Here is a 60,151-nt window from a genome sequence, read left to right as displayed (position 1 = left end):
TCTGTCTGTCTGTTTGATAAAATTATCTTTTCTAGACACAAGAATTTGCTGGGTAGGCCAGGCTGGACTTGAACTCACAATGCTTCTACCTCCCCAGTGCTAGGACTATATATATATAGGTCTGTGTCACCACTCCTGGTAATTGGAATTCTGACTTGACCCTAAGTTCCCTTCTGTTCTCTTTCCCTTCATAATCTCATGCACATCAGTCTTGGATTACATTCCCTTTGGACATGACTTTTTAATTTTCCTACCACCTCTAGATCTCTGGGTTCCACTAAGTCCCAAGAAGTATTATGGGTAATCATAGTACCTTAACTCCCTGACATATTTTTCTCTTCTACAAATCTTTCCCTTCGTCTGTTTCTTGGCTTAAGATACTTGGGCAGAAAGCATGGCGATGGGCGTGTGTGGTAGAGGAGGTTCTTCACTTCATGGTGCACAAGAAACAGTGGCACAGCAGCAGGAAGGGACCAGGACAACTATAATCCAAAAGGACAAGCTCCCAGTCACCTACTTTCTACAGAATCCACTTCCCACCGCCCACCACCTGCCAACAATCTATTAAAATGTTAAACCTGCCAGTGAGTTAAACCTTTCATTAGGTCAGAGCTTTGTGATCTAATTGTTTCAGAAAGCACTCTCTTGCCCTTCCCCCCACACGATGTATTTTACTGATTTTGTAGACATCTGTTAATCCAGTCAAGTTGACAGCCAATGTCAAGCTTCACAATGCCCATGTGCAGACATCTGTGTGGACTTAAGTTTTCTGCTTCCTTGGCTGGACAAGAAGAATGTGTTTGTTTGGTTATATACTGAAAGCATATTTAGTTTTGGAAGAAATTATCAGTGTGCTCCAATGTGGCTGTTCCATTTTACCCTCCCACCCATCATGGGATGGGAGTGCCTGCTCTCTGTATCTGAGCCGGCATGCCCACATTTGTTCTCAGTCTTCTGGAGTTTATCCATTCTAACAGGTCTGAGGTTAAACTTTGAAGTCAAATTCTAATTACAGACAAGTGCATGAATCATAAAGCTAAATGACTTTCACAAACCAAACACAGCCATATAACAAAGATCCAGAATAAAAGATTCTGTGCACGCTACACACACATTGTGGGCATGATCTCCTGAGATCACTGTTAGCACTCTGCCCTGGAATCTGCCTGAACTTGAACTGCATGAATGGAAAACATACTGCATGTTCTTTCAACTGACTTTCCTTCAACATCATCTTTGTGACATTCAGCCACATTGTCGAAACTGTTATCTACCCATTTATGTAGGCACACCACTACTTGTCTGTCTGCTCTTAGTAAACATGGAGGTTCTGACCTGTCTGGGAGCTGTTACCCACAGTGCTACTGTGAGCATTCTATGACCATCTGGTGGACACGGGTTTTCATTTCTATTGGAAAATGTCCAAAGATTGGGTTGTTGGGTCAAAAGCCATCTTTGAACTATACTTGTCAATAGTCATAGTCTTAGTTGGCTTGTGTTTTGTTGAAATGGAGTCCTTCTGTGTAATCTAAGTCAAAATTTACCATATAGGCCAGGGTGGCCTGAAATCTGGAACAATCCTTCTGCCACAGTCTTCCAAGTGGATTACAGACATCTCAGCTCGTGAACTATGATCAACTGCACATCAAAGTTACAAGTTCAGCCCTGATTGTGTGATCATGGTGCTAAGCATTGTGTCACAAGCCATCACTGTAGGAACATGGTCCAAGAATGGAGTCCTGTGAGAATTCTGAATGCTTATGAGCAAAGTCTTGTGACCAGTTTCTTCAAAACACATGATTGTTCTTGGAATGTGGTTTTGTACTCCTCCCAGGTGTAGTGAGTTTACTTCAGAGTCCTCATTGCTTGCTGCTGTTAGTCAATATGCCTCTATGGAAAAACATTTTTGCCAAGTGCATCTTGTCCTTGTGATTGTACACTTTACTCATGTGATTAACCCTCAGAATAAATTGTCTGATATTAATAAAGTTTGCTATTGCATGATACTGTAGTCCATCTCATTTATCAGCTCCATTCTCCCAGGCCCTACTGACTGTACATACCATCTAGCACCAAAGCTGTCCCTGTAGTTTCTATTTTAATATTTTTTGAGAATTTCTGGTATGTGTACAAGGTATTCACTCCCCACTGCAACTGCTCCGGGTAACACTCATTGACTTTTTGAGACAGTTTGTTCTATTGCCCTACCTTGTGAATTTGCCTTCCAGACTCATGTTAGAATCCTACACTTTTCTGCATTTATTTCATTTAGTGTTTTATGATTCATGGGCACATATATCTGAGCTTTTTTCTCCAAATGTCCCATTGCATGGACTGGTCATATTTGCTTACATCTGTGTTTATCTGTTGAATACTCAAGATGCTCCCACCTTTGGGGTACTGTCAGTTCTGTGGACATAGCTGTTCAAACTGTGCTATAACTCTTATATGCCTAGGATTGCCACACAGGGTTGCATGGTAATCATTTAGTCTCGAGAAACCACTGAATTTTTTCCACAAGAGCTATGCTATTTTACCTTTGTAGCAACAAGTGATTACTGTTTTAGTGCTGGGGCTGACCAGATGCGGAATGGCTAGGTCTTGCAAGTGCAGAATAGCGCATTCAAGTGCACACCTACAATGTGGATCAACTTTGCTGCATGCTTGAGAACAGAGACTTCAATTGCTGGCCTATTGAGCTGGCGAAGAACTTGAGTTCCTTCCAGCCTACTGAGTCTATGGATGGCCAAGGTGATTCTGGTTCAGTATCTGAAGGAGCAAGAGGACAGAGGCAGAAAGGAATTTGGCTCTGAGCAAGGGAAGGTACAGTGTAACTCTAAACAAGGTCCTCTTATTTCATCTCTGGCTATTCCAGTATTCCCTTTTGTCAAACAGAGCAAATCAGGTGTTGAGGTTCACCAGTAAAGAGATGAGCTTCAGGCAGAAGTGGATACTGTTTCTCATATAGAACTTAGATTTCATCCCCCAGTATATTATCCCCAGTACAAACAGGCCTTGATAGATTGAGTTTATTACTTCTCTAGACAAAAGAACCAAAGGTGCCAGCTCTTCATGGACCTTGAGCTAAATTCCAAAAAAAAAAAAAAAAAAAAAACCTCCAAAGTTACCAGATTGGCATGGGGTGATGGAACATTCTGTTGCAGAACTGGTGGCTTTAGGGTAGGTTCAGGGGGAGTTCCAACTTCATCAAAGCCTTCGGGAGCTCTGAGGGCGAGTGCACCTGATCTTGTCTAGGAGGATGAGGAGGTGCTCCCCCAAGGACTGATGCTCTTCAAGCCTCATCTGTGTGACCCCTATGGATACAGGCAAGGCACGGGCAGACTTCTCTACATGCTTAGCCGTTTTTTCCCAGCTAAGGGATCTCTGAAGTATCAACTTCAGAGCTCGGCCCAAGCTTGTTCTTTGAGTGACATCCTAACAACCCAGCTTTAGATACCTTATCCCACCCAGGGAAATTCAAGTGGCTCGGCTGCCTTGGAAAGGGGTCAACAGATACCAGAGGCAGTTCTAACAAGCATGGACCTCTGACTCCCTGGGTATGTCTTAGGGTATTATAGTTCAGTGTTTAAAAAGAAAGTGACGTGCTAGGGTAACAAGATACTGAACATAGTAGTGTGCCCAGGTGAGGACACTAACTGGGTTTGGATGGTGTCATGGCTGTGGAAATGACCCATGAGGTGGTCTTCAGAATCCCCCTTCCTGGTGTATGTGTACTCTAGTATGAACCTGCTTCCTTTTAGTATGGCCTTCAACTCAAAACAAAACATTCCAGAATTTCTCTTAAGTCAGATGGACGACAGAACCCACGTCCTCATTTGCTCTCTTGCTTAACCAGGTAGGAGGCACCAGTCATATTGGGAGGTGCACCGTGGATAGGCCTGTGCAAAGAAGTCAGTGAGGCCTCCAGCCAACAAGCAGAAAATAAGACCCTTTGTGGTTTGCTGGAAAGGAACTGAAATCTCGTCAACTGTACTTTGAGAGTGTCAGCATCTCCTCTTTGCTGGGCCTTCACTTAAGAGGGATCACGGCTAGAGCACACTCATACTGTAGCTGTGAGAGAGACACCACCAGGCAGAGATACCACTAACCACTTGGATTCCTAAACCACCGAACCTGTAATATGTTTAAGTGGCTAAATTGTGTAAAATATGTACACAGCAACAGACATCGCTGGCTGATTTTCTTACCTGGGATGAACCCCTTGGGGGTTTCTGCACATGGGTGCCACATCCCAGTTTTGCTCTGGTGCTGCCCCACTGGTGCCTCCATCACAGGAGCATAACACACTGGGATGGAGTCAACCTAGATCTCCAGTTCTGAGGAAGCTGCTGCCAGGAAGCCTCCCGGGATCAAGGTCCAGAAGGCACAAGCTCGGTGCCTAGTGGGAAATGAGGTCAGTGGAGCCACAGAAAAAACAGAAGTGCCTGAGCCCTTCTGGCTTCCCTCCAAGGGGAAGCTGCTTCCCGCCTGCCCATTTCCCTTCCATGTTTGGAGGACAGGAGCTTTATCTCGGGGATCAAGTTACTATAGGAATTTGCTGTGGAAATCAGAAATCTGAAAGATAAACCCAGTCCTCTGTCGCTCTTGACCACCTCCACAGCCTGCAGGGCTGATGGGTTACTCCCTTCAGGAAGCCTTCCTTGGGGCCTGCCTGTCGGAGGGCATCTCAGCTTTTCCTCAACTCTCACCATGATCAATTACTCTGTCTTGGCCTTGTATCTGACACACTGATGCTTGGGAAGTGTCGGGAAGTATCATCCCCTTTTGAAACTACATTCTTAAGTCAGAGGTGGTGGCCCCCAGGACTAGGCTGAATTTCCTGCTGAGACTCCTGGTCACAAAGAGAAACAGGCTATCTCCAGTGATTTTTTTTTTTTTTTTTTTTTAACAAATGTCCTAAAATGGATGGAGGGACTCCAGTCCCCTCCTTCATGTAGAGGTTCAGGCCTGTTTGGGGACCCAAGAAGACCCACATCTTGTCTGCTCTTGCAGAGCACAGGGACAGCCAGGCCTCCAAAAGAACTCCCAGGGACCAGAGAACTGGTGAGGATGGGTCTTGAGCCAAGGCAAAGCTACAGGAGAAAGAGCAAGGGTCCAGTGCTGGCAGGACCTGTGGGGTTTCTGCACGAGGCACCAGTTGGTGGCCAGCATCTTCTGGAAGTCTCAGGTTTCAAGTTTGTACCACATCCTTGGGTAGAAAACAAGCAGAAGTTTGAGCTCAAGGCCAATCCTGAAGCTTTTACATTCCACCCCACAGGCAATGGCCCTCATCGTCCCCTCTATTGCCTTTGTCTAGCACCCCCACATCCCTCTGTAGTAGCAGATGCCCAGGGATGCCTCTGTGGACTCTCAGCTCTGTGGATTGGGTGGTTCCTCCTCAACTACCACTCAAGACCAGCGGAAACTGTCTGGGAGCACTGGAGGGAGAAACAGGGGCACTCGACCTACCCATTCCCATGCTCTTCAGTCTGGCCCTCCTCCCACAGAGCACTCACCTAGGTGAAGGTAGGCATGGTCTTGGGCATCCTGCTTCTCTGGACAGGATGCCCACAGCCTCCTTCAGCATGGTGAATACAGCAGCTAAGGTGCTGCCCAGTGAGTGGCTGCTCAGATCCTGCAACAGATGGACAAGGGGATGTCACCCGACCTAAGAGGGCTGCACTATGGCTTCTGGTTCACCCATTGTGGGGGGTCCGGGTCGGAGCCGGGATGTGTGTGTGGCGGAGAAGTGGGGACTGGTTTGCTGGTAGCAGAAGGATTTGGGGGTGAGAACAAGCTTCCTAGGTTGGGGGGAGAGGAAAGAAAGCAGTTGTTGCAGTCCACGGGGAAGGTTCACGGTGTGGCAACAGACCTAGGTAGCTACAGACATAGCTAGAGGATGGTTGAAGATAAAAGGGACTGGAGATGAGGGGCACGCACCAACGGTAAAACACCTCCATGGTGTTCAGGGGCTTCGGAGATGCAGCGCCGTGCGCGCTCCTCCTCTGCCAAGCCTGATCCCTCAGGCTCAGCAGAACGCGGCCGCTCCTTCTTCGGCTGCCAGCCCGTCTGACGCCCTTGGCACCGTTGGCATCGTTGGCACCGTTGGCACCTGCTCGCGCACTGGTTTCTGGGAGTGCACTGGGCCTGCCTCTTGCAGGAGGGCCCGCAGCAGCTCTCAGGAGGGCGTGGCCGAGACTTGGGCCCAGCCTAGAGGCGCTGAACATCCCCTTCATCTCTCCCTGGCTATGGCGCTACGGCCCCTCAATTTCTCAGTTCCTCGAAGGTGGGCTCCCACAGTGTCAAGGAACACAGTGGAGATGGTTTTACAAAGGAGAGGGACTGGGATGACAGGAAAAGCAGGAAGTCGCGGGTGACCGCAAGATTTTTTTTTTTAATTTAAAAACAGTATTTTATATATATATATATATATATATATATATATATATATATATATATATATATATATAATGTCTTGCCTGCCTCACCACGCGCATGTCTTATGCATGTTTGGTGCCAATGGAGGCCAGAAGGCCTGTACTAGATCCCCAGAAATTTGAGCTACAGATGTTTGTGAACAACCTTGTGAGTGCTGGAAACCGAACTGAGCTTCCCTGCAAAAGCAACCAGTGTTCTTAACCACTGAGATCTCTCTCCAGCCTCTTAAGATTATTTGTTTATTTAATTATTTGTTATCAGTTAATTAGTTATTGTATTTTGAGACAGATAGCCCAGGGTGTCCTAGAACTCTGTGTAGAACTGCTGGCCTTGAGCTCACAGTTTGCTTCTTCCTCCTGAGTTCTGGGATTAAGGTCTGTGCCACTATCCTGGCAGCTCAACATTTAAAAAAAATATATATTTTTTAAATTATCGTGTGTGTGTGTGTGTGTGTGTGTGTGTGTGTGAGAGAGAGAGAGAGAGAGAGAGAGAGAGAGAGAGAGAGTCAGTCAAAGGACAGCTTTGTGGTGATGGGCCTCTCCTTCCATCTGGGGCTGGAACTCCCATCAGGTTTGTATTGGCAAGCGCCTTAACCACTGAGCCATCTTACCAGTCAAGGGATTCTCCCCACCATTGAGGTGCCCAGAAGTGTCATCTGGGAAGTTCGCCCAGACAACAATCAGTGGTGCTTCTGGTAGTGTGTGATACTCATTTGACAGGCTGTAAGGAACTACCAGTTCAGACAGAGGGTGGATAGATGGGGCTGGTGGGGGTGGTGAATGGGTGTGGGGGAGCAACAAGGTAGAGTTGAGGGTTGTAGGATAAATAGCCAAAGGAAAAACACCCTGACCCTGACCCAAGCCTAAGGCCTAGAAACACAATCCCCCCGGTCCTGGGTTTGCCACAGAAACAACATAAAACCTGCCTTCGGTCCAGTTCATTGCTGCTTCTTGCCTGAGCAGTTCTCCCCTGCCCCCAACATAGGTCTTGTGTGAGGTGTTTTTGTACAATGTCTCTTTGTGCTATTCCTTGGCTCAGGACTGCCAGGATACCTCTCTGAGCAGAACTGTTAACACTTTCTCTGGGAAACCTCCCCCTGCTGGAACTGAGCTGTTACATTGAAAAAAAAAAAATCTTCCTGCCATGCCACGGCTGGAGCAGAGCTGTAATACATCTGTAGAGGAAGCCTTTCCCTTCTCAGCTGCAACACTTACAAGGGCCAAACTTTAGGATGAAGAGAGATGTTAAAAAAAAAAAGTTTTTGGATAAGAGAGTTAACCCAGGAGAGGTTACATTTCACATGGAGATGGGAATGTGTCTTGAACATGACTTATGTGACACTGAGATGCAGACCGGTGGGCTTTTTGTGTTTTATTTTGTTTGTTTTTTGTTTTTGAATTCACACATAGCAAAGAGGCAATGACTCAAAGCAAATGAATCTTAACAACCAGCAACTTAGCTGGAAGTGATATCACTAATATCTGCAGGCAGGATCCACTCACAGACAACAGAAGGGGCACAAGTCAAGTTGCAACTCTGACTGACCAGTGCACAACAAGGCATCACACCCTTATGCACTGGTGGCAAGGGCAGGTGCTGGCTCTGTAGCAGATGTTCCTTGAGAGAGATGTTTCTTGGGAGGAATGGTAGCTAGTTGGTCACAGCCTTGGTTCTATTTAGCCAGATCAACCGGGGTGCTAGGAACTCAATGGTCAACAGGGGTAGATCCAGGCCAGAAGATCCTGGTGGGGAGGCATGGTCTCTGGAAGGGACCCTGGTTGTTGGCATAGGTGGCTTGTGTGTTTTGAGGTACATTGGAGACCATCCTCTGATGAGCTGCCTAGAGCTTGGTTTTTGTTTGTTTTGTTTTATTGTTTTTGTTTTTGAGGTACAGTTTCTCTGTGTATCCCTGGCTGTCCTGGAACTTGCTTTGTAGACGAGGGTGGTCTTAAACTGGGAGATCTGCCTGACTTTCACATGTTTGGTAAGAGTCACCTCAAGGAGACAGCAGGTGTTGGCGAGGATGTGAAGAAAGAGGAACACTCCTTCACTGCTGGTGGGGTTGCAAATTGGTACAACCACTCTGGAAATCAGTCTGGCAGTTCCTCAGAAAACTGGGCACCTCACTTCCGGAGGATCCTGCTATACCACTCCTGGGCATATACCCAGAGTATTTCCCAGCATGTAATAAGGATACATGCTCCACTATGTTCATAGCAGCCCTATTTATAATAGCCAGAAGCTGGAAAGAACCCAGGTATCCTTCAACGGAAGAATGGATGCAAAAAATGTGGTATATATACACAATGGAGTACTATTCACCCATTAGAAACAATGAATTCATGAAATTCTTAGACAAATGGAGCTGGAGAACATCATACTAAGTGAGGTAACCCAGTCTCAAAAGATGAATCATGGTATGCACTCACTAATAAGTGGATATTAGCCTAGAAAATTGGAATACCCAAAACATAATCCACACATCAAATGAGGTACAAGAAGAACGGAGGAGTGGCCCCTGGTTCTGGAAAGACTCAGTGTAGCAGTATTGGGCAAAACCAGAACAGGGAAGTGGGAAGGGGTGGATGGGAGAACAGGGGGAGGGAAAGGGGGCTTATGTGACTTTCGGGGAGTGGGGGGGGGCAGAAAAGGGGAAATAATTTGAAATGTAAATAAAAAATATATCGAATAAAAAAACAAAATAAAATAAAATTTAAAAAAAAATGGCTTTCAGGCTGTGGTTCAGCTAGTCCAACAATGGACTACAAGCTGACTGCCAGTGGAAGGCCCAAGAATCCCGCAGTTGTTCAGTCCACGAGACTGGATGTCTCAGCTAGTCTTCAGTATACACTGGAATCCTGAAGAAGTAGGTTTTAGAGCGAGTGAAGGATGCCTTCCTTCCATGTCCATCGTACAGGCTGTCACTAAGAAGGTGCGGCTCAGATTAAAGGTGGATCTTCCTATCTCAAAAGAGAAAAAGTGGGTTTTCCCACTTCAAAGGGTTTTTTTTTGTTTGTTTGTTTTTTAAGAAAAAAGTCCCTTGAAAGTGTATCCAGATGCGTGGGTGTTAGTTAATTCCAGCTGTAGTCAAGTTGGCAGTCAAGAATAGCCATCACACAGCATAACCCTGCCTGTTGAAAACCCAATTTGGACTCTCAACTTAAGGAAATGCTTGGTATTGCAAGTTCTTTTGCAAACCACCAAGTTTGTGGTCACTTGTTTTGGCAATTATAGAAAATACAGGATCAGAGGTTTGGGGGCCAGGTGCAATTTTAAAACTAGGGCATCAAATGCTTTAGCAGGAGGCCTGGGAGGAAGCCTACGGACTGCAGAGAGGGGAGACAAGGTGAATGAAATAATGGTGTAGCTGAAAAGGAAACTTGTGCTCCCAGAAGTGCCTTAGGTAAAAACATTTCCCAAATGAGGCCAACAGTAGTTGTCACTCTGGAAGCCATTTCCACTTCTGAGAAGGAGACAGTGTCTGAGGATCACAAAGAGTTTGGCTCTGGGTTGGAGCAGCACAGGGCTGGAGCTCAGTGGCTTCTGACCTTGAGTGGGTCCTGGGCCCACTGGCACATTTATTCCAGGTCACCTTGCAAAAGGAGAAAGGCCTTCCCTTTGTCCAGGAGCCTGTGGAAAGATGTCAGGGCTGACATCAGAGCCAGATGCTCCTTAAGGAGTCCCTGGATAATGTTCTCAGTGGTAGCATCAGAGCTTAGTGCTTTGCCCCCTAGATAGTGATAGGAGTCACACAAGAGGGCCCATTATCTGTGTCCCTCTGGAACTCTACACTAGAAAATAACCCCAGGAATAACATTCCCATCCCTCCAGCTGCCCACAGCTCAGTCCCAATGCTAAGATTAAGTTGCATGGACTTGTAACTGGCATAGAGATGAACCCCAAAATGCTGAAACACTGGGGGACCTGCAACTTTTGGGAAAAGATGCTCTTAAAGGCACATGACCTAAGAAGATGACAATCCTAAAGTGTCAAGTGTCAACCTGGGTGCTTGCAGCCTAGTGAAAGCCACGTGCATTGGGGTCCCGGAGGGAAGGGGGCTCTCTAATTGTGCCAGTGGTTGCTGCCAACTGACCGTGGGTATCTGTAGGCATACATGCCCATCCTATCGACTTCCTCCTTCCTGAGGATCCTGACCTCATGGATCTGAATCCTAACCTCAGGTCCAAGTTGCATGGGCCCAAGGCACTTTCACATCAAGCACTTCCTGTCTCTGCAGAGGCACCAGGGGAAACGCCTACCAAGAAAAGTGACAAGTGACTCCATCGCATGGCTCAGCTAGTAAAAAGGCTTCCCAAACAAACCTGAGAGGTCAGGTTTGATCCTGGGAAACTATAATGGATGGAGAGAAGCCCCCAAAGTTATCCTCTGACTTCCTTATACAAGCCTATAGGCACACACACACTTAACATTTTTAAAAAGGAAAAAAAAGTGACAACCTGAGAAAGAGTGACATCTGCACCATGCTTGTGAGCCCGAGGCCAGGCCTTTGAAAGACACTTCCAAGGCAAAGAACTAGCAACTAGTCACCAATGTTAGTACTGGAAACTCAGGAGAAAGTACAAAGACAGATCATCTCCTCTAGGACACATACTCCTAGGAAAGTGGGGGCATTTCTATCAGCACCACACGAATGCGCTTTGCTGACAAAGGGTGGACCCTTTAAAAAGGTATTCACTAGTGTTGGGTACAGTTGAACATTCACACATCTGACACATCAATGACAGTACACCAGGAGCAAACTAACTCCAAAGTTCTTTATTTAACTCAGTTGGAGCATCCAGTGGCAACCAAACTCACACACTCAACTGTGTTACCAACAGGGAGCAGCCTCAGTGACCGCAGCATATGCCTGCCTCCCCTGGTCTCGTAGCTAAAGTAGCAAATCTGAACTTCTATTCAGATCAGGATTGCTATGGCTAGTGTGTCCCTGTCCAGGACACTAATGCTCAAGATTGGCCACTTCTGCCCCAGATCCCTCAGAATACCTAAAAGTCAGGAAAACGTGAACATGAGGGAGCCCTGGCTGCTCTAGGAGAGTCTCCCTTCTTTCTGTAGCACCCCCCTCCCCAGCCTCTGGCCCCCATCCAGAGCTCTAGGGTCCACGAAATTGACTCCCTCAAAATAATAGTGCTAGGGACCTGCAGGGGCTGGCCATCAGGGTGGTCGTACAAGCCACCCACTGGAGAGTGGGGCAGGCATACCTGGGGGAGCATCCTGGGCTGTCTCCACCTCATCTGATACCCAGGGAGAAAGTAAACGCAAGGATGGCAGCCCACTGTTCACAGGTCCCTGGTAAGTGTTGGTCACCAAGGCCTCCACACACTCTGGGCCCGGCGAGCTGCGGTCAGGCCACCTAAGGATGTAGGCACCATATCCGGCCCCTCGGCAGGCACCCGGTTTAGTTCGGCCTCTGGGATCTCCTCTAGGTCAGAGCACAGGTCGTCCCCGGGACCTGAGGGACTGGACAATGGGGACTCTGGGGACCCTCCTGGAGGCCAGCTGCTCCTCCCAGAGCCTCCAGGCAGCCCAGCTAGGGAGTCCCCCAGCAGATCCCGAAAGCTGCTACCCTCGCGCAGCGGCATGGATTCTAGCAGGTGGTTCAGGAGTTCAGCTGAGACAGTGGCATCGATGGCTTGGCACGTGGACACGAACGTGTGCACCTCATGCATGCATTGGATGTAGCCAGCAGCGAAGCGCTCGCTTGCTTCAGCCTGCAGCTGCTCCCGCTCTGTGCAGGAGGGTGGGAAGAAGAGAGCAGCGTCCCGCACCGTGAGCAGTGGCTACCATGGCTCGGACGATCCGCTCCGCGGGTTCGAGGCTCACCCAGGAGACACATTAGCGTGTCCTGCTCTGGGGGAAGCCCTCGCCAGGGACAGGACAGGGGCTCCCGGAGCCGACGTGTCCCGCTGTTGGGTGGCAGGCGTGCCCGGTCAGCGCCCCCGCCCTAGATCCCCGCTGCCACTCACCGCGCGCCCGGCCTCGCAGCGCGCCCTGCACGCGCCTCACGGTCAGCTCCAGAACCTCGGCGTTCTCTAGCTTGGCCTGCACCTGCGCAGAGGGGAAGGGAGTTGAGTCCGGCTGTGTGCTCGGGGTTGCATCCTGAAGCCCCCCGCACCCTTCCCGCCGCACCTCGGTGCCGGCCAGCAGCAGCCGCAGCTCCTGAAGGCTCTCGTTGATCCGCGCGCGTCGCTTCTTCTCCACCAGGGGCTTCCGGGCCTGTGGGAAGCGGCTACTGAGCCCCCTGGCCCGCGCAGCCTCCCCCAAGCCCATCTACCCGCAGTCCCTGTCCGCACCTTGCGGTCCCCCCGTGCTTCCCAGCGGTCCTCATCCTCCTGGCCTGCACGGTCCCGGCTGGGCGCCTGGGACGGAGCCATGGTCTACAGAGCCCGGAGGCCGGCGCCTGGCGCCTTAGTGCAAACCACACTGCGATATGGGTCGCAGCCAGGAGGCCCCACCAGCTACCCCGAGTCTTCCGGCCCGCGGGGCCCCGCCCCTTTTATAGCAACTTATTTACATGTCAATGCATCGATTGGCTGTGCGTGGTCGGAGCGGCCAGCCGCGAGGCAGCCTGCAGCCAATGAGAGCGGCGCGCTTTGTCAGGCCCCGCGGGCCTCTGGCAGCTGGTGGGGCGGAGCCCACAGCCCGACCTCCTGCCATTCACGCAGGGCTGGACGCCTAGGCAGTGACCTCCGGCTTCTCCCTTGCTGGTGTGCTTGTACTTTCCTCCGCTGAGTTATGAGCCCAGATCTTCCAGCCTGTATGCCCGGGCTTAGCTATACATTCTTCGGTCCGTATATCTATCCATTCCTCCCTTCCACCCACCCCTTCACCAATCCATCCCGACAGTGCAGTTGCTTCCCTTGGTTCACCAAAAGTGCTCCAGTCCCAGAGCTGGCTTCAGACAGGGCAGTGCCAAAGTCAAGTCCATGCCCTCGGGACCTGGAAGGGGCTTCGGGTGACCGGTGGCGAGAGTGCAAAGTCCAGGGAAAGTAGGAGTCAATTTAGCAGCAGGAGCAGGACCCTTGGGTGTCTTTTTGCACCCATGAGGACACCTATAATCTTCTTCCTCCAAGATTCGCGGTCGTTCTTACTGAACCTCTCTTTCTCTGTGCTCTAAGTCACTTACCCAACCACTACCTTGTCTATTCTAGCCCCACCCCTGACTGCCCCCCCCTCCCCGTCAAGCTTCTTCCTTGTTCATCACCCCGTACCCTAAGCTCCTCTCATTTCCCTCTAGTCCTTCCGCATACCCATATCCCTGTCCCCCCCACCCCCGCAACCCCTCTCCATGCTCACCTCTCTTCCCCGCGAGTCCCCCTTAGTGTCCCCCACCCCCACTACCCCCAATTCCTCTCAGCTCCTCCCCCTTCTATCCTTGGTTCCTGCAGGCCGAGGCTGCCGGCTGGCCCCCGGTAACTTGATGCCCGTGACAGTTGGCAGCTGCAGCCGCTTCGGCAGAGAAAAGCGGCAGCCCCGCCAGGAGCGACAGGTGTTGGCCGCGCCTTTGTCTAGATGGCTTTGTCCCGCAGGCTGCAACAGGCACGCCAGTGTCGGCCAGACGCCCAAGCCCCGCGTCGTCGGCGGTCCATCTGCCATCCCTGCCTCGCCGCGGGAGTGTGTGTGGTGTGTGTGTGTGTGTGTGTGTACGCGCGCGCGCGCGAGCACCCTCTGAACCCCTGACTCTGCTCCAGCATTCTTGGATTTTTTTTGCTGCTGCTTCAGAGCCAAGACAAGGGGCCAGCTCCTAACCAGTCATTACATACTCAAGTCATCCTTAGGCCTGGATACCACTAAGTACTTCAGTGACTGCCTGGACACCATCCAGGTCTTGGTAACGTCGTGCTTCAGTCAGCCAGGCCAGAAGAGAAGACCTTTGAGGAAGGGAAAGTACAGGCAGAGATTGTTGTGCAGGAAAACCCCGATACCCTCCTAAACATGGGGTAGGGTCTGGGAGACTCCTTGTGGCTCCACAGATGCACCTCCAAAGGCTTCAGGTAGGATGAATTGGGCAAGAGGTTTGAAGTTTGAAGGTCTCCAGAGTCTCCATCCTGGTGCGACCTGCTCCTGCCCTCTCACATTTGCCTCTAAATTGTTGCTTTGTGTGTTGGTCCCAGGCATCTCCCCAGCTTATTTCTAGGAATATTCTAGATATTCCCAACATGCTAAAAAGTTTGGTTCTTTGCCACTGCTCCCCAGGGGCTGCTGAGGGTCCTTTGCATTTGCTGGTAAGACTCCTGGGGGGCGGGTGGAAATGATTCCTGTGGACCCAGTCATAGCTGGTTTGTGACTTTACTATTTAGTAATCCGCTTTCCAGTAAATGCAATTAAAATGATGACTTCTAAATTTTCACTCCTTTTAGGTATGCAAAAATAACCTTTGGTAGTATTTGTGTGTGGGGGGTGCGTATGCACATTACAAACTGTGTTTGTTGTACTTCTCCCTGTATCCAGATGAACAAGGCCAAAAGATAACTCCTGGTAGTACTACATGAGGCTCTTCGAAATACCAGCAGGACATCTGACTGGAGAGTTAGAAGTAGGGGGTGTGTGTGGAGACAAAGAAGGATCAAAAAGGGCAAATTATGCAAGCAAACAATGAAAACCAAGAACTCCAGGGAAAACAAAGGTCCCCACGAGGAGAAATGTAAACTTAATCTGTTCCCAGGTTTGGGATTCAATCGCCGGCTGCAAAGGTTTGCCCAACACTGTGTGAGTTGGGGGTGTGTTGCAGTGTGCTGTCTAGAACCCAGGGGAGAGAAAAATTAAGCACTTGGGGGCATGGCTCAGTATGATTAGGCTTTCCTCTTGGAAGGAAAAAGAGTAGAGAGAGGGCAAGGCATGGGCCAGGAAATGGTTTTTAGGCGATGTTGTTGCTTGAGGTCCCATCTGCAAAGCTTCAATTTATTTTAGTGAGTCCATTGGCCAGGTGGCTTAGACTTTCTGTCCCAGCAGCCTGGCTACCCACCCTGTCTTGAGCTCAGGAAACCCTTCTCCTGTTCACCTCCCTCAGCTAAACTACTAGTTCTTGCCATTTGTCCCCTGGACCATGCCCTATCTTCTAAGTTTGCCTGCATGCAGACTTCCTTAGTATTAGGACCTTTTGACACACACACCCCCCCTCCCCAGCCAGGAACAGAGACCAGCAGAGGCTAGGCAGGGCTATAGTGGCCACAGGGTGACTAGTTAGCAGCAGAAATAACAGGCTGTAAATCCCCAGAGGGGACAAAGGCAGCAGCAGGCCTGCAGACTTGCAAGTACTTTGTGGGCAATCTGCCCAGGAGACTCAGAGAATTTCCTTTTGGTTTGAAGAGAAAGGAGAGGGGCAGTCCTCTGGGCTGTGAGGCACCATTACAGTCCTCCAAAGGAACCTGGTGAGACAGTCCTGCCTGCCGTGAGAACTCTGTTTCAGACTGCACCAGTCCTTGCAGGCAGAAGCCGGGTTCTGGGACCCTGGTTTGGAGAGAGGAAAGGGCAGCAGGTCTCTTCAGAGGAGCTTTCACCAGGCTGTCTGTCAATCAGGAAGGGCCAGGGTAGAAGGCCTGTGTCCCCAGTGATGTCTATATACTGATCCTAACTGTCTATAAGTCCTTTCTAGAGAGGTACTTGTCTGATTTTTCTGCAATCAGCCCTGAGGCCAACACACAGGTAAAGAGCCAAAGGCAGGATTGATGGGAGCGTGCGTTCCAGGGGTCATGCTAAGCTGAGGGTCAGCCCAGCAAATCTGCTCAACAACTGTGTGCATGTAAAAAGACACCAAGAGAAGGGATCTGGAGGATGCCTGGCTAGATCTGCTTTATGGGAAATTCCTACAGGGTTTGAATGGGCCAGAGAGATTGAACGTGCGAGAGACTCACAGACAGGAGGTAGGTCAGCAAAGGCCAGTGTGCAAGGGAAGTAATGGGGTGGCTTTTGGGACTGGAGATTTCCCAATGTACCATTTTTGAAGTTCTTAAAAAGCTTTTTTTTTGACAACACCATTCTTTTTGGTTTATTGGTCTATGTTATGTTAAAAATATATATAGTACTAGGGTATAGGTCAATGGTAGAACACATGCTTAATTTGCATGAGGTCCTGGGTTAAATCCCCACCATTGCATCAAACAAAGCACACAGTTGAAAATAAAAATATACTTGCTTTATTTAACAATTTCTAAAAGGCAAAAAGGTCATAAAAAGACACAAGCAGTCACACAAATATATTGCACTGGGTGAAGGTACGTTTGGTTTGCGCATGAACAAACCGCTTGTCCGGCAAGGCTCACAAATCAGCATCGCACAAACTCTGAGAGAGCTTATTTACATTATAAAGAAGGCTCAGTTTAAAATAGAGAAAGTCTCAGGACACCCGTTGTAAGCACATATTCTAAAGAAAACAGGGCTGGATGCTTGGCATCTTGTAAACAGATTCACAAAATTATCCTAGGAAGTCAACTTCTCAGCAGTTAACAATCAAGGAATATATATATATTAAATAATCATAAAATAACTCTGATGGTAAACATTCAAGATAGTAGAGAGAAGGTTTTGGCAGTTTTGTGTTTAAGTAACAAGCGTAGGCTTAGACCATCATCTATCTACCTTTAGGATCTGACTGGTCAGAGAGGCAGCTGTCTGTAACATTGAATTTCCTTTAAAACATGGCTACTACCTGATCATCGTGAAAGGTGGGTGGTGTTGCTTTAATTAAAAAAAAATAGAGTTCTTGCGTTTATGAAAAATAGGGCTAATATTCAGACATCAGATGGCTTTACCATGAAAACCAGCTACGGTAAGTAGGTCACCTTTCTGGTAGCCGCTTCAGACTCAGAAAACTCTGCTTCCTCTGCTCCAGACTTTGTCTACCTTTAAGTCCAACGATTCTTCTCTGGTGTCGTCTCATTCCACCAGGGGTCACCAGTAAGCATGTTGGAACAATCTTTGGATGTCTGATGCAGCATAAAGTTTTGCAGAGCTGGGCAGAGAGGTCCCCTTCTCTCCATGGGTTCCAGTGATCTGAGGACTGGCAGCACAGACAGTTGTGACAGAAACCCGAAACTACAGGAGTTAGGAATAATATATATATATAGTGGGGGGCTGAGCTCCCTGCAAACTGGAGAACTCGGGGTAGCTGTGTGGGTGCCTTCTTCCCCCTGTTCAGTGGCTGCTTTCTGCTGGGAGCTGATGTCCAAGAGAGTCCAACCAAAGAACAAATATATGAGTATGTCCCCTGCAACAAAGCCTGGCTTGCAGAGGCCACCATGCAGACACGGCAACATGGCTGATGCCACAGCTCTCTCTGCATACTGGCCATGATGGTCTAAAAAGGATACAAGAACGGCACAGAAATGTACAGTGTGGGGGTGCTAGTCTGATGGCGTCGCTCACAGAAACCTCTAAGCGCCGTTTGTCCAGAGTAGGCATTTCAGCTTTGCGGACGAACAGAAGCCATGTCAGACTGGAATGTTGGCCACCACAGGACCTGAAGCCAAAGCTGCCACACCATGCTCCAAACCACATAAGGGAACGCACTGAGAGGATGTCAGGAGAGAGGGTCTCTCTGCTTGGGAGATACAATCACACTGTGGGAAAGTTCCAGAGAGCCTCACGGGGCTTCTCTGTTGTGTGTCACATCCAGGTGTGATGTGTCAGAACAATCCATAGCGGCCAGTGGACATTGATACACTGGAGACAACTCTCATGGAGGTCAAGAGACTTCTGAGGGCCATGAGGCAGCCTCCACGACACACAGACCACCTCAGTCTCCTCAAGTTCAATGATGAATCTCATCCCATCCCCCAAATTCCGTATTTCTATGTTAATACAAAAACGTCTCCTCCTAAACCTCCCTTCAGTTTTGTTCGACCTTCAGAAAACTTTGGTGTTTTGTTTTTTTCTAAAACAAAACAAAACAAAACAAAACAAAAAGCAGTGTAGGTATGGGTCCATTTCATTAGGAACCACAAGCTCTTCCACCTCTTCCGAGCACCGTCTAATGTAGCTCTCTGGCCGGGGGTTCGGGGTTACGTCTGGGCCTCCTTCCGGGGGCTTGTCAGCTGTCCGCTTTCCTCCTCTTTGGCGTCTGAGGTATCACAGAGTCCCGGGGAAGGGCTGTCTTCCTCATATGGCAGGCAAATGTTGCCTTTCTCCTCACTCTCGCAGTAGACACAGCCCTTCAGAGAGAACAGGTCACAGTAAGAAGCAAGCAGTGGAACTCTTGGCTGCCATCCCCACTCAGCAGGGCAGGGAGGAATGGTAGCCATGCGCCTGGAGGTTGCTGACCAAAGAGGCACTCCCTGCCTCTAGAGGCTGGCTCCTGGGCACGGGTCGCTTTCCAAGGACATCCTATGGTACATGCTCAAGTGAAGAGGGTATGCCAGTGTGGGGGACAAGGGTGGGTGGCCAAAGGACCACAAAGGCCGCTCCTCCCACAACAGGTAGAGCTTCACTTCCCTCCCCGTAAAGTGTACTTGAACTTGGGAAGTGCATGACTTCTAAGATTGGGCATTCAGCGGGCCGTGCCGTGACCTGTGAGCAGATGGAAGGAGAGACATGCTGGATGGTCCTAAGGTTAGCAGCTTGGAAAGGCAGGCCTCCATCCAGTGAGGCGGGAGGGGCGCGGATCCGGCTAGTGTTTGGTCCCTAGTCGCAGTCCACAGTGAGGGGAGACCATCAACAAGGGAGCTCACAATGAGCTAAGTATTGGGAACCGGGAGGCGAGAGGGATTCCTGGTGCCCAGGAGCTGGGGCTAGCTCCAGTCTGTAGACTGAGGGTCATGGCCTGGACATGAGAGTGGCTGTCCTTGTGCCACTGGACCACAGTGGGGCCCCCACTGCCTGTGGCCAGCAGGTGGGAGCAGAGGCCTGGGGAGCACATATGGTTCTGAAATTTTAAGGCCCAGGAGCTATGGCAGGAAGAGAGCAAGGTGGACAGAGAAATGTTTGTGTTGCTAAACAGAAATCAGAATGGTGGAAAGAGCACGGGCTTCAGCAAGCTGTTCAAGCCGGCCATTTAAACCTGTGGGAGGGATTGCCCCTAAGGGTCCGCAGAACTATTTTTCTTTTCTTTCCTTTTCTTTTCTTTTTCTTTTCTTCCTTCCATTCCTTTCTTTGTTTCTTTCTTTCTTTGTTTCTTTCTTTGTTTCTTTCCTTCCTTCCTTCCTTCCTTCCTTCCTTCCTTCCTTCCTTCCTTCCTTCCTTCCTTCCTTCCTTCCTTCCTTCTTTCCTTCCCTTCCTTCCTTTCTTTTTTTGTAGCAGAATCTTCTACATAGCCAGATTAGACTCAGACCTGCAATCCTCCTGTCTCAGTCTCCCAAGTCCTGGGGTGGCAGGTGTGTGCTACCATGCTTAGCCCCAGGTATAACCTCTGCATGCTATGTGAGAAGGAAGGTTCTGCAAACTTACCGTCACATCGATGGCTGTAGGCAGACCTCCAGTGTGGACCCACGAATGAACCTCTCGAAGCTCTTGCCGCTGGCCCTCAGTGAACCGGGGTTGGGACCTCTGCAGCACCTTTAGCTTCTCCTGGTCCTCTTTCAAGACCGACTGGAGATCCCTTCACGAAGAGATAGGGAGAGGTAAGGGCCATAGGCTGAAGGGACAACACACTCATTTTCTGATAATTTCTTTTCAATAATCAACAATGCAGTAGTAGATTATCCTCGAGATAAAGTAACTGCATCTCTCTAGTAAATGTTTTTCAGTCTTTCTCTGAAGGAGAACCAAGGTCACAATTTCAGTTTTTCATCAAACTAGCTGGTGTGTGTGTGGGGGGGGAAGCCGGCATCTTCAGGGGCTGTCTGGAGCCCTGGGCTGGCTCTCACTACATGGTCAGCCTAAGAGACTTAATCATCTAGACTCTGGGCCACCACCAGCCAGGAGCACAGCTGTCTGCCACTGGATGTCTGAGGCTCCTCAGCCATTCCTCCCGCTGACTGACCAGAGGTCTGCTGCCTTAGGAACCTCAGGGGCTCCCTTCCTTTCTCTTAGCCCCTGTCTGGAGCTGTTCTGCAAAGGCAGTGACCTTACCAGGAAGCCTGGCCTGCACTCAGAACCTGGGCAGGCCCAGGGTTACCACAGACATGGGCTGATCACCCACCTTGACCCTTGATTTTTAAACTCAGACAGACACACCGTTAAGATGAATGAAGCAACAGAGCTCAAGGGGCAACACTGCACCAATGTATGGCAGAAGCGGAGTGGGCCGCTGGTAAGAGGTTGGTCTCCAGGGTTCTAATTGCCCCAGGGCAGTAGGGCAGGATGCTGCAGGCCCAGTGGGGCCTCGAAGGAGAAACCTCCTTCTCCATCGCCTCTGCCAAGTCTAGACACTGTTCCATGGGACACACTGCCTGCATGGATGACCTTGGTGTGGGAAACTCCTACCCAGCCCTCCAGGCTTCCCAGGAAGTGCAACGGTTACCGGGAGGGTAGCTGGTACGTCATCATGATGTTGTCGTCTGTGTTGGCCATCAGCAGCCAGATTGGGTCCTGCAAGACGTACTTAATGAACTGTTCGCTCTCCTCCGTGTCTGTGACCATTTTCGCTTTGTGATTATTCTCTGAGGAGTCAATGCTTCCAAAGTATTTGCTGGTGTGACTTGTATCACTACTGCCTTCAAATACATGAAATGCCGATCGTTATAACCTTGACATTGGAAAGTAACTCTTGTACAAGATGCTTAGGTGTGGCCACAGCAGCTCCAGAGAGTGGGGCTCCTTAGGTAGAAACAGCTTGTGCTGGCGCCCCTTCCCCTTTATTCTCCAATCTTAACGATCTCGAGGATTCGAACGCAGGATACCTGCTAGCACAGTGGAGATGACTCTCCTCTGAGGTGAACCTGAGCTCGGGCAGGGCCTTTCTTGGAGCCCTGACCTTTGTCCCAGTTTCTCACTGTCTGTTGACTCTGGAAACAAATCCACCTTTAGAAACCCAGAGAAGAGTACTAAGAGGGAGTTTGCCGGCCTGACTTGTGCCCAGCTGTTGCCCCTGGGCAGAGAGGCCTGGAAACAGGTTAGGGAAAGCTTACTTTGGGGCAAAATCAGGATTTTGAGGGTGGCCTTGCCCCTGGAGGCTCAAGGGCACATGCGGACAATTCCTTCCGGTAGAGGTTTGACAGTTAGTTACGTCTGCCCAATGCCCAGGGAACCCACAGACTAACCCAGTCAGGGCTGGCATGAATGTAACATCTTCAGGGACACAAAAATTGGAAGCTCACAGCTAGGGGTTCTGATTCTGATGACTACAGCCTGCTGTGCTGCTGATTAAGACAGGAAGAGCTGCACCCATGCACAATGGCCAGGGACAGAAGTCTGTGAGAATCTTCTAGACTGCCTAGCATACACCTGTGCCCTCAGCACAAACCTACCTGCCCCACTTCGGGATGTGTCGCAGCCCAGCGAGCTGGAGCCCAGAGAGTCTGAGGTGGCAGACGCCCCGCTTCTAGACAGTGCTGAGCCGGTGGCTGAGCAGAGGTCCTCGCCCAGAAGGAGGTTGAGCAGGTCACTGGATGTGGAGATGGCATCGCTGTTCTGGGTGTCTGAGGGCTCATTGCACTTTAGGGACAGGAAAGACACCACTGACCATAGGCCTTATGGTGACAGCACAGGACACAACATACAACGAGGTGAAGCAGAACCAAGGGAAAGTCATGGGTGGCTTTTGTACAAAGATCAGTTACAGAGCACACGCCTTTCCTTTACCTGTCAGGTGAGCAGATTTTGTAGTTGTGGGGAAAGAGTAGCTGGTACTCTATGAATATCACCCAATAAAATGTGACTTTGGGACAGTCACAGCAGACAGCTTGGACTCCAGTGGAAAAAGAGCCATGCTGCTCCTCCGCCTGCCAGGCGGCAAACCAGCCATGACTGAGACTCTAAGCCCCAGGGGGGCTGCTTGGCTGAGGAAGCACCTGGGGTCCTAGTTTCTTAAAGGGCAGAGAGGCTCTGGGAGAACCATTGCCCACTCATATGTCCCCACATTCTGAAGAGCAGCACTGACACCTTGTAAAGGCAGTGGTCATCCCCGGAAGCTCACACCACACAGTGCACGGGGCTGACTTGGGCTGCTGCTACTATATAGGTCACTCTTAGAAACCAATACTGAAGGAAGCCCTTGGCACCGTCCATAAGGCTCTCAGGGACAAACACTCAGGCACACTGTCTCATCCGTGTGAGCTCCAGGAGTCTGGACTCATTACAAATGTGAGGCCCATCTGGGCAGTGGTGGTATATGCCTTTAATACCAGCATTTGGGAGGCAGACACAGGCAGATCTCTGTGAGTTCAAGGCCAGCCTGGTCTACAGACTGAGTTCCAAGACAGCCATGGCTACACAGAGAAACCCTGTCTTAAAAAAAGGAGAGAGAGAGAGAGAGAGAGAGAGAGAGAGAGAGAGAGAGAGAGAGAGAGAGAGAAGAAGAAGAAGAAGAAGAAGAAGAAGAAGAAGAAGAAGAAGAAGAAGAAGAAGAAGAAAAAGAAGAAGAAGAAGAAGGAGGAGGAGGAGGAGGAGGAGGAGGAAGAGGAGGAGGAGGGAAGAAGGAAGGAAGAAAGGAAAAGAAAGAAAGAAAGAAAGAAAGAAAGAAAGAAAGAAAGAAAGAAATGCGAGGCCCATAAATGCTCCCAAAGGCACATATTATTCCTGGTCCCTCCACTGCCATGATGTCTCCCTCATTTATTCCTCACAGAGCTCCAGATAATGTCCCGTGGGAGGACCTCATAACCACGAAGTGCACACTCCAGAAAAGACACTGTAGGCTGAACTCAGGCCTGGAGGCTGGCAGGAAGCCCTCAGCCCAGCAGCCCCTGACACACGGGGGTGTGCTGACCACCACGTGTCCTGCCTGATAGGAAAGAGGCACAGCAGAGAACCCTTACTGTTGGAGGTGCCTTTGGCTGGCGATCCCGAGCCGTGCCAGATGTGCAGTCCACACCAGAAGCTGCTGTCCCTGTGGTCCCCAAGGTCCCTGCGGCTCCAGTACTGCCTTCAGGTGCCTCCTCCAGCTGAAGCAGGTTAAGCTGTAGGGGACTGCTGCCTCGGGACTGGAAGAGCGGTGGGGAGGCCCTGCCCAAGGCCACTGTGCCAGCCGGAGGGGTGACTGGGCAAGCGCACGGCTGTCTGAGCATTGAGGTCCGACTAGGGAACTCAGCCTGGGAGGCGGGAGTCATTTCGGAGGCAAGCGTGGGCTGGGCTGGAGAGTGAGGCTGGCTGGGGAAGAAGGCCTGAGGCAGGTTTGGGGTTGCTGGTGGGAACGGGTAGCTGGGCAGCATGAAGGCCATGACGGGAGCCAAGGGGGCAGCGAACGGCAGGGGCTGCACTGCGAATTCGGGCTGGGTGCCCATAGGCACAACAGGCACGGTGAAGCCGGTGTGGGCAGCTGCAGCGGGTGCCACCACCGTCCCCGGCGTGGACACTATTCCAGGTGCCTGGAACACAGGTAGGGAGTAAGCTGGCATGGCGGCGGGGAACGGTGCAGAGGGGCAGCTGGACTGGGATGTGTCGGAGGGCGACCAGGCTGTGGCATTCAGGCCCACAAGGGGAGGTCGGTGGGACACGGGTCCCCCAGACCCTGTGCTCTCAGAAGAGTCCCGAGTCTTGACGCGCTTGGACTTCAGTTTCCTGTTCTTTCCAGTTTTTTTCCAAGATGACTCGATTCCAGAAGTATTTCTTAGTCCTGGGGCAGTGGAGAAACACATTTAAAATTGCAGAGTGGCTACCAGCCCTACTGTGGTCAGCTCCCAGGGGGTGCGGAATGCCAGGCACCTGGTGGCTCAATTCCACAGGCCTGGATACAAGGCTCAGTTTTCCTCAATCCGCAGCCAGTGAGAGGAACTGAAGTAGAGGGGCAGGGTTTTCATAAAACCAAACTTTATCAACTTGAAGGTGCATTTTTAATTACCAGGCCATTGTCCTAGATTTCTTCTGGAAGTCCCACACCCTCTCTCTGTAAGTTCCATGGCCATGGAGAGATCAGGTTGAAATGGATCAGGAAGCTTCCTCCCCGCTGCCCAGCTCTCAAAATGCTAAAAGGTGCTTTGAGAGCTGTTGAGGGGGAAAGTCACCCAGTCTACTCTAGCTATGAACTCCAATAGTGACCAAGAGTGGCACCAGTGTTATGGGCGGGAGGGGCAACCAGCAGCACTTTCTGACGAGATCTAAGGCCCCTTCCACAGGAAGAAAGGCATACCTGATCCTCTAGCCAAGAATCCGTGATGGGGAGATCACAGGTCCCAGGAGTAAATCTACCATTATTACTTTGCTAAATACACACACACTAGCAAACTGACCTCTAAATTCACATCTCTGTGCCCACAGATTACTGCAGCCCGCCACAAGGGGTCCAGTACATGGCTGTGAGCACAGAAGCCCACAGCTAAGTGTCAGTGGAATGCACAAATGGGGCTTCTACATCAAACCTGACCCCAAGGCTCAGGGTACGGCATCAAAGAGAGTTTAGGCAGACTTAAAGAGCCAGGAGTTGGACAGGACCAGACCAAAATAGGTTTTCTGGATCAGACAGGACACTACTGTGGTGAACTTACAGCAACTGTGGTTGCCTGTACACTATCAGGCCAGTCAACATTTCGTCATGGAGGCAGAAGGGGCTCATGGAACCCCACTCCTAACTGAGGAGCTACAGACAGTTGATTGTTTTGGAGGGAGGCAGAGAATGCTTTCCTTAAAGGTGTTGCCCACAGTAGGCCAACTACTCTCACACAGATGGTCCCAAACCTAGAAGTCCATAAGTAATCCAAATTAGACTCAGTGAGAGGATGGAAGGGGGTGGGGTGTGTGTGTGGATCTGGGAGCAGGTAGCAGTGTGTGTGTGTGTGTGTGTGTGTGTGTGTGTGTGTGAATATAAACAATGTGTTTTATGGAATTCTCAAAAATTAGTAATTAAGAAATATTCTTTATCCAAAATAAAACACAAAACATAAAACCCTGCCCCTTTCTGCTATCACCTGATATTTAGAATAAATACATATTGGTGTGCAGACCGCACAGGCAGAATGGCTGGTCTCGCTTAACCTCCCACTACTGTTTCTTAAGGGGATGCTACATGTTCCACAAGCGGGCTGAGCGGGCTGCCTGGACTTAGAGCACCCTGAAAGCCCAGGAGCCTGCTTTCTTTCCATTTCAGCAGAGTAACAGACATGAGGCGACAGGTATGCAGGAGGCATCTGTGAGCTTGGGTCAAGGCGGGCTTCACTCCTTTCTTCCATGTGGAGACAAACAGCCCGGTCCAAGCACATTGCTTTGCTCTAGAGCCTGTCTCTATTTGCTGGTTTTCCTCCCGGAAATGTTTCCCCTCAGAGGGAAGAACGGTGGCTGAAGTACTCAGTGTAGACTGTTGTCAGGACTTCCTGGGAGGTTGTGTGATCCAGGCAACGTACAAACAGCTGGGTCCGGGGTGTGTGGGAAATGGAACTATATACACTTGGGTCAGCTCGGGATGGATGGACGTCCTTTCATCTCCACTGAGGTTCCCGTATGTGGCAAGACTTTGTGGGGAGGGGGTTGGGAAGAGGGTGAGAAGGAAGACTGGGAAACGCAACCCTGGCTGAGTATGTTGCTGGGAAACAGAATAGCATGCTTGCTGAAGATAGGTCAATCCCTACCTTCAAAAGCAAGAAAAGCAGAAGAAAAGACATGATCTTTAAAAGAGGTCATAGCTTCCTCAGTTCCTTTCAGTGTGTTTGTGGGGCTGGTCCTGGTGCTGTGTCTCCTGGGCTTACTACCTGTGACCCTATGACCAGTACTCTTGAGCCAAGAGAACAGCTGGTATCTCTGGCCAGTGCGGCCCCTTGCCTCTGGGATACAGAGGGAGGTTCGGCTTAGGAGCCAGGTGAGTGTTGGCCTGAGCCAGATCCCATTCGAGTGTGTAGACAGATGGCCAGACTCACGAACCAGGCTCCTGTAACAGAAAGTCCTCCAACCAGGCAGGGATTACAGGCCTAAAGAAAAGTTTCACGCCAAGAGGTTTGGCTGAGGTTTGGCTCCACAGGGCAGCCCCAGACCAGGAGGACGAGTCCACAGGAAGGGGAAAATCATCCCTCCATTCCCAAGAGCTGCCTGCTAAAGGTTCACGGCACAAGGCTCTTTCTTTGCAGGTGGAGCTTACCCCGGGGTCTTAACTGGAGGTGGGGGTAGCCTCAAGAATCTGCTGAAGCTAGCCTAGGGCTCTACCGCGGTCTGCCACATGGCAGTGGCTACTCCACACGGACACCTCCAACCTGGGCACTATTCATATGTTAGCACCAGATTACAGGTCTCTCAAGCACAGTGTTGAGCCAGGCCTGATGGCCCCCACCTGTGATCCTAGCACTGTGGAGGCTGAAGCAAGAGGATTGCTGTGAGTGCCGGGCCAGTATCACCCTGTCTTAAAACAAAACAAAACAAAACAAAACAAAACAAAACAAAACAAAACAAAAAACCCCAAGTGTTTAAATAAATGCATGCTCAAATTCACATCAGCGCTCACCTCGATCACTCGCCTGGGCTCGGGACCGCTCCTGCAGATAGTTCTGGCAGTGAGCCTGCAGGGCACCGAGCCTGCTGACCTCCCTGAACCTCTGCAGGAAGCCCTGTTCCTCTCTCTGGGTATGTGCAGCCAGAACTTCCTTGGTGAGGCCCAGCTTCTGAAGAGGCCCCTTTTCTTGGCTGGGGCCACCGGCGGCACCATCCAGGGACTCAGGCCCACTGGCCACATCTTCTACTGTCTCTGCAACAAGAAGCGGGCTCTGATCAACATGTGCTTGTCAGTGTAACCTACTGTACAGACAGCTCCCGCCCCGTTGACTCATGATGCCCACAATGGGGGGCAGCGTCCCCCACGCCTGCCTCAGCTCTCCCGAGGAGTCCCAGGCAGCGAGCAGCAAGCAGAGACCTGAAGATCCACTGGACTGTGAGCATCAGGGAACTGGGAGCTGTGGGCGTCCACTCGGGGCCTGAAGACATTCCAAAGCTGCCTTCCGCTTTAACATGTAAGAGACAGGGCCAAAGTGCTACTATATCCTCCAGATGCATGGTGGCCATTGTGATTATGTGGTCTATGGAGCAGAGAGGTCAGGGCATGCTGGCAGAGCCCATGGGGTGTGTGTGTGTGTGTGTACACATATGCACGTGGGCATGCATGCATTCAAGTGTATATGTATGCATGTATACACATGCAGGTGAGGAGGCCAGAGGTCCACACTGGATGTCCTCCTCCCTTATTCTTCACCTTTGGAGACATGGTCTCTCACGGAACCCGGAACTCACCAACTTAGTTAAATTGGCTGGCAGTGAGCCCCAGAAATCACCATCTCTGCCGCCCTAGTGCTAGAATTGCATCGGAGGCCACTGTGCCTAGGTTTTCTGTGGGTCCCCATGCTTTCTCAGCAGACACATCACCAACTGACCCATCTCCCTGCTTCCAGGCCTCATCTTAAGAGCACTCAGCCACAATCAGTCTTCTCACAATGCATTCTGGTTCTTTCTCCAATGTGGAAATGGGGCCTGCGCTTTATGGCAGAGACACTAAGGCAGGCAACTCCCACCAGGTGGCGCTAGAGCACAGCGGAGCCTAACCGGCCACCTCTGAATTTTCAGTACCCAAATAGCCTTTACTGGGACTTTTCTGGTAAGTTTGAATAAACATAAAAGTTCAAAATGGAAGTTGGCATTCTCATTTTTCAGCCAAATGTATGTGTGTTACATGCATATGGTGTGTGCGTCTGCGCATGCTTGTTTGTGTGTTTGGGAGTCTATGCATGCAAGCCAGCAGAGGATGCCAGGTGTTCCGTTCTGTTACTTCCCACCTTACTCCTTTAGAAATAAGGCTGCTCACAGAACCTAGGGCTCGGCTGGTGGCCCGTAAGCTCTGGAGACCCTCTTGTCTCTACCCTCCAAAATTCTGGACTTACAGGCACGCTCATAACTGTGGCCCACTTTTTATGTGGGTTCTGGGGATGGGAACCTGGGTTCTCACGCTTACACAGAAAGTGCTCTTACCCACCAAACCATCTCCCCAGCCTCCAAAGTTTCTTTCTGAAACTCAGACTGCCATTGAAATTCCCCAGGGATCTCTGGCGCGCATACCTAGCTCGGGCTGTGGCTTTTTGTCGCCTACGTGCACGATGGTGCTGCTGTAGCTGCACTGGCTGGTGAGGGACACCACACTCTCGGCCTTGCCTGGCAGCGTCAGGGAGCTCAAGTGAGCACTGACCTCTGTGTGGCTGGTCACCTTGGAGGGCCGCGCTGCCTCTTGATGAGAGATAAACAGAAGCAAACATATAAGTCAAGTCCAGTTAAGGAGCCGGAGATGCAAGGGGCCTATGGGGCCATGGTGGCTGCACCCCTGCCCCAGGGATGCTTGATCCCCTCAGCAAAAAGGGTGAAGAAAGTGATGACCGGAGCAACCTGAACATCACTCTCAGAGTCCAGGACCTCTGTGGGGGGAGGGGGGCATCTAAACTGGTGGTTCTCAACCTGTGGGTTGCAACCCCTTTGGGGGGGATGTAGAATGAGCCTCTCACAAGGGTCACTTCATGATCATCGAAAAACACAGATATGATTTGCAACAGTAGCAAAATGACAGTTATGAGGTAGCAAGGAAAATAATTTTATGGTTGGGGGTCACCACAACCTGAGGAACTGTGCTAAAGGGTCACAACATTGGGAAGGTTGAGAACCACTGCTCTAGATGGCTGTGGATCATGCCAGGGTCCTGTGGTGTGTAGCAAGAGTTTCTCCAGTAAGCAGGAGGCAGGGGCATATTCTGGGGTGTCCACTCTATCCCGTGCATGGCCATTCATTCTGTTGTGCTTCGTTTAATGATGGGATACCCTAGTTCTTCTTTAACATTTTACTATTACTATTATTGTGTGTATGAACCCATGTGCCAGAAGACAGCTCTGTGGATCCGGGTCAGATCTGGGGATTGAACGAAGGCTGTCGGGCTGGCACAGCGACCACCTTTACATGCTGAGCTATCTTGCCAGCCCTGTTTCTTTTTCTTTCTGTAATTTTTTGAGACAAAGTCTCATTGTATAGCCAGGGCTGGCCTTCAACTCGGCATCCTCCTCCACCAGCCAAGAGCTGAGATTGCTTGGGCTGCGCTGTCAAATGGCCACAGAGCGTGCTAGTGTTCTCAGACAAGGGCTCCTCTAGACAGACTGACTAGGAGGTGTCTGCTCTAGAACCACTGAGGCCAGCACAGCTGTAGGAGGGAGAGGAGCTCACTGCTGCCTCCAGGCCACCAGCAGGCTTCCCAGGTCCTTGTTCTCAAAGCTTAGTGCTCCGAGACCAGATATCACTTTGACCTGCAAGAAGGGTACTTTCGGCTTTCTGGCTACTCTGGCCATTTAAAAGCATCGCTGGTGTATCTACAAAGCTATGAAAAATTAATTTGGGGGAAGAAGGGATACCAGAGGGTTTATGATGGCTTCTGGCCCCACCCAGGAGATTGAAGGGGTCACAGGTTAGACAGCTCCGAATGGAGAGTATACCTCCAGAATGCAGCCCAGGGCTGACTGTGGCCTTCCGGGATGGGATGTTGGCTGGGAACTCGCACTTTCTTTTCAGCGTGGCTGCCTCGTTGCAGCTCTCCAGGTACCTGCACAAGGGTGGGAAGGCATCGTGTGGGTGGGAAGGTGTGGGTAACCGGGTACCAATGGCAGGGAAGATCAGAAGTGTCCTGTGTACCTGATGACACTGTCCAGACAGCTGATCTGCTGGTAGGAGCAAGGAGGCTGGCTCTTATAGGCTAGATCCTCTGGGAAGCTGGCCTTGGGCAGGCTGGCTCCTGAGCTGTCCCTGTCTATGGTGGTGACAGCTTTCACCTGAGCTGGGGGGCTGCTTTGCATTTCTGGAAAACAAACCACACATACACACACGATTATTTTCATTTAATACTCTTTATCTGCCAAAAGAAACTTTTGCATATTTATAAAGCATTTCACTCTGCTCAAAGACAGGAGTAAGGATTCATAATGTACAAATACAAGACCCCGGTGGCAGTCTGCATCGGGAATCCCTGTCGGTAGGACAGTTGTGGAGTTTTGGAGCGGGAGCTCAGAGTAACCCATCACCCAGGCAAGGCCTGCTTCTCTCTGGGCTTAACTGCGCATCAGGACCATTCTCGGGACCCAGAGCTCACAGTGAAAAAGGGTGGGTCTTAAAATACTGAACTTGTGGCCAGTTAGACCCCGGATGACTTACCCTCCTGGGTAGGGCAGGCCAAACAGGACCTTGCATGTGTGGCTCAGATACTCTACCATGAACAACCTCGGTAGTGCACCCATCACTATATACTTATTTATTTAGAGACAAAGTCTCACTATGTAGCCCTGGCTGGCCTGGAACTTGTTATGTAGACCAGGTTGGCCTTGAACTCACAGAGATCTGCTGACTTCTGTCTCCCAAGTGCTGGGACCATGATACCTGGCTTTTCTTTTCTTTCTTCTTTTATTGATTGATTGATTGATGGATTGATTGAGATATGGTCTCACTAATTTACCCAGGAGGAAGGCTGACTTTAAACTCTGGGACCCTGGCTTGCCTTGAATTTCTACCTTAGTATTGAAGGCAGAAATATCTCAAGACTCAGAGCACTGCACTTAGCAGGGACAATTTGGTGACAATGATCATACAACAGTGGGTGCCCAGGCACTAGGCTGTGGATGCCACTTGTGCTCACCACAGGGTCGCCCTCCTGAGGGATCTTGAGCAACAAGGGACACTTTCTTCCCTGGTGTATGCCCGGCGGCCAGCACCCACCTTGCTGTCTACTGTAGGTAGGTCTGGTTTTGAGAACTGCAGGCACCTGGGCACTCTGCCAAGCCAAGGTAACTCTGTGTGTGTGTGTGTGTGTGTGTGTGTGCGCGTGTGCGTGTGCGTGTGCGTGTGCGTGTGTGTGTGTGTGCACCTGCAGGTGCTAGCTTGCACATGCATGAAGAGTACACCGATACTCTGTGGTGTGAGGACATAAGTCACGCACTCCCTAGATTCCATGGTCACAGCTCCTACTGCACTCAGTAGGCAGGTCCAGTGGTCCATGGGGTAAAGGGCCCCTGGATAGTCGGATCTGCACTTGTAGCTTGCACGCAGAGGGGCTGCTCTTCTTTGCAGAGCGAGGAGAAGATTAAGCACACGCAGGAGGGGACCTTCCAGCCCTCAATCAGAGCAAAAAGCCAGAAAAGCCAGCTCCCTCCCTCTGCCGTCCCGAGACACAGCAAAGGAATGTGGGCTGTCTTTTGTTTTCTTGTTGTTGTTTTGTTTTGAGACAGAGTTTCTCTGTACAGCCCTGGCTGTCCTGGAACTGACAAGTGCCTCCCAAGTGCTGGGCTTATTTGTTCTCTCTCTCTCTCTCTCTCTCTCTCTCTCTCTCTCTCTCTCTCTCTTCTCTCTCTCTGTGTGTGTGTGTTTGTGTGTGTGTGTGATTTTATGTGCATTGGTATTTTGCCTCTGTGTATGTCTGTGTGAGGGATCCCTTGGAACTGGTATGACACAGTTATGAGCTGCCATGTGGGTACTGAACCGGGAATTGAACCTGGGTCCTCTGGAAGAGCAGCCAGTGCTCCCAACCACTGAATCACCTCTCCAGCCCCCGCTTGTTTTCTTTATAAAAACAGAATAAATGTAGATTTTTTTTTTTTAAAAGAAAAGCTGATTGCCCCCGAGAGCGAGGGCTCCAGGAGGAGCCAGAGGACATCTTTTTTACCTGCAACAGATGCTTCCTTTTGTCCTCCAGTTTCAGTTGGAAAGTGACTTTTGGGTTGAATCTTGCCTCCAGTTTTAAAAATTCCCTTGAAGAAAAACAAGAAGGAACACGTTATTCATTCTAGGAGACCTTCTTCTGTTGGTCCCCAACTGTGAGGGCAGAGAAGCCAACATCGGGGTCCGAGGGTCAGGGGTAGACTCCAGGGCCTTGCACACGGGCTAGTGCTCCCCAGGCCCCTGCACACAGGGCAAGTGCTCCCCATGGAGGGTACTCACTACATTCCAACCCAGACTCAGAAATCTTGAAGGAGCCAGATGGAGCTGGCGACAGCTCCCATGATCCCACGGGAGACATAGAACAAAGGAATTGCTGCAGCGTCCGCACCACCCTACAACTAAGGTTTTGTTACCACTGCTTTGCCCAGCTCAGCCATTTTCCTTTATATATTTAACCACGAGCCGGCTGCAAATCCCAGGGAAACTGAGACAGAGGAGAAGGCAACTGAGCCCCTGGCTTCAGCCACTGCCTGGCTATCTCTGGTCACGCTTTCTAACTCAGGACTTGTGCTGCTGGACTTGCTTTCTCAGGGGGAGGAACAGAGAGGGACGTACGGATCTCCTCCGGTGACACTCCTCCTGACCATTGCTGTCGCTGGATGACGTCTGGCTCATGAGGTGTTCGTGGGATCCGTTACTGCCCAGGCTCCCGTAGCCACTGGAGCCACTGTGGGGGACAGGCTGGGGGAAAAGGCAAACAGATGGCTATGGACTCGGTAGAAAGGGGCAGAAGAGGTGACCGCAAGTCAAGCTCAAGCAGTGGTGTCAGGCTGCCCAAGGTCACACAGAGAAGCCAAGTACAGGGGAGCGTGAACCCTGAGTTGTCTGGCCTTCATTCACAATGGCCTAACCTCTGGCATGCAGTCACCAAGGAGATTCCATTAAAAGGAACATGTTTAGGTGGCGCAGGTAGGCGCGTGCCTTGAATCCCAGCATTTGAGTTCGTGGCCAGCCAGGTATACAGAGGGCGTTCCAGGACAGCCATGAATACACACAGAGACCCAGCTCAACATCCCCCCTTAAACCCAAAAAAGAAAAAGAAAGCAAAAAGATAAAAAGGAACAGGTTGGATGTAGGGTTAGTGAAGATCCTTTCTCAATTTGTTGGTTGCCGTTTTGTCTGCTTGACGTGTCCTTTGCCTTACAGAAACTGTAATTTTATGAGGTCCCATTTGTCAATTCTTGATCTTAGAGCATAAGCTATTGGTGTTCTGTTCTGGAACTTTCCCCCCATGCCCATGACCTCAAGGGTCTTCCCCAGTTTCTTTGTTTTCTTTTTTTTTTCTTTTTTGGATTTGGTTTTTTCAAGACAGGGTTTCTCTGTGTAGCCCTGGCTGTCCTGGAACTCACTCTGTAGACCAGGCTGGCCTCGAACTCAGAAATCCGCCTGCCTCTGCCTCCCAGAGTGCTGGGATTACAGGCATGCGCCACCACCGCCCGGCTCCCAGTTTCTTTTCTATTCGTTTCAGGGTGTCTGGTTTTATGTGAAGGTCCTTGATCCACTTGGAGTTGAGCTTAGTACAAGGAGATAAGAATGGACCAATTCACATTCTTCTGCATGCTGACCTCCAGTTGAACCAGCACCATTTGTTGAAAAGGCTATCTTTTTTCCACTGGATGCTTTCAGCTCCTTTGTCAAAGATCAATTGACCATAGGTGTGTGGGTTCATTTCTCAGTCTTCAATCCTATTCCATTGATCTACCTGCCTGTCACTGTACCAATACCATGCAGGTTTTTTGGGATTTTTTTTTGTTTTTTGTTTTTTTTCCGAGACAGGGTTTTTCTGTATAGCCCTGGCTGTCCTGGAGCTCACTCTGTAGACCAGGCTGGCCTTGAACTCGGAAATCCACCTGTCTCTGCCTCCCAGAGTGCTGGGATTACAGGCTTGTACCACTACCGCCCAGCAAAATCTTTTTGGTTTTATTTTTTATGTTTATGAATATTTTTCCTGCATGTATATCTCATGCCACATGCATGCCTGCTGCCTGTGGCCATCAGAGGTGGGCACTGGATTTCCCAGAACTGGAATTACTGATGGTTGTAAGCCACCATGTGGGTGTTGGGAACTGGTGGGAACTGAACCGGGGTCCTGTGCTAGGGTAGCAAGTACTTTTAACCACTGACCCATCTCTCCAGCCCCACCATGCAGTTTTTAACACTATTGCTCTGTAGTATTGCTTGAGGTCTGGGATATTGATTCCCTCAGAAGTCCTTTTACTGTTGAGAATAGTTTTTGCTATCCTGGGTTTTCCGACAGAGGCTCCAGAGAGTCAAATAACCCTATTAAAAATAGGGTAGAGAGCTAAACAAAGATTTTCACCTGAAGAACTTCGAATGGCTGAGAAGCATCTTAAAAAATCTTCAGCATCACTAGTCATTAGGGAAATGCAAATCAAAACAACCCTGAGATTTCACCTTACACCAGTTAGAATGGCTAAGAGTTTTTAAAAACTCAGGAAACAGCAGGTGTTGGTGAGGATGTGGAGAAAGAGGAACACTCCTCCACTGCTGGTGGGGTTGCAAGATGGTACAACCACTCTGGAAATCAGTCTGGAGGTTCCTCAAAAAACTGGGTAGAACACTTCAAGAGGATCCTGCTGTACCACTCCTGGGCATATACCCAGAGGATTCCCCGGCATGCAATAAGGACACATGCTCCACTATGTTCATAGCGGCCCTATTTATAATAGCCAGAAGCTAGAAAGAACCCAGATATCCCTCAATGGAGGAATGGATACAGAAAATGTGGTATAATTGCACAATGGAGTACTACTCAGCAATTAAAAACAATGAATTCATGAAATTCTTAGGCAAATGGTTGGATCTGGAAAATATCATCCCAAGTGAGGTAACCCATTCACAAAAGAACACACATGGAATGCAGTCATTGATAAGTGGATATTAACACAGAAGCTCTGAGTACCTTCACATATCAAATAACTCCCAAGAAGAAGGAAGGAGAGGTCCCTGGTTCTGGAAAGGCTTGATATAGCATTGTAGGGCAGTACCAGGACAGAGAAGTAGGAGGGGGTTGATTGGAGAATGGGCGGAGAGAAGAGGGCTTATGGGACTTTTGGGGAGAGGGGAACCAGGAAAGGGAAAATCTTTTGGAATGTAAACAAAGAATATAGAATATAAAAAATTAATTTAAAAAAAAAGGAAGGAAAAAGGAACAGGTTTATGGTGGTTTGAATATACCTGGCCTATGGGAATGGCACTATTAGGAGGTGTGGCCTTGTTGGAATGGGTGTGGCCCTGTTAGAGGAAGTGTGTCCCTATGTAGGTGGGCTTGAAGGGCTCCTAATGCTCAAGCTCCGCCCAGTGTGGAAGAGAACCTCCTCCAGGCTGCCTTCCGATCAAGATCTAGAACTCTCAACTCCTCCAGCACCATGTCTGCCTGGATGCTGCCATCCTTCCTGCCATGATGATAATGGACTGAACCTCTGAACCTGTAAGCCAACCCCAAATAAATGGTTGCCTGTATAAGAGTTGCCTTGGTCATGGTCTCTTCATAGCAATGGAACCCTAAGATGGTGTTCAACCAGCTAATTATTGCACACTGGTGTCTTATGCAGTCTATCAAGGTTTTAAAAACCAAACCAATTCAATTGCAGTTACACTTTGAATCCTATCACCAAGATGGGGACATCCACTCAGTAGTGGGGCTGACTGTGTCTAAACTGATCTTACTGGAGGGTACGGTCACCAAGTTGCCAGTGTTGGTGACAGTGTTTTGGGACGGAGCAGGACTTCCACCAGTAGAAGTCACATCAGGACTGAAGGACAGGCTGTGGGGTGTGGGCACCCTTCAACTGCTTATGCAACATCATGGCTGAGGCCTGGACGATTCTAAGGCTAGGAGAAATGGAGGGTGCTTGGTAGTTCTCGGGCTAACCGGACTATCCAAACCTGTCCCACCTGTGCAGACCCGTGGGGACAGGCAGAACAGAGCAGTGCTGACTCAGCACTCACCTGCATCAGTAGCCGGTGGATTTGCTCTGTGAGCTCCTGAACGCTGGGGTGTGGAGTCTTCTCCTCTGGGCACAGGGAGGCCGCGAACACATCCTCATTCAAAGGGCCTCTGCATGATGTGAATTTGTTTCCTCAGAAGGGCCTGCCTGGCCTGAATGTGGTACCCACAGGGCCTGCTGGGGTGGGAATCTCCATTTCCACCCTCAGACTCTCCTCCATTCCACCTGGGCAGGTCCTCCCTTGCCCATCCCAGCCTCTCCCCCATAGGGAGATAACTCCCCATCTTTGCCCCCGGCTGGTAGGAAGTGAGAATAGTCCAGAATCTCCCACAACCCACAGAGTGGCCCCCTGGGAGCACTCACACCCTGACTTTGTGCCTCCCAATGATGAAAGATATCTTCCTGCTCCACGGGTTGATGAAGCTGGACCAGCTAGTGTCCAGTGTGATGTACTCCCCGTTGCGGGTGCGGAATCGAATGGGAGAATAATCGAAAGGCTGCCCACCGGCCTGTAGGACTAGAGGGTAATAAACAAGGCTCAGGGCTGCTGTGTTAGGTAGGGAGTAGACACACACAGACTGGCCAAGGTCACCTCCTCAAAGCCTCTGCTTTCAACTCCCGTGTCTGCTTCAAATCACACCAGGGATGGTTTCCAGGAGAGGCAGTTTCATCTCCTACATCAGGATGCAAATCTCTCAGTGCTACCCACATCTGCCAGGGCTCGGCTTGGAGGGGTCCTGTGCAGTCTACTCCCAAGGATGGTTGGAACCTTCCTGCCCCACAGCTCAGCGGCTCTCCCCATATTCACCGATACCAATACTATAAATGGGTCGCCAAGAACCCTTTATGAGTTTTCTTCTCCCCAGTCTACATGTAGATGACGACACTAGGTCCCGGCAAGGACAGAGGGCATCCACCAGGGCTCAGCCTTCCCAGTGGGTCCAGCCCCTCCGAGCCCCAGAGCACACAGGTCTTGGAGCTTAAAGAAGATGACCTACTCTTCTTGTGGATGGCGAGCATCAAGGGCCGGTCGCTGGGGTGGAGCTGCACGAGCACCGGGGTCTCGATCAGATCCTGAGGTAGATAGCCCAGGAGGGGGACCGCCCTGCGAGACAAGGGACACAGGCAGTCAGCATGTGGAATACAGACGTGAGGCGGAGCAGGCAGACTCCAAGGGAGGGCCATCCCAGGACCCCTCCTCATCCAGAGACAGACGCAGGCTCCGAAGCCCCCCAGATGGAGACACAGCAGAAGTAGGGTTAGGGAGTCTCGGTGTGGCAGCTTTCCAGCACCCCTGTGGTGTGACAGCAATGAGGATGAGGTTGTACGCTACTGCGTGGTGTTCGACCTCCTCATAAATACAACATGACATATCGATCTCATTTTTATTAGTTTCTAAGATTGACCAGTTTAATGTGAGTCTGTTTAACCAGTTCTGGCTGAAAGCTGTCTTTTCTAAGAATGTCTTCCGTCACTCTGACGGCCATTTCCTGTGGCTCCCTCACAAGTTCCCATGACTGGCTAGAACCCTTGTGCACTGCCTGTCTCTGCTTCTATAAAGTGGAAGTCCTTTGGTGTTCTGGGTTGGTCACTGTAGGGGTGACTGAGGCAGCTGCCTATGCCTCTGTCAGCATCTGGCTTGGCTGGCCGCCTCCTCTTCCACGGGCATCCAAGCATCCCAGCAGATGTTTCCTCAAACGCTCCTCTGCGCAAGTGGAAGGCCTTCTACACACATTCTCAGAGTAGAACTTTCTAGAAGTCTGATTTTATCCTCAGTGTCTGAGGCACACTCTCAGGCCTCCTGTTTCCCTTCGGATGGAGTGTACAGAATGTCCCTGGCACCCTCCCAACACAAGCCTGGCTGGAGGAGCTGGGGGAGGGGAGGGAGAATGGGGAAAAAGGAAGAAGTTGGGGAGGGGGAGGAGAAAGGAAGAGAGAGGAAAAGAGGAACAAAGCCGAGGAGGAAGGGCTCTGTGACCCTGTCCACAGGGCTCCGTGAAGGGGCCCTGCAGGTTCCACTCACTGGGGAGACCTCGGCAGACTGCCCCCTACAGGCGCTGGCCTGCACTCTTGCCTCACAGCTGGAGCAAACCAGCTGGCAGTCCGCACACAGTCCTCAGGTCTATGCAGCCACGACAGCCTCTTAGGTGGCTCTGTACAGTCAGCCCCGAGATCTGCATCTGATACCACCCTTCTGGTACCTGGACCACAGGTGACCTGCAGGGCACACCCACGGGACTGAGGCCAGGAGTGGCAGGTATCTGGCCACCCAGAGAGTGGACCCCTCCTGGAGGCAGTGCAGTGTGACTCAGGAGTCCTTGTGTCCCTGGCCAGGTAGTCAGAAGAGGAGAAGCCAATTCTCCAGAATAGAGGGGTGACTTGGTCTGTCTCTCTGTCCACTCCCTATGGTATTTTCTGAAGACATGTTTCTCCAAACCACTTCTAACAGCCATGTAATTTCCCACTCCTCATCTGTCAAGGAACCAGGGGAAGGCACACAGTGGGGCAACAACCTGTTGGGAACCAAGCGCTTTTGAATCTAGTCAGGACCTCTTACACCAACTACGGTACCCTCCATGGCAGACCCAGCGAGACAAGCCTGAGGAGCTCTCTGAGAAAAGGCGTGGAGGGACCCCAGAAGACAGATTCCTGCTGAGGCCCAGACAGCGACATCTCTTCCCGACATCAGCCCCGTCACCCCATCCCTGATGGTACCATCACCATTAGATGGTGTTTAAACAGGGTGAAAAAGGCAGGCTCAACTAAATAGTCCCCAGCTTTCCAGAGAGCCCCATTTACAGCACTCATTTCTTAGAAACTGTGGTGTTTGTTTTCTTGCTTTCGTTCTTTTTGAAGTAGGATCTTAAACTCCCAAATGTTCCTGTCTCAGCCTCGTCACGCCGAGTTCACGAGTGTGCTCCTGCAACTGGATCTCATGAACCTGTCAGTGTAATTTCACACTGTTCTACTGCCTGTATAGTCAGACGTTCTGAAAGAGTGAGATGTAGCCTGAAAATGCATCCTTAGGCAATCCTGTTGAGCAAGCAGAGACGAACTCCCACAACACAGGTTGGTCCCGGGCCTGACTGCTGAAGTAGAAACCCAGAGCACACAGAGTTCGAGGATGTTGCCTGGCACCGAGGCACCCTGTCTTGTGAAATAAAGGGGACTTGCTGAATGACAAGCTGTAAATCCACAAGCCAGGAACACCAGTGTGTCGCTTCTCGGCCTTTTGGCTGAGCTCAAGTGCAGAAACAACGGTGCTGCACCGTGCACAGCTGTGGCTACTACTACCCAGCTGTGGCATGGCATTCTGATAACCTGTCACTAGATAATGGGATTGCAACAGTGTATGTAGTCTGACCGAAGCATCACTGTGTCACAGAATAGTACAGTCATCCATTTTTGTCAAGGGCCATGCAGGGACAATGACACAAAGACCCTGTCTTCAGCAATGATGTCAAAAGCAAGAAAGGTTCATTATTATTGCTTTGGTTGTTACCAAGACAATGAGGCAACACTGAGCATCTGTCCTACGATCTGGTGACACGGAGGACGCAGTACTGGTTCCCAGACAAATGGCAGCGGGCGGTGTAAACAGTGAGACACTACTCACCTTTCATCCACATCCTGGAACAAGCAGTTTGGTGTGTGGGTTGTCGTGAAGATTCTCTTCTCGGGAGGAATTCTAGGGGCTGAAAGAACAGAATTTCCATTTCTCAGAAACTTAGTTACTGAACCAAACACTCACTTGGTTACTTAGTTCTGTGGTAACTAGGGAAGTCCTCAAGGACGGCTAAGGAGAAAATGAGAAGGTGGACTGAGTAACAGAGCCACCATGCTGAAGGCAGGACAGGCCCCAACCAGACCACAGCCTCTTCAACCTCCCTGGGAACCAACAGGCACAGCCATGCTAGCTGAGACACGTGGCCCCGGGACAGAAGACCACCTTCATGGTTTATAAGATGACCCTTCAGGTCTACAATAACCTGAAGAAATCACTTTGGTAAAGATGAATTATATGACATTTGGTTTGCCAAGGCCATTGCATGGGAGAACTTGACAGTTTCCAGGGGACAGGGGCAGGAGGGGGCGGGGACAAAGACTAGCCATTCCATACAGCGCTGTATATCCAGTGTTTCCCCCAACTATCGATTTCTAAAACTCTTTGGTTCTTGAAGGACATTTGTGATTTGGGGTGACAAGTTGTTCCTCCTCTCTATACTCTTAATGAATATTTGAAAAAGAATGTTCTGGATGCAGAGATACATCACTGCATTAGAGAGAAAAATCATGTTAGAACACACTGCTATCACTTTCAGGAAGAGCTTCAGAAAAAACAAAACAAAAACAAACAAACAAAAAAATGGAAAAACTCAAGGCTAATCAAAAGATTGCAATTCCAGGGCTAAATGTCCCCGGGCTAGGGTGAGGCAGCTCTTGGGATCTTTAGTCCAGTGACTTCTGAGTTGATAGGCAGAAAACAGCTTCTAGCCAGGCACTGGACCAGAGTATGAGAAAACAATATTTTTAGAGGCATCCCAAGAAGGTAATCGGGATGGTACAGCTTTCCCTGGGCTCCATGGGAAAAACCTGATTGTGAGGAGGTAGGGTGACCTGAGAAGCCCCCACTGACAGGACAGCGCTAGGATAGCTGGATGGCTGAGCTGCAGAGGAAGCCAGGCAGAGGAAAGGGCACAGAGAGGACTTGTGCTCAACAGAAACCACAAGTTGGGAGGAAGGCGGTCCAGACGGAAGTCAGGCTCGGCCAAGGTAGGGCCAAGGATAGCCCAGCACTGGAGGCTGAGGGAGGAAGTGGAGGTTGTGGGGGTACTGAGATGTCATGAGGCAGACAGGGGTGAGGGACCAGCTGCTATGGGAGGGAGAGCCACATAGCAGAGAGAGCTGTGCCGAACTCAGAGAAGGAGGCTGACAGGGTTGAGGAGAGGCCAAGGCGAATGAGCAGCTAGGTACGCTTTAGACATCACGTGTCAACCACAGGCAGGAAGGATGCGCTAACGAGGCTGCTCCCTGGTCAGGCACGGCTATACCTTCATAGCCCGAGTGTACCCTCTCAGCCAGCAGCAGGCAGCAGAGCTGGCTCTCGGCACCCTGCTGCTCTTGCACCTTGACCAGGTAGGGTGTCATGCGGAAGGGCTGGTAGCGAATCTCATTTTCGTGGTGTTTCCCAACGCTGTGGAGAGAGGAGTGTGGAGAGAGTGGGGGTCAAGGTTCTGCGCCATGACAAGGAGAAGCCTTGGCCTGCTAGCGAGCCCTGCTCCTCGCTGTCTGTGAGGGCTGAGTGATTCCCCGATTTGTACCAGACGCCAAGGATGCCCAGGCAGACTGGCACAGCAAAACTCTAGTGGGAACCTAGGCCATGCGGGAGGCAGCCCACTGGAGAAGCTGGCCAGGGCTCACCCTAAGCGCTCTCCATCAGACCCACATCGAAGGGTCAATGGAGAGTCCACACAATGGGCAGCAGGAGGGCCTTCCTGCCTTTCTCTTGAGTGCTTTGCAGTTACATTAAAGCAAAGCAACTGGGAATGGGAAGTTGCTTCCTCAGAGGGATTCTGGGTCTGGCTCTCTATGGAGTCACCACTGACATTGTCCTGGATGTCTTGGTTACAAAGGACCTGCAAGGTACACTGGGACTCTAACCCAAGAAACGCAGGTGCACATTCACGGCTACAGGCACTGCCTGGGCCATGGCCCTAGGAAATGTCTTCCTGAGCCACAGAAGGGCAGTGCGGGGGAGGGGGAGAGGACTCTTTTTTTTTTTTTTAAGGAAGAACAGGTTGACTCATTCCCTCCCGCCAAACAGAAGCATGTAACTCATTTGAGGGGGGTTTTCGCACAGGCTCTGCAGAAGCTATGTCTGGTCTCACTCTCAAGAGTTGGGGGCGGGGTGGGGAGGGGACAAGCAAAATATACCCCCCCCCCAATTCTCCCATAAGTATAGGTGGTGGACTGTCTACATTACTTTCTGATGTTGAAAGACTGGACGGTGGACTTACCTGACACGGCAGAAAAAAGATTTCTCCTCCATGCACTCCTGAGTGAAAGAATCTACAAGAAAAGGCCAGAGTCATTCCGTGTCCTTAAGCACAGCACAGAATCAAACCTCAGGTGTGCACTGTGAGGGGCCCGAGTCCAAAGTGAGTCCTTCCTAGAGCTTTTATATTGGATTCCAAAGGGTGCCGTGGACCAGATTACACTGCCCTACAAGCTTTCAGCTTTGTAGGTTTGAGACAGGGTTTTACTACGCAGCCCTGGCTGGCCTGGAACTTGCGGCTATCTATCCTCCAGCCTCAGCCTAAAGAGTTGCTGTGTTAACCGGTGAGAGCTAACAAACGTGGTTGTTTAGAATTCTGAACCGTGCGCAGAGGGGCTGCCAACATGCTGGCAGTTCATCTCCGGAAGACACGGGATGTGTGTACTTGCTGCCAGCCCCCTGGGCATTCTCACTGCCATTGCTGAGGTATTTGCTTCTAACAGAAGTGACTTGAGGCATTTGAAAAACAACACTTTCTAAAATACCAACTTACTTTAAGATTTACAGTGTCTTGGGAAACGTGAGCGGGCTGGACCTCAGGTCAGGGAAGGGGAGCAGGCATCTCTACAACAGCTTGAAGGGTAGAAACACCTTCAACTTTATCTTGGATATAGTATTTCTTCCATTCGAAAGAAATGAAGAAACACAAGAAATTACTAGTTACAGAAAATGATACAGAATTACCAGCCTGCAAAAGGCCTCTCTGAGACCACCGGGTTCTCCTTTCGGCTTAGAACATCCTTTGGCTGGCCTCTGTGGAGAGGCAGCCCGGGCTGCTCAGCTGTCAATCCACACGCCCAGCCCTCTCCTTTCCTCCATCCTCAACCATGCTGCTGTAACTCACACTGCAAACTTTTTAAACAGTCCCAAGGGTTGAGAAGTCATTGTGCAAGCAGAGCTCAGTGACCTGCCAGCCACAGACGGGATGGCAGATAGTTCCCCGTGACAAGTCCGGAGCAATCCTGGCTGGGTCCCTGCTCCTGTGCTCTGGGAAGCTACAGTCTTCAGCTCTGGGCATCCAAAGCCCATGGTGGGCTGTGACCATCAGCCATTGGTGGGCAGACACTAAGGAACTCTTGCTGGCTAACCTTATCAGTAGTGGTGGAGGCTAGCTCCTCCTCAGCCCTCCACTGGTGGCTGTGCTGGGGCTCTGAATGCCCTGAAGCTCTTCTAAAGTCAGAGTCTTCAGAGGAAACTGGCAAAAATACAATGAAGAACTGCAGAGTTCAACCATAGGAAGCCTGTAGCCAAAAGGGCAGGGGAGAGGGGCTGCTAGTGTGGAGGTACGTAATGGTCATAGTAATCCAGTCCCAAGAGAACAAAAGCACACCTGCCAATCCCTCTGCGTGACTTGGACACCCCCTTAAAGACCAGTTATCCCACATTCCACAAATGACCAAACTTTGGCGTGAGTTTGAGAGGAGAGCAGCCCGCAGGTGGCCCTTCTGGCTTGCCGTAGCTCATGCTCTTCTCATAACTATAATCAAGTCTGTCCCATAGTCTCCAGTGCCAAACGGAAAATCCAAAGTCCAACGGTGAGCTCAAACCAATCATCTGCTCCAAGGCCACAGGATGAGAGATAGGCATAGTGCTCCAGAGAAAGACTGGCCAGAAGCACGGGACAGTAGGCTTCATGAAAGGCTAAAACTAGGGCCCAGTGGCCTTGTCCTAAAGCTGGGGGATCATCCTGTTACCCCAGCACCTGCTACACACTTGGTGCATGTGGGTAAGACTGGACCCCCAAAGCAGCAAGCAGCTCTGCTCCCCGCTTGCTGGGCTCAGTCCAGGATTGGCTGTTAGGATTGCCTGTGGTTTTCCTGGGGGGTGTGGCTTGCCTTTGGTGGCTTGGCAGTTCTAGCTTTCCTAGGGTGCCAGCCCCTGGCAGCACTGGCTGGCACAGTCTCAGGATCTTCTCTGGGGCAGCTCTGGGGCAGAGGAAGCCTTGCCTCACCTTTCTGCCTGCAGAATCAGCCCCACAGGGACACTGGCAAGGCCTATCTTACAGATAAGATGGAGAATGTGGGGGTTGTGCCTGTGGCACCGGGGCCACGGCGAGAGCTGGCAAGCAAGTGAGAGCTATCCATGGAGGCAGGGATCAGAGGCATCCCTGAAGATCTGACGTGCCTTGAGGTCTTTCCTTGTGATGAGGAGGTCTTCATTGCTATTTATCTTCTAACCATGGAATCCTTTAGCAATCAGGTTGACTGCACCCCTGCATCCCACTCTGTACATGGCCAGACTGTGATACTCCCTCAATACAGCTCCTTGTCCCCCCCCCCCCCGACACTTTCATCCGAATGCTGGTTGCAACCATTTATGCAAATGAGAAAAGCTCCCCGCTTTCCCCAGTCTTCCCATCTTCCTCTGCCCTCCAACACCAGACCTGAACCTCAGCACCTGGGCCTCTTCTGGTTTTAAACAGTTTAGCTGCTTCCCGCTTCCTAGTTCCAAATCTGTCCTCTGCCTTTTCAGGGGCCACTGGGGCGGCAGCAAGCAGCTCTGAGCAGCAGAACTGTTTCAGTCCATTTTCTGTTGCTGTAACTAGCTCTCACGGGCTGACTTAGGAGGAGGCTGGGTTAATCTAGCTCATGGCTTGGAGGCTGAGATGTCCAAGAGCACAGGGCGAGGATCTGCTGTGGTGTCGGAGAGCGCCATGCGCTGCTTCAGACCACGGCTCGAAGCAGTGTGAAGGACGCATGCAGAAGGGGCAGACCTGCTTTATAGCGACCCGGACATTCCCTCAATGCTAGCTGAGTCCTGACAAGGACGTCTGTTCCAGGAGAAAGGCATTAGTCTCTCCTCATGAACACATTTACCTCAAGGTCCCACCTCAGGACTGTGACAACCACCAACTCCAGCTCGAGTTTTGGAGAGGGCAAACCAGACTCAGACTACAGCCAACTGATTGGGGGTTGGGGGAGACTGGGAGGGCACAAGGAGAATGGCAAAAGTGGTTCTACGGAGAGGAGACACAGAGTGGTCTGGATGCCAGACAGGAAGGGCTGGGCGAGGGCAAGAGGCCTGGACATAGGTGGATCACAAAGCCAGCGGACATACTTGTCAGTGAGTAGGGAAAACCCCGTGTAAGCCCAGAGAGCTTTATAACCTATACTCGTGATCCTGCCTCCAGCCAAGACGAAGTTCCCTGACAAATGTCACCCTTGAACACTGTAGCAGCTAAGGCCCTGAGGGGATTAACTGCTGCCCACAGGCAGCTGCCGTTGTACAGGACAGTCCTCTGCTGCACAGGATGCACCCCAGCTCCCTGCAGGGCAGTTATGTCAAGGTTTCTCCTCTGAATAACTCCATTTCTAAAATGCCTAATGTCGAAGACACCCTGAAGTTTACAAAGAGGCTATTTATTCTAGAGACAAACAACTGTTTGCCTCTTGCCCTGGACAGATCAGTGGCTGGCAGCCCGTCGGGACGACTCCCGTGGGTCGTTCTGGCATAGCTGAGAAGGGAAGCCGGCTCCCGACCTCTGCCCTTGCTACCAGCCTCCTCCACACTGTGAGTCAGAGGGTCAGACGCTGCAGCCGGAACCTCACCTAAGCCACTGCACACACTCCAGGGCGGAAGCTTGTAAGGGGTGGTGTAGCTGTGGAACACACTGACGTCATGAGGAGCCAGGAACTCCACAAACTTGGCGTCACTGAAGGCATCCTTCTTACAGTGAAAGATAGAGGCCACTTGGTTAGAGATGTACAGGATCTTCCCAGAAACCAGGGACACAGCCACAGCAAACATATCCTGCAAATAGAGAGCATGCTCAGGTGATTATAGTCACTATGAACTATAATACAGTCGCTAAGGCTAATAGGAGCATCGTGACACGAGGGTCAGGTTGCGCCTGGACCTCCCCAATCCTGCCCAACCTGACTTTCCTGTTCCAATGCAAAAATCCAATGCAACACTATCAGGAATACATTAGGCCAGCATTCCTAACCACCTGTACTCCTGCAGCCTGGCCACGTGACCTTTGCCTCTTTCAGGTCTCTTTCAGGGTCTTAGGGTGGCCTGCCCCTCTGAGCATAGGTCAGCCCCCTTGGAGGGAGCTGCTAAGCAGAAAGAGGTAGGGAGACTCAAGGAGCTAGGATGACGCAAGTTCAGCTCTGCTCCAGTCCATCTTCACAGGTTACGGACTGTTCTACTTGGGAACCCAGGGGTAGGGTCTCTCCTCCCCCAGATCTTTACATGACATTTAGAAATATGGGCTTTGGACCCAGACTTAATTACCATGAATCCTGGACAAACAGGCGGTTACTAAATCTGTCTCTTCATCCTGAAGCTCCAAAAAGCAGGAGCATCAAGTTCTATCACAGCTGGGTTCTCTGGTACTGGGGGGCTATGAGTCAGAGTCGGCCAGAGATGAAGACTGTACTCGAGAATCACCAACTTCGTGATTTTATTCAGAGATCCGCCTCCTGACAGTGGACCAGCTGCCTTACCCAAGGGAGAACTCGTGCCCGGTCCCACCACTCACCGCATTCTTCATGATATACTCGGAGGTAATGCCCTCAACCTGGCGCATCGTGTAGGAAGGCACGCCCATGCTGCAGGGCTGACTCTCACTGGACATTAGCAGTTGGTAGTACTCCTCGTTAGCTGTAAGAGAAGTAACACCCACGTTCAGCAGATGAGATCCACATGACAGCACACTGTTGCTGGCCCCTGCGGGTAGGGTCCATTTTTCTCAAGTGAGAAAATGGGATGAGATAGAATTTTGAGGGGGAGGAGATCCAGAGGATGTATAGACATGAGTGGCCAGGACTCAAGAATAGACTGGAGACTTTCTCTGACATGCCAGGCCTTTGATAGGAATTTAAAAACTCATAAATACATTACTTTAAGTCATAAGGGTGCATGGGTTCCTGAAGCGTGATGTACAACGGTCACTTAGGATCCACAGAAGCACTCCTGCCACCTCTGCCTTGGGTGGTCCCTTTAGAAACTTCTATGCAGGCAGGATCGACTGCTTGAAAGAGGAACAGGTACCAGAAGCCACATTGGAAAGAAAGTGCTTCGAGCAGTGCCTACAAACACTGTGGCTGCTGATCTGAGTTCGTATCTGGTGGGATGCTGGGGGGGAGGGGGGCTCAGGCCACAGCTGCTCTCACTGCACAAGGAATGAACGTAGTCCGTCCTGCCTCTAAAGCTCCACATGCCCTGGGTAGACGGCACCTAGGGTGGCTGTGTCCTGGAGTTTGACCTTGGGATCCAGCCAAGCATGTGTCCCTGCAGCCTAGTGACGAGGTCTTTGGACTCGTGGCTGGGTCTTATCTGATGTTGGTCTCTCCACCTTCACAGACTGCTAAGTTTCTGGGCATGCTCTCTGCTGGAAAGCTTAGGAACATTCTTGATTTGGCAGAGCTCCCAAGTTCCGAAGCGACTGTGGCCAAGCACGAAGCACGCACACCAACAGTCCCTGGAGAGCGAGCTGCCTCCAGGTCAGACTGATTCACGTAGCTGCCCTTTCCGGAGAGCAGGGTCTTCCTGAGGCACAGGCCCCAGAGCCACGGCCCCACACTGAGGAGTCTGGCCTGAAAGCACCAGGTTCCCAGACATATTAAGGCTAGTCAGCACCGGCTAGCAGACAGCACTGTTTAGACCACATCAGTCTTCCCAAATGGACAGGAATTTAGGGAGTAATCCACGTTGGTTTCCAGCTGAAGAGATCACCCAAACATGTGCAGAGGCCAGGACTCAGGAGAATAATCCTTCTACAGGTAGCTCCAAGGACCCAAGATCAATAATAGCAACCTGCCTACTACTGACAGAAAGCTTCCCAGATACTCAGTAATAGGAGACTGTCTGAAGGGCAATCTCAGACCTAGACCACTGGCCACAAGCCTGGCCTACATGCTTGATGGCTTCAAAACAGCCAGCAATGCTAACGGCAAAGCCCACACCACCCAGATCGCAGCCTTTGGGCTTTGTCTATTTTGATGTGTATTTGTAGCATGTAGTACTCAGCCCTCAGCACACGTATGTGACTGTGATCAAAGGCATGGGCATGCAGCGGGGTGGTGCTCACACACTTGCCACACATGAGTGACGCGGTGGAGGGGGTAGTGCTTTCCACATGCCCTGCCCATGGTGCCTGTCTTGCCTGCCCCAGTGGGATGTTTGCTTCTACCTGTTCACTGCAAGTCCAAGCACGTAGCTAGGGACATCCGCCACCATCAGTGGCTGGAAAGAAAAGGAACTAAATACTTAGCATTCCAAGCCGGGGCTACATGAAGGTGCTTTCTCTGCAGCAGAGCACCTATAGAGCTCAGACCCCTGTGCCTAGCAACTGACTGTACACGCTTTTCTGCCAATGCCTACAGCTAGACTATTCTGGAATCATCTACCCAGGGGACTCAGGCCGAACCTTTGGGATGGACTACCTGCTTTCTGCTTGGGCACTGTTCCCTTCTTGTCTGGGAGTCTAGAGCAAATGCGGCTGCCTGAGAGCCAGGAGATAGGGGAAGCTGACCTGTGCAGATCCTGGGCAGGAGCAATGGAGGACTGAGTCTGCTGGGGGTGCTAGACACCCGCTGCCTCCCTCAACAGGAAAGCGCTCCAGTCCTCTACCTCACGGGCCAGTTAAAATGCCCTGCCGTAGTCTTCTAAAAGACCAAACACACAATCAGCAGCAGGACTCTTGATGGATAGAGTTACTGCTGATTGTGCATGCAAGATGGTGAGGGCTGTCCTGTGACAGAACTTGAGTGACATTTAAGTGTCATTTAAGATGTGTTTCTGGGGCTGGCAAGATGTCTCAGAGGGTAAGGGCTTTGTTGTGCGAGTCTGGACACCAGTGTTCAGTCTCTGGAACCTACGTAAAGATGGAAGACAATAACCCTGACTCCACAAGGTTGTCCTTTGACGGCTGCATAACACACATGCATGACACACATGCCACCTACCATCATATTTGCACTCAAACACACATGCACACACATATGTGTGCACACATGCACACATATGTACATGCACAAAGATAGCAAAACCCAAACAAATAAACTCTTGTTCCTATGGGCTTGAAGAGACGTGCAAAGTCCACATACCCTTCACCTGCTTCACGCTCCGGAGGGCATACTTCAAGGTTGCCAGTGTGCTGGCCTTCCCCTTGGCCTTCTTGTCTGCAGGGAGGTGGACCTTCAGCTCCCTCAGGGTCCTGATCAGTTCTTTGTGGGCCTCAGCTTTGGCAGACTGCTCACTACTGTGGAATTTAAAGGGGGGGGGCACAATCAAATGTGAGCCTTCTGAAAAGGGTGGTGGGGGCAGGGACACTCAGCACCTCTGGCCTCCCTCACTGTGGGCCAACACCTTCTCTGTAGAGGCTACTGATGAGGTCTATAGACATGGAAGCCAATGCGTCCTTCCAAGAGACCACAGACTGATAAGAACCCCCATTCTCGCCAGAGAGAGAAGTCTTCCAACTAGATCCTTATCCTGGGGCCACATGTAGGAGGGCTGTTGGCCAACCCATGGTACAGTGGTGTAGTCTTTACCACAGGGCTGTGTCTTCCCTAGCCCAGGCAAAGGGACAAGGACAGTATGAAGGACAGAGAAAGAGCTCCTGGAGCCATGAGCGTGGGTCAGGGGGACAGACAAGAGCAAAGGGGACTCTTAGGAAGGAATCCCAGAGAGGACAGCGAGCAGAGGAAGACAGACTGGAGAACAAGGAATTGCTGATGTAAATGGCTTGTGTCAAGGAAAAGGTATCCAAAGAACGATGGATGGGTCAGGTCCCTGAGACTTCAAGGGCCAAGAGCCCACATGCCTGGGAGAGTAGACTTTGCCCCAAAAACTGATAAGAAAATGTCCATGGATGCAAAGATAATTTGTTGCAAAAGGGTGAGAAGGTTCCTACTGAATACACAGGCTGTAGAGAGTGCAGTTGGGAGGAAACCAGGCCCCCCAAGAACAACCAGGACTCAGAAGTACAATGTCAGTGTGAAAGGCAGACACCACCAGTCATGCTTACCGTCTGCTCAGATCAATAGATTTATCAGAGCTAAGGGGAGTTGGGGGGGGAAGGGGGGGCGCAGGTCACATGACTTCCAAACTCAGCCTGGGAGGAAGTCATGCAACTTGTTGAAAGAGTGTGAGGTAAGAGCTGCTGTGGTGGGCTCCACATCGCTGAACGGGCAGGAAGCAGGAGGTAAGGTGGGTCCTACCTCCCGGAAAGAGGCTGAGGTGGGAGCTGTGGTGGGTCTCACCTGGAGCCGCTCCTGGAGGGGTCGTGCTCCGTCTCTGCCATCATGAGTCTGAAGGCATCATCGGGGCTGCAGGAGAAGACAGATCGGATTTCTTATGTGCCTCTTCCCCCAACCAGTCGATGAAACTGACCGGGGACATCACACCAGAGATTTTTAAGCAAAGATTATGGTACGCTAGGTGGTGGCTTTGAGATAAAAGGACTTGCCTGGCACTGCCCGAGACCCATAGTAGGGCCTCCACAGCTCCCCTCGAAATAAAAGTCAGCTCAGTGGTGAAGAGAGCTTTCAGAGGACCCAGGTTCGATTCCCAGCACCCATGTGGCAATGTACACCCATCTGTACCTCACAGTTCCAGGGGATCCAGTGCCCTCTTCTGTTCCCTGTGGTCACCAAGCATGCAAGAGGTGCACCAATATACACACAGGTAAAACACCCATATACAGTAAAGTTAAAATTTAAAAAAGGAAAAACCATGTTAAAACTGAAACAGAAGATCTTCAGATATTAGGAGACTTGAGCACTGAGAGACAGCGATGCAAAAGGAAGATTCTGTGACTGGCTGTATGTGTGTGAACAGACAGCTCTGAGATCTTACTGGACTGTTAAGTGGCATCAGATACAGAAATGCATAGATGATGTTATTTGGAAGGACAAAGCCCAATAAATATCATCTACAGGATTAAGAAGTACTGCCATCCTGCAAGTCCAGGTACTTGCTGCTTAAAGATGGGAAACAAACTATGGAGGAAGCCACTGTGTCCTGCGTGTGAGGACCTGGTCTGAGGCTGACCTACCTGGAGTGAGTGTTGGAAGATTCCACTAACATCCTCAGCTCCTTCCCACTGTCGTCGCAGTCGCTGCCCTGAGAGTCCCGCCCCGTGGAGCAGTTCTCGTTTCCGCTGGAGCCACTGCTCATGTCCACATCTTCCTGGAGCACGGCCGGGGTGGGCTGAGGTTCCCCTGGCTCCTTGGTGGGGCTGGTGGGACTTGGGGAGAAGTCCACGTATCCATTCATGTCAGGCTCCGGAATGAAGCTGGGGAAAGAAGATTGAGCGCAAACGTTAAAAGACGCACCAACGAAGCTGGGGCTAGAGATCAATAGTAGAGCACTCTCCCTGCATGTGCAAGGCTCTTGATTTGATTCCCAGTACTAATGGCTGCACGGCTGTCATTTACTACTGTGTTTATGTGTTCCTGATTCCTGAGCTCCTACTGGCCCTGGGTCAGGAAAACAGCTGACTTGAGAGCCTCAGCTGGGCTATGGAGGTGCTGACAGCCTTGTCAGTAGACAAATAAGGGCACAGACCACTACCCAGGCAGTGGGGAAATACAGTCATGCTAAATGGTAAACGGGGCCTGAGAATCTTCACCTTATTATCTCTGCAGGTGACTTTAAGCAGCGGAGGTCCAGAAACAACTCCATCACAACATGGCATGTGCTGCCAAGAGGCCGGGCCTCCTGGAGAAGTAATGCTATTGGGTAAGGGGTAAAGAGGCTTCCATGAAGCTGGTCCATGGGATGCCAGGGAATGCTCCAGGCACTAGGGGCTCCTGCACTGCAGGGAGCCTGGCATTAGTATAAGGTGAGTGGGAAGGAGACTCAAGCTTACCCTGAGCAGTCAGGGTAAGGTCACTAAACTGCTTAAGCATCGTGGCTATGATTTGGTTTACCTTTGGCAGGATCCCAGGGCCACACTAAATAGAAACTTCAACTTGCGTGCTTAGGGATGGGTGGGCAGAAGCGGCTAAAATCCCACAGCTAAAAAGGCTTCCAGAGGGGTCTGGAAAGATGGCTCAACAGTTAAGAGCACTGGCTGCTCTTCCAAAGGTCCTGAGTTCCACATGGTGGCTCACAACCATCTGTAATGGGATGCACTTTTCTGGTGTGTTTGAAGACAGTAGCAGTGTACTCATACATAAAATAAATAAATCTTTTTTAAAAAAGAAATAAGAAGGAAGAGAAGGAGGAGAAGGCCTCTATAGAAATCTGAACCTCATGAAGGGTCACAGGCTTAGTTATTGGCAAGGGTGGGCAAGACAGGAGACCACAGTTCAAGGATAAGAGACTTTAGATGTCACTGGGAGAAAAAGGGAGGGCCAGGGATAATATGTCCAGCAGGATCCTGGAAGGAAGCAGATGTCCTTTAAGCTGGGTCAGGTGACATTAAGTTTATGCAAACAGCTAAAAGCAGTTAAGGGCTCCATGCCGGGCCTGGGAGAGGCAGTTAGCACCACCCGTGGTGGTAGGGAAGAAGAAGGAGCTTAGGAAACCGGGACCACCACAGGCTGAGGAAGAAATGCCTGGCTGCTCTCTCCTCCTGACCGCTATTCTGCCAAGCACAGGAGCACAAGAGGAAGTCAGAGGACAGGAGACTTGCTGGCCTCTGCTAGGAGGCCAAGTGGCATCAGTAGGTTCTCAGAGAGCGCAACACTCCCACAGGCTTCTTCACAGTCAGGAAGATACCAGTTGTCAGTGGAAGGCCGACACAGCCCAGGTCACACTACAATCGCTGCATGCGCTGCACATAGGCTTGATCAACGCTGCAGACGGGTTGATGGGGTAAGACACTCACCCAGGCTGCATACGGTCGGGGAACAGCCAGGTCCACACGAGCCTGACCTAGGATGCTCTGGTGGGGTCCTGTATCCACACTAAGCTTAGAGGCTTCTCTGTGCTGACTTAGCCCACCATGGCCTTGCCTGTCTGAAGTACGCTCAGCCTTCTCAGGGTGGACAAAGACAGGGCTGCTTTCTAGACAGCCCCACCCCAACCCCAACCCCCATTCCTCTCCTAATTCATGTGAAGTGACCAAGGATTTAAAACTGCTGGTGAAACAGCTTGGTTTTCTGCAGCCCAGGAAAGCCCCAAGGATTTCAACTGTTTGCCACCAATCCAGGTGTAGCAGTGATAGAAACAATGGTGTACCAGGGATGGCACTGGAGTCTCACACCCCGCCCAGCTGCCCCAGGTCCCAAGGAAGAGGACCAAGCACTACAGATCTCCCCTACTTGTGCCACAATGGGACATCTTCCCAATAACCATTGGGAAGATGCTAGCAGACAGACTGTTGGGCAGAACAGCCTGAGGCCCACACCAAGAAAGTGGCCATACAGGCAGGAAACAAAGGAGGTCACAGTCCATTCAAAACCCTGGTGATGGGTCCCTGGGTCCTTTACCCAGGACCTCCCCAGGTCCCACCGTGGGGTTGACTCCAGGGAGACCAGAGCCACACAGAAGCTAGCCACGTTGTTTCTGGGAACATGGTCCTCATCATGAGGCCTTGCTTGTCCACAGTTAACAGACAAAAGCCAAACTGGGGCTTTCAGGAAGGCTCCAACAAAGAAGTACCGCCACCAGCAGTGAGGGAAGACTAACCCAGGACAGATGGGCAGAAGGTCCTCCTCCTCATGCACAGAAAGTCTACAGGAGATAGGTTTGATGAGTGACTGAAAACTGAGATAAATCCACAGGCCAAGATAAAAACACATCATCATCATCATCATCATAATAATAATAAAACCACACAGTTCAGTCAAGAAGGGAGAAATATCTTTAGTTATGGGGGATGCCTGAGAAAGTACCTTTTTGTTGTTAGTAAAAATAAAGTCTTTTTATGTGGATCAGAAGAGTCTTGAACTTGTAATTCTCCTGCCTCAGTTTGCCATGTGCTGGGACTACAAAGATTGCAGGTGTGCACACCACACCTATCTAAGAAAGTGACATTATCTAGGAGGAAGAAAGACCAACGGGAAAGTGGCTATTTTCATCCAGGGAAAAAGGCCTCAGAACACTGAGATAGGCAGGTTTAAATCTGCCAATCTGTATACACCCTGGGTACCATGTACTACAAATCTAGAAGCCATAGTTAAAATTACATTTTCAAGAGTAAAGAAAGTGGTATTGGTATCCATCAAGGGAAACCAAACATGTGACCTACAAAGTAGGACGGGGGCTCCAGGAGGCACTGTTTATACTCAGTTCTGTAAGGAAGAGGTGCACAAAGAAGGGAAGACACCCCAGACAGGGACTTGCTTGCCGTGTTACAGACAGATGGAGTTTGTCAGCAACCCCAGTCATAGGAAACTTAAATGCAGGAACTGCCCCAGCTGCAGTCAGAGTAAAATGTATAAGCTCTGACCTTGATTTTTTTTTTTAAAAAAAATAAGCAGTTTTGAAGTTGTGCCTAATTCTCCAAAAGATGGAAGAAAGGAGACTTTAGGAGAACACTGGAGGGCACCCCAGGCTTCACGGAGGGGCCTTCCCATGGAGATACACGAACTGATGGAGAGACACTCAGATCATCGGTGCAAGGGAAATGCAAAGGAAGAAGGTGTCCTATCCACTGGTGACTGAACATCAGCAGGACCCATTGTATGGTGATGGTAGGGGATGGTGATGGTAAGCTGGCCTCAGAAGCTTAGGAATGTCACCGCAGAGACTTTGAAAGGAGCATGTGACCTTTCCTCTTTCCAAGAACTGAGACACAGAAATGTCAACCCCGCCCCCCCCCACACACACACATACACACAAGTTGTGAATGCTTACTCTGTGGAACAACAGAACTCAAGTAGTGTTTTAGGTGGGGTGGGGCGGGGCGTCTCTGTATGATACCTGTATAATGTAAGCATCCTGGCCAGCCTCAACTTCTAAACTGAGCTCCTGCCTCCACCAGGCCCCACCGCAGTCAACGCAGTAGGACAAGTGATTCTGGTGAATGGATGTCACTTATACTAGAATCAGAGGACAGACTTTGTCTTAAAAAGGAAGAAGCAGGCTAGCACAGCCCAGCACTATCTACCAACGAGTTCTACACACCCACTGGAAGGGCTGGGATAGTAGAGTCTAGGACACTGCAGCACACAGCTGTCACCCACTGGGAAAGTGCTTTAGGGGAGTCCAAAACACTAAAACCACGGGGGGACACAGCTGCAGACACTGTGCCAGGGATCCCTGGGGGGGGGGACTTCTAGCAGGCTAGGGGATTAGGTGATATCCTGCTCCCCCAGGGTTTGCCTTCCAGAACACGAATGATCAACAAGGAACTAGAATGCACAGGATATGGAAAATTCCCAGGACAAGTAAAGGAGCGGGTGGGCCAGGACTTGTGATTGGTGGGGGGAGGGATAAGGTGCAAGGGGCCCTCAGTGCACAGCACACTTGATACAGACTTGTCACTTGAGTTCCCTCGGGCTGACTCCCAAGGTTCAGAGTGGCCACCTAGTCCTCCTGAAGCCCCAGTATTTGATCACTCTTGACCCCTAATACTCTACACCACATCCATCCCCGCTCTGTAGGCAGATGAGCAGCATCATTTTTGTCTATGAAGCTTGCGGGGCAGCAGCATGAGCCACACTTTCCGCCATATTTCACTACTTCTTGGCCATGTGATCTTGACAAGTTCCTTAGCCTCTGGGCCATGTTTCCTCACCTTTATGACGAGAATAAAAACTGTCCCTCCCTCTTATTGGCACTTGGGAAGATTAAATGGTCGGGATCTATCTGAAATTCAGTAAAAGACAGATAAAGACCAGCTTTCAACCTCGGGGCTAAATCACGTCAGAGAAACAGGCAGGTCACACAGTAACTGGGGTAGGGTGGGGGAGCTCACTGTGGAGCCAGCTGGTAGCACCTCTCTGGCTCACACGCAAAGGACTAAAATGCACATCCCGTTCTACACAGCCCCACCCTGGTGCTGCTACCTGATTATTCTGTGTTGGGCTCAAATCCTGGGACTCCTAGTTTATGCCCAGAAATTCCAATCCCTGAGCATCTACATGAACAGGGTCACTGTTGCCAACAGGTTACCTTGGAAGCTCGGAAGATAAACTTTTTTTACAGAGAGAGTCAGGCAGACATGACAGAAATGTAAGGCAACAACTAAGTTAAGTGGCCGAAAGCCTCATTATTCAGAAAATGCACTGCTCAGCACAAGTAGTGCTAATGGACTGACATCAGTTTGCCAAGTTGGCAGAAACAGTTGCCAGTCCAAGCAGACTTTGCCTCCCGTGCTTATGGTCCAGCACTTGGTCCTAGCTTTGATGGGTGGGCAGGAGCCCCTGGGAAAGAGGGTTCAGTCTCAGGAAGGGGTCTGGGAGGGAGAGGGAGAACTTGGCTGAGATCCTCTGGGCCTGAGCCCACACCCTCCCATATCCATCCATTAGCCTCTCCCCTGGACAGTAGCCAGCCTGCAGGCAGGAGTTAAGCTGGCATTGTTGACCCGGTCACTCGGCCATGTTCACGCTCCTCAGCCAGGCAGAGGAAAAGTGCCCTGGGTGATGAGATCATGGGTCTGGGGTGGGGGAGGGCACCCCAGGCTGGCTGCTGGGAGTTCACAGGATTGCTCTCTCAGTTTCTGCAGCTAGCTACACTTTCCGTAAGAAATGGTTTTAAAAAAAAAAAACAAAAAAACCCAGCAAACCACAATGACAAAACAGGACCAGCACAGCCTGATAAGGTTCCAGCTTCCACTGCCAAACAGGGGCAGCCGTAAGGGCTTCTCACCCTCACCGCCTCCTGCTTAAGAGAAAAAGGAATACATTTTCTGAGGGAAAAGAGTAAGGAACCTACTCCCTTAAGAGAAAAGTAAAGACGCATATATCACAAGATCCCAGTTCGGTATGCGTCCCTGAACTCTCTGACCAGCCGGCAAGAACAGCCTGCGCCTGGCTAATCACGACCCAGCAAACTCCTGACTGCTTTCCAACTTTATATAACAGGGGCCCGACAGCCTGTTCCTCGAGTCTGCTGCGAGCCCCACGGTATTTTACAACCTCAAATATTATAACATGTTTTCTACTTCCCGGTAGGAGCCAACTCCCTGGGGCCTGCCTGCTGCAACCCGAAGAAAATGTTTGTCCTGTTAAATAAACAGCCACGCTCTCCATGGTGACGGTTGGGTAAGGGAGGAAAACGTGGCCAGGGCTGTCCAAATAAGGAGGGGAAGGAGGCACGGGGGTGGGGTGCTGCCTCACTAGGACGCCCCCATAGGCTTCTCAGTCCTTACCTATGTTGAGGCACCAAGCTGCAATTACTAATGGAGCTAGGTGACAACCCCTGCTGGTGGCGTCCAGGAAGCCCAGACCTTTGTCCTCCAGGATCTGAGCTCACCCTATTTGACCATGTGTTGCAGGGAATAGGCCCCATTTTTTCACGAAGCCCACTGGGCCAAGATAATTATGTGAGGGCTGGTGAGCTGGCTCGGAGGGTAAAGACACTTGCTACTGAGACTGGACAACCTGGATAGTCCTTCTACGTGTCCTCTGGCCTCTACTCACACACACACACACACACACACACACACACGATACATATACACACAAAAATAATTAATGTTTTCTAAAAGTCAATCGTGTGACCTCTCTCCCTGCTTCTATCTTGCTCAAGACTCTAGAGTCGTCTACAGTGACCGGCAAGCAAAAGATTTCATGTGAGGGCCACTTCCCCAGTGGGAAGAACCATGGGTTGGAGAAAGGCCAGCAGAGGCTCTCTGCACCTGCTTATTCTCCCAGGAGTCTGGTGGTAAGCAGCTTCCCACAAGTGTTGAGTGAAGAGGGCTCCACAGGGCTGTGGGCTATGTGCTTCTAGTCACGCAAGACAGCCATTTTCAAGGGTCATAGCAATATCCAGTGAGGCTCTTTCCTCTGCCTCTGTAGTCCAGTCATTCACCAACTTCTCAGAGCTGGAGTGGATGGTCCACTGCGATTGGATGAAATTATGCCATTATAATAGGCCCTCCCAGAGTTTTCTAGAAGGTTCGGACTTTAAGAGAGAAGCTGTATAAATAACAAGAATCTCTCTTGGTTCATTTAAGCACAGCAGATATATCTCACACAGGGACATTATGTGACACCAGCGGGGCTTTAGAAACTTCTCGCCATCTTCAGCAGGTGCCTGAGAAAAAGCTCCAGACACAGAACTCCAAACGTGAGCGGAGCCAGGTCTCAGAGACTCAGATGAGGAAACTGAGGCTCAGGGTAAGCCGAGGTTCCCGGTGGCTGCCAGCTGGCTGATGCAGGGCTCCCCGGCGCTCAGCGCTCCAGCCTCCACAGAACGCCCGAGCTGCACCAGTTATGTACCCATGAATCATACCAAGGTGACAGTGACAGATAACTGCAGCCACCCACAGTGCCATTCCGTGCAGCCACACTGTACAGCTACCACTAAAAGAAAAGAGTCCTTGGTTTCGTTAGATTCCAACAACATACAAGAAGTGGTTCTCTCTGCATTTAAAAACCTGAGTTTTCAATTAAAGCCTTGAGGCAGACAGACTCTGCCTCTCTTATCAGACGAACCTGACCTAGACTCCAGAGAGTTCAGCAGAGGGGACATGTCCTCTTCACACCTGCACCTCTGGTAAGCATATGGACCACAGAGGAGAAACGGATCCTGAGACTGCCAGGCCTGGTTTTTACAGTGGTACAGCCTGCCAGCCTGTGTCTGTGCCTCTTTGAGCTAGGGGTTACCCTGGATGATTTCCAGGGAGCCTTCTGGCTCTCTTGTTCTGTATGAATCAGCTTTCCAAACTGGTTCCTTGTGTATACGTTACAGAAACCCTAGCAACCAGGGTTCCTGCAGAAGAACCAGGCCACCGCCCACCTCTTGGTCCATGTCTGCGCTTGGCAGCCAAGGTATGTTCCAAAGGATGACGTGACTGCTCCAGCTCAAGAGTGGACCTCTCCCCCTCCCCTGACACACGCCCAGTCCATCTGGAGACAGGAAATACTGGCATGGAGGATGCCATGGAAATCAAAGTGGGTGGACAAAGTGGTCTCCCTGACATCAGGGGCGAGGAGGGGCAGGTGTGGTTTGGCATTGGGTATTTCTCTGTTTAACCCCTTTCCCACGGCTGGGAGTCAGCGCTTACCAGTGGTCCCTCCCCAGGCCCAGACCTGACTCTCTGGACTCATCCTCAGGGGACCCTCTGGATCCACCCTAGGAATAGTTTGCACTGATCCTGGCTTCCTTGGACATCACCATGGGAGTCGACGCGCGCAGTCTGGTGTGGTGATCACTCAATGTCTCTGCGTCCTGGGACAAGATGCCTTAACTAATCTCTCCGACCTCAGAGCCTAACCTGAGAAATGGGGGCAGCAGTGTGCGCCTGGAAGAGGGTCACCGCGCAGTCCCATCTACGTTCTGCCGAGTTGCAGCCGTTTGCACAGTCGGCAACTCCTGGCTCAGGACCCCAGCTCCAGATGTCCGAGCCGCCGGTTACGTAAGACGACCACGGCCGTCCAGGTCCGCGCCACCGCCCAGCGCCGCCACCGCCCAGCGCCGCGCCACTCACCGCTTCGCCGCGTCCACCCGCGCGTCTGTCCCTTGCTCGGCCCGTCACTTGGTGCGCTCGGCCTGCGCCGCAGCCGCCGGGAGCCGCTAGTCCCTGTGGCGTCGCTGCCGCCGCGTCGCCCTCCGCTGTCACATAGTGGAAAACGTGACCGCGCGCGCTGAACCCGCCCCTGCACGCTCCATTGGTCGAGGCACTGCCTCATTTGCATACTGGCGGGGCGGAACCTGAGAGTTACGTGCGTCAATTGGTGGAGACGCCCGTCGCTCTCTTTACATAAGACGCACATGGAACTCCATGTTCGCCGCCCCGGTTCCTCAATGAAGGCACTGCGCGCTCTTGCGCCTCCCCCCGCGCCCTGGCGAGTAGGTTCGTCCACTTCCGGCCTGCGGGACTCCCATTCACCTGGCGCGGCGGTGGCCCGCTCGTGCAGCCCGGAGTGGC

At 50.9% G+C, this 60,151-nt stretch overlaps 2 protein-coding genes across 2 annotated transcripts; both read right to left on the bottom strand.

The window, feature by feature from the left end:
- Positions 1–11,193: 11,193 nt before the first annotated feature.
- Hes6 (hes family bHLH transcription factor 6) lies at positions 11,194–12,944 on the bottom strand. The gene is made up of 4 exons (XM_052193444.1): positions 12,753–12,944; positions 12,589–12,675; positions 12,426–12,507; positions 11,194–12,187 (listed from the first exon to the last, which is right to left on the bottom strand). The coding sequence occupies exons 1-4, from the start codon at positions 12,831–12,833 to the stop codon at positions 11,763–11,765; spliced, it is 675 nt and encodes a 224-aa protein (XP_052049404.1). The 5' UTR covers positions 12,834–12,944; the 3' UTR covers positions 11,194–11,762.
- A 3,628-nt stretch (positions 12,945–16,572) lies between these two features.
- On the bottom strand, positions 16,573–59,870 carry Per2 (period circadian regulator 2). The gene is made up of 23 exons (XM_052192660.1): positions 59,711–59,870; positions 51,218–51,457; positions 50,424–50,489; positions 49,266–49,420; positions 46,697–46,818; positions 45,762–45,963; positions 42,176–42,227; positions 41,210–41,352; positions 39,775–39,853; positions 37,157–37,263; positions 36,522–36,675; positions 36,160–36,268; positions 32,743–32,868; positions 32,132–32,216; positions 30,115–30,277; positions 29,919–30,025; positions 28,510–28,674; positions 26,912–27,151; positions 23,307–24,103; positions 21,801–21,987; positions 20,855–21,047; positions 19,840–19,990; positions 16,573–18,608 (listed from the first exon to the last, which is right to left on the bottom strand). Exons 2-23 carry the CDS (start codon positions 51,436–51,438, stop codon positions 18,459–18,461), a joined length of 3,774 nt encoding a protein of 1,257 aa, XP_052048620.1. The 5' UTR covers positions 51,439–51,457; positions 59,711–59,870; the 3' UTR covers positions 16,573–18,458.
- Between the last annotated feature and the right edge of the window lie 281 nt (positions 59,871–60,151).

Source organism: Apodemus sylvaticus, chromosome 9 (genome assembly GCF_947179515.1).
Source record: "Apodemus sylvaticus chromosome 9, mApoSyl1.1, whole genome shotgun sequence".
In the NCBI taxonomy this organism is placed as follows: Eukaryota; Metazoa; Chordata; class Mammalia; order Rodentia; family Muridae; genus Apodemus; species Apodemus sylvaticus.
The sequence above is the reverse complement of the archived record's forward strand: the minus strand, read 5'-3'. Positions and strand labels throughout refer to the sequence as shown.

Coding starts and splice junctions, on each gene's coding strand:
- Hes6 (XM_052193444.1), bottom strand. CDS start 12,833: ATGGCTCCGTCCCAGGCGCCCAGCCGGGACCGTGCAGGCCAGGAGGAT. Junction 12,676..12,752: donor AAGCACGGGGGGACCGCAAG/GTGCGGACAGGG, acceptor CGCTTCCCACAG/GCCCGGAAGCCCCTGGTGGA. Junction 12,188..12,425: donor GCTGCGAGGCCGGGCGCGCG/GTGAGTGGCAGC, acceptor CCTCCTGCACAG/AGCGGGAGCAGCTGCAGGCT.
- Per2 (XM_052192660.1), bottom strand. CDS start 51,438: ATGAATGGATACGTGGACTTCTCCCCAAGTCCCACCAGCCCCACCAAG. Junction 36,269..36,521: donor GGGAGGCACAAAGTCAGGGT/GTGAGTGCTCCC, acceptor CACATCATGCAG/AGGCCCTTTGAATGAGGATG. Junction 19,991..20,854: donor ACGTACCAGCTACCCTCCCG/GTAACCGTTGCA, acceptor CTCTTCGTGAAG/GGATCTCCAGTCGGTCTTGA.